We start from the raw sequence: 72,089 nt of genomic DNA on the forward strand, positions 1-72,089 counted from the left end.
TGGTAACACTGTTCCTTTAAAACAGGCATGGACTCGCGGGACAGGGATATAATAGTACCACTTTACAAAGCATTAGTGAGGCCTCATCTAGAATATGCAGTTCAGTTCTGGGCTCCAGTTCATAGAAAGGATGCCCTGGAGTTGGAAAAAATACAAAGAAGAGCAACAAAGCTAATAAAGGGCATGGAGAATCGAAGTTATGAGGAAAGATTAAAAGAATTAAACCTATTTAGCCTTGAAAAAAGACGACTAAGGGGGACATGATTAACTTATATAAATATATGAATGGCACATACAAACAATATGGTGAAATCCTGTTCCATGTAAAACCCCCTCAAAAAACAAGGTGGCACTCCCTCCGTCTGGAGAAAAAAAGGTTCAAGCTGCAGAGGCGACAAGCCTTCTTTACTGTGAGAACTGTGAATCTATGGAATAGCCTACCGCAGGAGCTGGTCACAGCAGGGACAGTAGATGGCTTTAAAAAAGGCTTAGATAATTTCCTAGAACAAAAAAAATATCTCCTATGTGTAGACATTTTTACCTTCCCTTTTCCCGTCCCTTGGTTGAACTTGGACATGTCTTTTTTCAGCCGTACTAACTATGTAACATTTTTCCAATAAAAAGTTGATTTTTTTCATTTTCACAAGGGATAAAGGAGAAAAAGCACCCCAACATTTGTAAAGCAATTTCTCCAGAGTACAGAAAGATCCACATGGTCAGAAACTGCTGTTTGGACACACGGCAGGGCTCAGAAAGGCAGGATCGATATTTGGCATGCAGAGTTTGCTGGATTAGGTTTTGGGCGCCATGTCGCATTTGCAAAATTCTAAGGTACCAGAGCACAGTGGAAGCCCCCAAGAAGGAACCCTATTTTGTAAACTACACCCCTCAAGGCATTTATCATTTGCCTGGACACATGACAGGTCTCAGAAGTGAAGCGCAATATGCACATTTAACCCCTTAATGACCGCCGATACGTCTTTTTACGGCGGTCATTAGTGGGCTTTATTCTAGAGCGCCGCTATTCTACGTCGCTGCTGTAGAATAAAGTAAACAGAGCAGGGAGCCGTGAAATCTCCCTGCTCTCGGCTGCCAGAGGCAGCTGAGGGCTGGGGGCGTCCCTGCTCTGCCGGGTGAGATCGATATTAGTATCGATCTCACCCGTTTAACCCTTCAGATGCGGTGCACAATAGCGAGCACCGCATCTGAATGGTTTTGGAGAGAGGGAGGGAGCTCCCTCTCATCTCACTGACACCCGGCGATAAAATCGCCGAGTGTCTGTGTCTTCTATGGCAGCCGGGGGTCTAATAAAGACCCCCAGGTCTGCCTGGAGCGAATGCCTGCTAGATCATGCCGCAGGCATGACCTAGCAGATGCCTGTCCGTTTTAAACGGACAGGCAGTAATACACTGCAATACAAAAGTATTGCAGTGTATTATAATAGCGATCGGAGCATAGGGAAGTCCCCTAGTGGGACTAGTAAAAGAGTAAAAAAGTTTAATAAAGTTAATAAAAAAAAAAAAAGTGAAACAAAAAAAATGAAAAACCCACTTTTTCCCCTTACAAAATGCTTTACTATTAAAAAAAACTACAATAAAGCAAAAAAGTTACACATATTTGGTATCGCCGCGTCCGTAACGACCCAGACTATAAAGCTGTTACATTATTTAACCCGCACTGTGAACGCCGTAAAAAATAAAATAAAAAACAATGGAAAAATTGCTGTTTTCTGTTAATCCTGACTTTAAAAAAATGTGATAAAAAGTGATCAAAAAGTCGCATCTACTCTCAAATGGTACCAATAAAAACTGCAAGTCGTCCCGCAAAAAATAAGACCTTATACAGCTATGCCGACGCAAAAATAAAAAAGTTACAGCTCTTTGAATGTGACAATGTAAAAATGTAAAAAATGGTTTGGACATTAGGGCCCAGAATGCCAGCAGGGGGAAGGGGTTAAAGGTCTATTTTGGTGATTTTCACAGCATTAACCCACAATTGCAGAGCCCTGAGGTCAAATAGTAAAACAAACCCCCAAGTAGTGACCCCTATTTTGGAAACTACATCCCTCAGGGCATTTTAAGGGGTGTAGTAAGCATTTTGTCCCCACAGGTATTTTTACATTAGTAATTAATGCGCAGCGGATGGTGCAAAGTGAAAATTTTTATTTTCTGCCGATATGCCATTTTAACGCACAACCACCAAAGACACACATCTTGTAAACTGCTAAGCTGGTTCTCCTGGGTATGGCGATGCCATATATGTGGATGTAAACTGCTGTTTGGCCACGCTGTAGGGTTCAGAAGAGGGAGTGCCATTTGGCTTCTGGAGCGCAGTTGTTTGGGTTTCTGCTGTAGTTCAATTTATAATGTGGGGGCATAGGTAGTCTGTGCGGCATACATCAGGGCATAATAAGGTGGTATAATAATGGAGTAAATAAATAATATTTCAGAAATACACAGCCAGTGTCGCACTGAAATTGTGCCCGATTTGATCCGCTTTCGGACACTCTGAAAAATAGTGTTCATGGTGTGGGAAAAATATCATAGTTTTATAGTTTGGGTCGGTACGGACGTGGCAATACCAAATGTGTACTGTCAACATTTTCTTTTTTTCCCCTATAATAAAAAGACTTATTATAGGAAAAAAGGCAGGGCTTGTTTTTTTAACTTGAAACTTTTATTTTTACACTTCTATTAACTTTTTTTTTGTCCTACTAGGCCTGCAGCTCTGATCTTTAGGCCTTATTCACACGAATGTGTCTGTTTTGCGCAGATAAAAAACGCTGCATTTTTTTGCAGTTCCGTGTGACATCAGTGTATGGTGCTTGTCAGCGATTTTACGCGCGTATGTCATCCGTATGTTATGCGTTTTTTACTGAAGGATGTGGTTTTCTTTTTCTCATCATTTCTTTAGCAACTGTTGCGTGAATCACACACAGCACACGGATGTGCGTACGTGTGCTGTCCGTGATTTTTACGCACCCATTGACTTCAATGGGTACGTGATGCGCAAAAAACGCACAAGTATAGGACATGCAGTGAGTTTCACGCAGCGGACACACGACTTGCATAGGTCCGTGTGAATTAGGCCTTACTCTAATACGTTGCACTACCCACGTAGTCAGATGCCCCAGAGGAAGCCGGAAGGGCGAAACCCAGGGTCGGGCGAGAGTGTTTGGCGTGCCGCCTAGAAATTTTAAAGATTTTTACTTACCTTGATGCTTTTATTTCTTGTTACTTCTGTGAGTATGGATTAAACTTGGCCTGGAGCAATCTTTTTGCAGAGGGTGTTGCACTATGTGTCTTCCTTTTTCCATCTATTAGAGACATAAGATCCTTTTCCTACCAGGAGTTCTTTGAATGTGGAGAGAGACGATAAGGAGCTTGGTGGAACTACAAGGATAAGAATTACCATCCACACCCTCATTGGATTGCGGACTGTCCACTGCATTTTTCTGGGAGAGAGTCCATACTGAATGATATTGGACTGTTACCAGTGCCGTCTGAGCGGTAAACTTCACTGTACTTTATATATGCCATTTAGGGTATTTGTTGGATCATACCCAATTTAGTTTTGCCTGCTCCGGTCTGAGAGAGATTTTGTGGGTATTTGAGCCAAGAGAAACCACCATTATATTTGTAATATACTTACGTTTTGTTTAATTTTCTAACACTCGACTCCAGCGCCGGTCACGTGATGAGTCTCCAGCAGCAAAATCTTTACTTCCCGCGCTGGCCCGTTCATAATCTTTGACTTCCGTTTTCCGGCCTGCACACAGACGTCACTGCACACAGAGAGGAGGTGGACCGGATACTCTCTCAGGCACCTGAGCATGCGTGGTTGCTCTCATAGCGTGTATGACAGGCCTTGCTCCTGGAGCATGGCATGCTGGGAGAAAAGCGATGCATGCTGGGAGTGGACTGGAAGTTATCATAGGAGGCATGTAAACAGAGCGCGGAATGTAAAGACAGAACGTTTACAGGACGGAAAGAAACAGAGAAACTTTTTTTTAGATCTCGGAAAACCCCTTTAAAAGGTGTTAAGTGTGAAGTGTGAATGAAACTGGTCAGCCAACATATCTTTAAAACTGCTGGAACACCACAATGTCATGAATGAATGTCAGTCTCAGTACAAGTGGAATTGTTTTGTTATGTTGAGATTCTCACAAAACCGCAGCTTTTAGCAACACCACAATGGTTTTGCTAAAATCATGGCAAAAAAATGCTACTTGTAAATAAGGCCTCAGGAATTTTAGGCTATGTTCACACGGGGTATTTTGGGGGAGGAATATCTGCCTCAAAATTCCGTTTGGAACTTTGAGGCAGATATTCCTCTCCCTGCACGCCGATTTTCGCGGCAATTATCGCGCCGTTTTTCGCCCGCGGCCATTGAGCGCCGCGGGCATAAAACAGCGAGATATACGCTTTCTCCTGCCTCCCATTGAAGTCAATGGGAGGTCGGAGGCGGAAGCGCCCAAAGATAGGGCATGTCGCTTCTTTTTCCCGCGAGGCAGTTTTACTGCTCGCGGGAAAAAGACGCCGACGCCTCCCATTGAAATCAATGGGAGGCGTTCTCGGGCCGTTTCTGCCGAGTTTTGCGACGCGGTTTCCGCGTCAAAAAACTCGGCAAAAGACCCCGTGTGAACATAGCCTTAGATTCCTATGAGCAAGAATGTAATCTCAGCTTGGAGGCACAGGTACTGTAGTTACCCATGCACTATAGCGGCAGGGCTGTCCACACAATGGGGAGAATTTATAAACTTTCGTTGGCAGTTTTCTGGCGTAGAAAAGTTGCTAGTTGTGACTTTTGGCCTTTTTACACCAGCCTGGCCACTTTAGACAGAACCACAGCAGTCCAAAAACACCATATGAAAATGCTTGAAAAACAAACCTGCAGCACAAGTCACACAGACAGCTTCAGTTTTTGTTTTAAAACCCCTTCCCGCCGCAGCCCTTTTTCAGATTTTCATTTTTTCGTCCCCAACTTCCAAAAGCCATAACGTCTTTATTCTTTCCGCCAATACAGTCCTATGAGGGCTTGATTTTTGCAGGACGAATTGTAGTTTTTCATAGCACCATTTATTTTGCCATATAATGTACTAGGAAACAGGGAAAAAATTATTTGTGGGGTAGAAAATGAAAAAAAAACAGTGATTCCTCCATGTTGTTTTGCGCGCCGTTTTTACGGAATTCACTGTGCAATTAAAAACAACATGTTAACTTTATTCTGTGGGTCAATACGATTACGGCGATACCAAATATATATAGTTTTTCTATATTTTACTACTTTTACAAGTAAAAACCTAAGTGTAAAAAAAAATTATTTTGTGTCACCAAATTCCGAGAGCCATAACTTTTTTATTTTTCCGTCGATTGGTATGAGGGCTTATTTTTTGCGGGATAAGCTGTAGTTTTTAATAATACCATTTTGGTGTTCTTGCAACAGTTTGATCACTTTTTATGGGAGATTAGGTGACCCCAAAAAAAAAGAGATTCTGGCATTTACAATTTTTTTTTTTACGTCCTTCACCGTGCGGGTTAAATAATGATATATTGTAATAGTTCAGACTTTTACGAACACGGCGATACCAATTATGTTTATTTTTTTACTCTACTCTATGGGGAAAAATGGGGAAAGGGTTTTTTTTTTATAACTTTTAATATTTATTTTTTTACACCAAAAAAAACCCCAAAAACGTTAACTCATTTTTACTTTTTTATTAGTCCCCCTAGGGGACTTCAACCAGTGATCGTTAGATCGCTTGGCCCGATATACTGCAATACTAATGTATTGCAGTATATCGTGAGTCTGACAGGCAACTATTAAGCCCCTAATAGGTGCACAAAGATGGCGGATCTGGGGGCCTTCATTAGGGCCCCCCCCCAGGCAGCCATAGCAACCATCGTTATTGACCGCAGCATTTAACGAGTTAAACGAGCGGGATCGCACTCGAGCGAGATGCCGCTCGTTACTCTGAAGTGTCGGCTGTAACAAACAGCCGACTCCCGCATCGTATGGAGCGGGTTCACTCCGTGAGCCCGCTCCATACTTCCCCCTACCCGACTTTGGCGTATCGATATGTCAAATGTCGGGAAGGGGTTAAAGGTCTAGCAGTCAGCAATGCCCTCTGCCCAGCTGTGTGTGTTGCCAGCAAGGCCTCACTAGAAGCGCATGCACCGCTCTGACTTTTTCTATGAGAGAAGGAAAACCTCAATATAAACATCTGCTTCCTATTGCATATTTACTTTTTATACAAGCTGAACATGAATAACGACACATTTTCCAGGAAATGGTGTAAAATAACCAAGTACTTTATTTCAGAAACATATTATTCCAGAATAAATTAGAATAAAACTAAAGATGTAAACTTAAAGTAGATTACCCAATTACAGTGTTAGATCTCACCGAGACACATTACAGAAAAACTATGCTCTATGCAGATACGCTAAGCTGTGATTGGCACTGCAGGAACCCAACCCTGTGTATCCAGGAGGCATTCACTTGTGTCTGGTACAAACACATCCATAAAATGCACTGCAATATATAAAGCAGGTATTCGTATGCTTTACTGATCCGTCCTCACCCCATTCCCAAGTTCTGGATATATATATATATATATATATATATATATATATGTGTGTGTGAGGATGGATCAGTCAAGCTTACAAATACCTGCTTTAGGCCTCGTTCACATCTGCATCGAGGCTCCATTAGGTGCCTGCGTCGCTGTTTCCGGTAAAACCACGGACACCCCGACTGAACCCATTAAAGTCAATTGGCTCCATCGGCCAATGGTGGTGTCTGGTGCAACAGAACCAGCACTTCCGTTTTTCCCCTTGTGCTGCTCTGACGGGGAAGGACAACGGAATGGCGAATGCTGGTGTGAACCCAGCCTTAGCAGATCTTTGATCCTAGCCCATAAGATTCTCTGCTAGACATGGAATCTCTTAACACTGTACTTGTTACCTAGTAAACACTTACTCAGCCAGACAAAACCAGAAACAAAAACACATTTTTTAATAAATAAGGAGTGCTGAGCAGATCTTAGGGAGAATACTGTTCTGACCTTACAAGGTATTATTCACATGACACGAGATTTACAGCTACCAAGTAGCAATAGACTGGACAGACACTATGAATGGCTAATATGATCTGTGAAAGTTTTGCGAGAATGAAGCCATCCACAGCGGATGACCAGCAGCACCCCCAATATACTACATTATAGGACAATGACAGGATCATATCACAAGCACTAAAATAAGAGCAGGGAGCGCTCCATGTTTATTCCTGTATGGCTCTTTGACAAAGGATAACATAGTAAATGGTGCAGTTTTGTGCATTATGGAAGTTAAAAAGAGTAAAACTATTCAAGGACAAAAGCCAAATGACTTGTGGTCACATGCCCAAACGCCTGGTGACTTTACCAAAGTAACAGAGCGCTTCCTCATTTGTGGAGACGCCACTCTACAGATGGAGCTCAGTGAGGGCCTTTTAGAATAAAATGTATGGAAAGTGAAATTCTTCACAAATAAATATAGGGGTACAGAATAAAAATGAATACAAAAGACATTCTGCAAGAGCAGCATACAACCAAGTTTGGTATTAGGCTTTCACGTGCTGTGTGTTCATAGCTTGAATACTGCGTGCCACGTTTCATACATGTGGTAAGAACATCCAGTTATTAAGATCACCTGTAACATATACTATTCATACATTCTGTATAGGGACAATCACTTCTGTTCAAAGCTGGTCCCCTGCAGTACGGCACATCTCAGGAGGGTCCTTCTGCTGGGACCCCCAACAATCAGCTGTTATAACTGGGGGCACCCCTTGGAGGTAATGATGATGCTGGGTTCTCCAGAACAAATTGCTATTGGGGATGGGTGGTTGCTGTCCAGAATAAGAGACTCCCCTCAATCATCTTCACATCCCCTAAATAAAAGTAAGACACGATGTCCGAGAGGATAAATTAAAATGTATTTAGACAGCACTGACCAATTCTTACTGCCCTCTCCAGGATATTTTGTACAGATTCAACATACAGTAGATCATGCAAAATATAGTACAGCCCTACTCCACTATAGATGGCTTTCCTTACTGATATATGCTATACATACAGTACAGGGGCTTTGAAAGGCATGGTTGCTTTAAAATTATACCACAGCATTCGTATAACACTTTAGTGAAGGATTCTGCTATATAGATGAAGGGTAATCACAGACATGGATTCTTTTAGAGCAAGTAAGTTAGTTCTCCTAAGACGTTATCCTGTGTGAGCTGTAATAATTTACATTGTATTATGATACAGACGGTTGTTGCCATTGTATTAAAGTAGTGTTGTCCGTGCAGTCACCAGGTTTACGACTAGCGGAGTGAAAACACGTTCTATGATAACTGGACCCATATTCACTATTCATGTACAAACAAAACCAGTGGCATCAAGGACAACACAGGCACAATCTGCGATTACTTCCGCTTGCTCTTGGTGTCTGTTGTCTGGAAAACACTGGAAGCCGACATAAGGTTCTCAATGTACTGTCCAAGAACTTGATTTTCTGACTTGAGCTTCAGGTTTTCCTCTTTTACAGCATCAACCCGAGCAGAGAGATCTATTTGGAAACAAAATATTGGAATTATAGAATATTGTAGCGCCACTGTAGATCCCTGAAGGAGCGGAATCCCCATGTGACCGGGGATTCCGCTCCTGGAGCGCTGCTTGATGTCTCTGTCCATGTATGGACAGTGACATCAGGGGAAACTTCTGAAGCAGAATCCCCGTGCACAGCGTTGCCGACGCTGTGACAGTCGATTCCACTCCAGGAGAAGCTCCTGTCGTCTGTGTCCATGACGTCATTGGCTTCTCCATCACAAACACAATACATTGGTCCACATTTATCATTCAGTGACTTTGGAGGAAGGCCTCATGCACACGACCGTAAAAACTCCCGTTATTACGGGTCGTAATTATGACCCGTAATAACGGGCTCATAGACTTCTATTGGCGACGGGTGCCTTCCCGTTTTCTCACGGGAAGGTGCCCGTGCCGTTAAAAAAGATAGAACATGTCCTATTTCAGGCCGTAATAACGGCACGGACAGTCCATAGAAGTCTATGGAGCTCCCGTAATGACGGGTGGCTACATGTGTGCACCCGTCATTACGGCAGCGTTGCTAAGCGACGTCAGTAAATAGTCACTGTCCAGGGAGCTGAAAGAGTTAACTGATCGGCAGTAACTCTTTCAGCACCCTGGACAGTGACTACCGATCAGAATAAAGAGCAACCTGTAAAAAGTAAAAATAAGACGTTCATACTTACTGAGAACTTCCTGCTTCCTCCAGTCCGGTCTCCCGGCCGTTGCCTTGGTGACGCGTCCCTCTCGACATCTGGCCCGACGTCCTGGATGACGTTTCAGGCCATGTGACCGCTGCAGCCAATCACAGGTCAATCACATGCTGCAGCGGTCACATGGACTGCCGCGTCATCCAGGGATGTCGGGCTGGATGTGAAGAGAGGGACGCGTCACCAAGACAACGGCCGGGTAAGTATGAATTTCTTTAACTTTTCGGTTTAATCATTTTTATTGTTTTTCAGAAGTAAATGAAAACAAAAATACAAGAATTTGTATCATCAATACAACTTGACAAGAACATTACAAAAGAAACATTACAGAACAAGAATACAGCAGTACAACAGCTTAATTCTTTTATCACAGACTTGCTTTACCATTAAATATATTTATTGCCAAAGATAAAATGTGTATTTTCTTTTTATTCATTGGAATTATACTTTAATACAAGAGGAATTTTCCGACCAGCATTTCCAGACTTCAGTGAACTTAGTATATGAAAAATTCCCATATGCTATGATCTTTTCAAATGTATAAGAGGTGTTTATTAAAGTTATCAATTCTTCTAGACTAGGTGAATCTGCGTTTTTCCAATGTCTGGTTATTACCAGTTTAGCCATGGCTAGGATTTTGCAAATCAGCCCTCTATATTCTGCGGGCACAATATCCATTCGGAGAAATAATAGAGCTAGGTGAGGGGATTGCGGAATCCTACTATCAGTCAATGATTCCAACAGGTTAAATACTCCTTGCCAATAGTTTGTTATTCTAGGGCAATCCCATAGTATGTGTAGAAGTGTACCTTTATTATCACATCCTCTCCAGCATTTATCTGGTACATTCGGGAACATTATGTGTAACTTGTCAGGAGTGTAATACCACTGCAAGTTAGTCTTAATAGCGGCTTCCACCTGTGAGCTACACTGTAAGGAACTATGGATTAATTTATACGCTTTTTTCCATTCTAATTCGCTAAAGGTTATATCTAGAGATCTTTCCCATATTCTCATGTTACGAGTTTTGCAAAATTCTGTATTCACTCTCATTGTGTTCAGTACCCCTTTAAGCAATTTAGCAGATTTGTTCATCACAACAAACAGTGTAGGGTTGCACATTGGATGTATCTTCCGAATTGTAGCTAGAAAATGTCTAATCTGAAGATATTTAAAGAAGTCAGATTGAGGGAGACTAAAAGTCTTTTTCAAATATTCAAAGGACTCAAGGCCCAGTCTGCCAAACAGCTGCGAAACACTAGATAATCCTCCTGCCTTCCAATTTATCAAATTTAGGTCTGGGATAGCTAGCTCTAGAATATCAATCGGGATATGTACCTTTGGGAGAGGACAGCAATCACCCGCGTTTTTATGAATATAAGACCAACAATCCAAAGCCGCTTTAGTTAGAGGAGAAATATTAGAGGGTATATTCATATTCCAAAACTCCAGAAATAAAAGCGCTTTTAGATTGGAGGGGTAAACGTATGTCATCTCTATCTGCACCCAATGAGTCCTGAGGTCTTCCTTCCAACTTGGGCTCAGAAGAGCTATCAGTGTGGATGCGTAGTAGTTATAAATGTCCGGAATCCCCAGACCTCCTATGCCTCTATCTCTGATTAGAGTATGTGATGATATGCGAGGTTTGTTATACGCCCATATATAATCTAACATGGCTTTCTGAATATCTTTGAAAAAACTCTTTGGGATTCTAATTGGAACCGTCCTGAACAGGTATAAAAGTTTGGGTAATAGTAGCATTTTAAAAGCTGCGATTCTACCTATCCATGAGACTTCTACTTTGTGTAATCTGGTCATTTCTACTTGTAAACTTTGTAGAAGGGGTTCGTAATTGGCTTGGTATAGGGATTTGTGGGATGGTGTCAAAGAGATACCTAGGTATTTAATACAACGCTCCTGCCAGTCAAACGGGTGCTTCGTTTGGAGGAAATGTATTGTTGAGGTTGGGATGTTCAGTGGAAGAATCTGGGACTTCTGTGTGTTAAGTTTATATAGGGAGACCTGACCAAATTTACGAATGCATTCCATGACTGTCTCCAAAGAATCTTCCGGGGAGGATAACGAAAGGATAACGTCATCCGCGTAGAGAGAAATCGTGTGGGTTCTATTTCCTACCCGTATTCCGTGAATATCAGGATGTGTTCTAAGTAGTTGTGCTAGAGGTTCCATTGATAAAATAAAGACCAGGGGGGAAAGAGGACAACCCTGTCTGGTGCCGTTTGATATGTGAAAGCTGTCCGAAAGGATTCCATTAGTGAATACCTTTGCCGAGGGGTTTGAATATAGTGCTCTAATAGCTGCAAGGATTCCTTCTTTAAACCCCATTTTCTCTAATGTGGCAAAGGCATATTTCCAATGGATGCGGTCGAATGCCTTCTCCGCATCAAGTGCTAGCATGACTGCAGGTGTGTGGTTTTGTTCAATAACATGTAACAATCCCAAGACTCTACGAGTGTTATCTGATCCCTGTCTTCCCTTTATGAACCCAACCTGGTCCTCACCTATGAGTAATGACAATATGGGGGAAAGCCTCAGAGCCAGAATCTTGGCATATATTTTAATATCTACATTCAGTAGAGAAATAGGGCGGAAGTTTTGGGGAGTATCCATGGATTTTCCAGGCTTTGGGATGGTGACGATTAATGCCGTTTGATTTTCTTCAGGAAAAGATCCTGAATCCATAGCTGATTGGAAGAATCTGCTCATATAAGGAAGTAATATTTCCTTCATTGTTTTGAAGTACATATTAGTGAGGCCATCTGGGCCCGGGGACTTTCCCATTGGCATTGATTGTATTGCTGTTAATATTTCCTCATCTTCTATTGGGGAGTTTAGGGATTGCATCTGACTCTCAGAAAGCTGTGGTAGGTGTATATTACGAAGAAAAGACTGGATATCTTCTTCGGACGGGTGAGGTGAAAAAGGATCATTTTTCAAATTGTATAGGGACGAATAGTATTCTTTGAATTGGTTTGCTATATCCTTGGGGTGTATACGTTTCGCTTTTGTCTGAGGGTCTATTAGGAATGGAATCCTGGACTTCTGGTATTGTGATTTAAGCCTAGATGCTAACAGTTTACCTGCTTTATTGTTCTGTGAGTAGTACCTAGCTTTTGTTTTTTGTAGGTTCTTTTCATATTCAGAGAGTAAGTTATATCTAAGTTGCTGTCTTAGGGTAGTAAGGCTTTTCGCTTGTTGTGGAGTCGGTTTGGTTTTGTTCAGTAACTCCAATTTATGGATTTCGGAAGTGATAGAGGAAATGGCTTCCATCCTTTGTTTTTTAACTTTATGGCCTAGTCGTATTAGAGTGCCTCTAATGAATGTTTTGTGGGCATTCCATAGTGTGAAGCTATTGATTTGAGGGGTATCATTGTTATGAAAGTACTCTCTGAGTTCTTTTGTTACTACTTGCTTATGATCTGCATGGGATAATAGAAACGGGTTACATCTCCAAATATATGTTGGAGAACTCGTGTTTTTATCTGCCAATGTCAAAGTGATTGCTGCATGATCTGACCATTTTATGTCCTCAATACTTGTGCTCTTTGTATTAAAGAGCAATTCTTTCTCTATTACAAATAGATCAATGCGGGAGTAACTATTGTGAACTGAGGAATAATAAGAGTAGTCTCTTTCTGTGCTGTGTTGTGCCCTCCATACATCATACAATTCATGTTGCCAAAGTAGGTCTCCTAACTGTGATTTTGACTGTCTTATTGGGTTCGAAGTGTCTAAGGAAGAGTCTATTATAGAGTTAAAGTCTCCGCACATAATTATTTTCCCCTGCCTGAATTTGTTTATGAGCCTAAATATTTTATGGAAGAAGCGACTTTGATGTCTATTAGGGGCATATACATTTACCAGGGTGTACTTAACATTATTAATTATGCAAACCAGTATAACAAATCTTCCTTGTGTATCAATGTGGTTGTGGATCATTTGGAACGACACCGTGTTCTTCACTGCAATCAATACCCCTCTGGATTTGCTATCAAAGTGTGACTGAAATATATGTGGAAAAGCTTGATGGTGTATTCTAGATGCATCCTTAGCTAAAAGGTGTGTCTCCTGTATACAGAATACATCACAAGCTAGCGATTGAGATTCTCTCCACATATGGGCCCTTTTATGGGGGCTATTCAGGCCATTAACATTCATAGAAGCTAACTTTAAAGCCATTTTGTAATATATAAAATATCAGATGACAGTTTTTCCACTTCAAACTCCTCTATTTCTCTACTTATCTCCTCAGTATAGTAAATACTATTATACAAGCCTGGTTGCTGTTTTGTAGTCTTGTCGTACTTGCTGCTGCAACAAAAATAATATAAAAACAGAACATACACAGTAGACAAAAGAAACTGTAGAACGCCGGAACAGTTCTCGCTGTTCCGCTCTTTGGGGGGGAAGAAAAATTCAGTCAGCTTGAAGTCAAATCCCAATGGCCGCAATCAGCACCTATGTAGTTAGGCCTCCATATAAGTCAGTCAACGAACTTCTTTCTATCATATCCAACGTGGATAAATATAAAAGGCGTAAAATGAAGAAGTGACCCTTCAACGTTTCTTTTGCTTGCGATGCGTAGCTTGCCGCCAGTCATCTTTCATTCTTGCAGGAGGGCGATTAGGAGGTTGGTCTTGAAAAGTAACCTGAATGTTCCATGTTTTCAATATGGCCACCCCTTCATGTAGATTACGTATTATGTGGAGGGATCCATTACGATGAATCAACAGTCGAACCGGAAATCCCCATCGGTATAAAATCTGCTTGTCTCGCAGAGCGCTTGTTATTGGAGCCAGTTGTCTTCTGAGCTGCAGTGTGGTCGCTGATAGATCTGCAAAGACGGCTATCTTATTGTATAAGGATGGTATCATATCTTTATTTTTGAGAGACGCCATCCACTGCTCCTTTATGTGATAGAAGTGGATGCGTGCTATCACATCACGCGGAGAGTCATCCGTCAAATTGCCAGGCTTCGGAAGTCTGTGCACCCGGTCTATGATCACATCTCTTGGCGAGCACTTTGGTAACATGGCTTTAATAAAATCTTGAACATACACGCATAGATCCTTAGAGCCAACATCTTCTGGGACCCCTCTTAATTTTATGTTGTTTCTACGGGATCTGTCCTCTAGGTCTGCCATTTTCGCTTTCATCTGCAATACTTCATCTTCTAGCTCATAGTGTGCATCAATTAGTTCGTTGTGTGAGGTAACAAACTCGCTTAACTTAGTCTCCGTATGATGAATTCTCTGTTCCACATCTTGCACTGCTACAGATACGGGGTGAAGCATTTTAGCAAACCCGACCTGTAGAGAGGTATTCAGGGCTTGTAGCATTGCTTTCATAGCTATTTCAGTGACAGGGGTGTCTGAGGAGGGCAGGTCACCCAGTTCTATTCCCAATTCCACAACAGGGGGTTCATGTTGGTCTATGACCCCTACCTGGTCGCTGGTTTCATCTCTGGAGGACCTGCGTTGTTTCTGCCGTTCTGGGCTCCTTGAGCCTAACGATGTCTGCGAGGAGGATGCAGTGCCTGGGGCTGTATTTGTCTGCAGATTACCACGTGTCTCTGCTGTAAATCTTCTGCTGCTTGCCGCGGTCTCCTCCTGTGATCTTATAGATGATGGGCTCAATCCCGGTACCGAGGCACTTCTCCTGTGTTCACGTCCCTCCAGAGAAGGTTTTGTGGGAGACAGAGCTGCAGGCTCTGAGGTAAGAGATCCTCTCTGAGAGCGTGTCTCTCCGCCATCTTGTTTTTCCTCCGCAAGGCGGGAGGGGTAGAAGTCGGTGAGCCGAGCTGGTCTCGTCACCGGTCTTTTCCTCCTCGGCATCCTGGGTGGTATAGTGACCCGTGCTGCAGAAGTCGGTAAGTGGCGGGTCTATTTCTGAGGCTTACGACGCTTATAAAGTGGAGATGGTGCCGGAGCTCGGTGTTCACGCAGCCATTAGGATCAACAGCCAAGCCACGCCCCAATTTCTTTAACTTTTATTACAGAAAGGGCTGTCCCTTCTCTCTATCCTGCACTGATAGAGAGAAGGGGCTGCCGATTAGTGCAGTGCTATTTTGCCGCCAAAAACGTGCCCGTAAATACGGGTGGAATACGGGTGACACCGGACCCATATTTACGGGCACGGGTCCGTAAATACTGGTGCAAAACGGGTCGAATACGTGTGACACCGGACCCGTATTTACGCCAGTATTTACGGGTGGGAAAAAATACGGTCGTGTGCATGAGGCCGAAAACAGGTTAAAAAGTTGCATCAAAAATTGTGAGTTCTTATCAACAAAAAAAAAGGGTGAGAAAAGTGGGAGCGTTCAAGCTGTGAACGTACTTCTAGACTCATTAGAGGCAAAGCTTAAAAAAGGCACAAATTAGTGGCGTGTATACAGCTGCTCATAGCAGGCGTAAAAAGAAATCCAGACAGACAATTCCAAATTCACCAGAATTATAACTATACGAGGCGTAAGTCTAACCAACTACACCCTCCAGTTTAATGGGGGCAGCATACGCATTATTAATAAGATAATAAATTATTAACAACGTATGGTCTTATTATATTCTACACAGGCTACACAAAATTAAACGGATTCAGTATTTTTAGGTTTTGTTTCTTTTTTTGCATATCCAAATTTTACCTTCTAATGTATGCTGAAGTTCCAAAACCTGGTTGATAAGCCGCGTCTTCTCTTCCAGTTCTACTTGATTTTCTATTTCAAGAGCTTAAAAAACAACAAAAAACTGCAATGACTCACAATTGTATTAAAATTGTGCTACTATATAAAAGGGGTTTTACCCTTTTCATCTTCCATAGCTGCCTGCACATATTCTAAATGTTCTAGTACTAAACAGCTGCAAATCAATGGACAACTACATTACAAAAATAATAGTACCCCCCCCCCCCATTGTGAGCAATAGAATCAATTTTACCCACAATGCATTTTGACTATTTCTATGCCATGAGTGAATATGATCATGCAATCTGACAGTTCCACCTTCCTGCTACTCCACACGAACCCCATCACATCCTTCCCCGTTCTGTTAATCATGGTCAAATTGATACATTTGTTTCTACTGGTTAAAATATAAACTAAAAGAGATTCTGCTATATGATTTATTAAATAATAAATTCTCTTCATCTGAAGCAAAGATAAAAGATAGAGGGGAAAAAAATAAATAAAAAAAAAAAGACAACTAAAAGACTCATTTTATGATCCACTTTAAAGTTTTTATTTTATAGATTTATAATGGTTTGTGCTAATTCCATCTACATTTTCTAGGTTTAAGGTTAATAAAAAAAAATGATAACCATACATACCATCCATGTCGGAATTCATCATGGTTGAAGGCGAGTCTTGTGGAGTCAACTGTAACTGCAATGCACTGAAATCTAGGAAATAAAAAAAATACATCAGCACGTATAAATGCAAAAACATCACAGCATCTAATCATAGGGAGACGCTCCGGTAACACTACTTAAAGAGGCTCTGTCACCACATTATAAGTGGCCTATCTTGTACATGATGTGATCGGCGCTGTAATGTAGATCACAGCAGTGTTTTTTTATTTAGAAAAACAATCATTTTTGACAGAGTTATGACCTATATTAGCTTTATGCTAATGACTTTCTCAATGGACAACTGGGCGTTTTACTATATGACCAAGTGGGCGTTGTACAGAGGAGTGTATGACGCGGACCAATCAGCATCATACACTTCTCCCCATTCATTTAGTCAGCGCATAGCGATATAGCTATATCGCTATGTGCATAAACACACTATAACGCTACTCATGTGTCATGACAATGAATATACATTACCTCCAGCCAGGACGTGACGTGTATTCAGAATGCTGACCACTTCTGTAGCGTCTGTGAATTACAGCACAGCAGGCATAGTCTCGCGAGATTACGCTGTAAACTGTCATTCACAGCGAGATCTCGCTTTGCTGTGCTGTAAATCACACAGACGCTACAGAAGTGGTCAGGAGAATGAATACACGTCACGGCTGGAGGTAATATATATTCATTGTCATGACACATGAGTAGCGTTATAGTGTGTTCATGTTCAAGAATAAATATTGGGATGCACTCCGATTTGTTGGTGTAGTGCTAGTAGGGTAGGGACGAAAATCCCACAATATAAAGGAAAGATAACCCCAACACACACAAAAAGCACAAAAGGAGATCAAGATGCAAAGTATATTTAAAGTTTTATTGCAACTGCAACAAAAATTGGTAGTATTTTTAATAGTACGCGACTTGATAGGACGTTTCGGCCGAACCTCGGCCTTTGTCACTGTCGCTTATGTTGGGTGCCAATAGGTATGGGAGAACCGCCGGATCTGCCCTGTGTCTCAGGGCATAGGGCAGACATCCCATACCCGGCGACACCCAACATAAGCGACAGTGACAAAGGCCGAGGTTCGGCCGAAACGTCCTATCAAGTCGCGTACTATTAAAAATACTACCAATTTTTGTTGCAGTTGATCTCCTTTGTGCTTTTTGTGTGTGCTGGGGTTATCTTTCCTTATAGTGTGTGTATGTAACTGCACATAGTGATATAGCTATATTGCTATCTGCAGTGTAAATGAATGGAGAGAGGTGTATGACGCCGATTGGTCACTGATTGGTCAGCGTCATACACTTCTCTCCACAACGCCCACTTGGTCATATAGTAAAACATGCCCAGTTGTTCATTAAGAAACTCATTAGCATAAAGATAATATAGGTCATAACTCCGTCAAAATTGTTTTTTTTTATTTAGAAAAACAAACTGCTGTAATCTACATTACAGCGCCGATCACATCATGTACAATATAGGGCACTTATAATGTGGTGACAGAGCCTCTTTAATTTACTACAATAGTGAAGTAGAAGTATATTCAGGTGTCCACAGAACATTTTACCAGTACTATATTGCAAATGCCCAATATCTTGCAAGATTAAAAAATGAGAAGAACGTGGGGTGTATATCAGGCAAAATAGAAAGCCTAAGAAGGCCACGTTTGTGGTGATACGCGAGGGGACTCTCGTCATACTCCTGGCAGATTGGTGATACCTATTGCTTACAGCGCAACTAAACATTTAAACTGACATGTCATAGTGACAGGTTAGAAGTTTTGATCGGTGGTGGTCAGAGCACCTAGACCCCCACCAATCGCTAGATCGAAGCAGCAGAAGCGCTCAGCCACTTAGTTTCTGTTCGGCTTTTTCTGGAAAGCCGACGTATCGGAGTACGGGCTCAGACTTTCTATTGAGTGCGTACACCACTACATTGATTTCCGGAAAAAGCCGAACAAACACGAAGTGGCTGAGCGCTCACACGAGATTCTACTGGTTCTTGGTTGATTTCTATTTATACATCCCTCAATGCATATGCCTCTTATCCGTGATTGTTATCTACTGTGTTTTGGGTTACATTAGTGGTCTAGTCTGGGTGGGCGTTACTTATTCTGGTTTATGCATGTTGATATAATAATATTACATATATTTTGTACCATAGATCGTATATGGAAAAACAAGGAGGACCCCTAGTGGTTGGCAGGGATATATTAACAATAAGGAATAGAGTGCCTAGGCACAGAGTCCCAATTTCCCAACCACCATAGGAATAGTATCAGTTAAAATGTAACTTTTATTAATGTTTCAAATGGAGACAAACAGACAAGCAAGAGTTAAAATTGTATTCAAAAGACGGCCAGTGTGAGTCACAGAGAGTAGAACAAATGTATGCAGCACATCGCTGTGCACTGTGTGAGAGACTGATTCGGCAGCTGCAGACTGCCGTGGCAAGAAAACAGTCCCACACTAGTAGAAGAGATCACTGGACCGTCAGTGAATATTAAAATGGCGAAAGCCCCCCCGACATGTTTCGCTGCACAAGCAGCGTCCTCAGGGGATAATTCGGGGCTAATGGAATACAGTTTGATCAAAATGTTTACAAAGAACCTCATGTTCATGTTTCTAAATTATGCCTAGCGGCTCAGATCAACGTATATACTGTGGATTGTGCGGTCCATGTCTAGTTTCTCACAATGCTGATATTGTATAGTCTATCCTCCTCATTTCCTTTGTTTTACTTGGTACCAGCACTCCACGCATTTGAAAAAATACCCAGCTGATTTTAATTCCAGAATGACCTCATAAGTGTTCCTGCTCTTGCTTGTGCTCTCAGTTGGCCACTGGGGGCGCATGGCAAGGTGAGCTCATTCCATCTGTTCACATGTTGTGGTGCTGTATGGTGGTGTCTGTTGCTGTAGTGCTGCACTTGTGGGGGGACGTGGCCCAGAGCCAAGGAGGCTTGGCACGGTCTGAAGGCATGGGTGCTTTTGGGCCGCTGGGTTGCTCCCTCTGCAGGAGCGGTGCTGCGGTGGTGGTAGCTGCCATGCGGTGCTGCAACCGCTAGAGTAGGGACCCACTTTAAAGAGGTCGCCGTGAAGTGGCAAGTGGGCTTATACAGTTTGATCAAAATGTTTACAAAGAACCTCATGTTCATGTTTCTAAATTATGCCTAGCGGCTCAGATCAACGTATATACTGTGGATTGTGCGGTCCATGTCTAATTTCTCACAATGCTGCTACTACACTGTGTGTTAGCTCAAAAAATGGCGACACACAGTGTAGGAGGTTAGACCGTTCAAACCCCTCGTTTATCCCGGCACTAGCCAGGATAAAGGAGGGGGGGGATGCTGAGAGCTCACTAGAGCGAGGGCTTTTTACCCAATTTTGCAGCATAAAGCAATCTGGTTGCTTTACCACATGCAATGCTGCAATTTTGGGAATAGCTCCATCTAGTGACCAGCAATGGGAAATATTATAAATTAGAATTAATTTATAATATTTCCTGACTCGTGAAAAAAATAAAAAATTTTTTAACAATGTTTAATCACCTACACACTAAATGTTTAATTAAAAAAAAAAAACACATTGCCTTTAAAGATTAGAAAAATCATAATTTTTGCAAATTCTCTAAATTTTCGTGTTTTTCACAAATAAGCAATGAATTTATTGACCAAATTTTTCCACTAACATAAAGTACAATATGTCACGAGAAAACAATCTCAGAACCACTTGGCTAGGCAATAGCATTCCAGAGTTATTACCACATAAATTGACACGTCAGATTTAAAAAAAATGGGGCTGGTCCTGAAGGCCAAAATGAGCTTGGTCCTAAAAAGGGTAAAAATTGTACTTCAGTAAACCATAGAAACATCTGACTAAAAGATCTAACGCCACTGAAGCCACAAATATGACACAAATTTTGGTTTTCAGTCTCAAAACTTTTGGCCAGGACTGTACAGTCGACTACGCTATTGATTCTGTCGGAAAACTGGAAACCAGCCGGAATGGTGACGAACGGAAAGCATTAGCGATGTTTCCGTCACCATTGAGATCAATGGTGACTGAAACGGAAGCTGTGCTGTCAGTTTCACCCGACGGAACCCCGGAACGGAAATGAACGGTGATGTGAACAGGCCCTAATAACTTTATTCTTCATTTGAGCAACGAGGGCGTCACCGTTTCCGCAAACTGCTTTACCTTCGATCCCGTCTGTCCCTCCCTTACTTTTTTGATTGACCGGGGCCAGGCAGTGTAGAACACGTGATCACATCTGGCCCTGTATACTTCTAAGCACAACCGTGCTTCGGCATCTGAATCGGCGCATGCGCAGTACGGCAGTGAAGTTTCACCTGTCAAACCAGCTCTACTACGCATGCGCCGATTACGTCACACTACACCCGGGTGGTGCACTGCACATGCGCCGAGGCGCTTTCATAAGAATACAGAGCCAGGTGTGATCATGTCTTCTACACTGCCTGGCCCTGTCAATCAAAGAAGGGACAGACTGGGGATAGAAGGTGGAGCAGTTTAGAGCAACTGTGACGCCCTCATTACTCCAAACACCTCATTTGCATATAGAAAAGAGTTATCGCTGTAACTGAGCCACTTATCTGAAAAGTGGAAACAGTGTTACATTTAGGGGAGGCTACACTATATCACTGCGCTGCTACTCTTATAGGCCAATTTCTGGTGACTGACTCTTTAAACCCTTCGAGTGAAAAATAAATTAAATTATACTCCTCCTTGCACTTGAGGGTGGCCTCTATATACAGTTAGGTCCAGAATTATTTGGACAGTGACACAATCTTCATGATTTAGGCTCAGCATGCCACCACATTGGATTTGAAATGAAACAACGGAGATGCGATTGAAGTGTAGACTTTCAGGTTTAATTCAAGGGGTTGAACAAAAATATCCTGCGAATCATTTAGGAATTGCAGCCATTTTTCTATACAGCCTCCTCATTTCAGGGGCTCAAAAGTGATTGGACAAATTAACATTACCATAAATAAAATGTTTTTGTTTTTTTTAATACTTTGTAGAGAATCCTTTGCAGGCAACGACGGCATGAAGTCTGGAACCCACGGACATCACCAAACGCTGGGTTTCCTCCTTGGTGATGCTTTGCACGGCCTCTACTGCGCTGTCTACAGTTGTTGCTTGTTTGTGGATCTATCTGCTTTAAAGGAAGGGTGTCGCGAAAAAAACTATTTTTATATTAATTAGCTTTTAGTGTTTTATTAAAAGAAATGTTATTTATTTGTGTGTTTGTGTTTTACTTTTTTTTTTTCTAACTTTTTCTTCACTATGGGGGCTGCCATGTTTTTTTTCATCTCTGTATGTGTCGATTAACGACACATACAGAGATGGAATACGGCACATTCATCCCCATAGAGAATGCGAACGGGAGCCGTTCCATTCACTATGGTGTACGCCGTCTGTGTGGGAACGGCGCATGCGCCGCTCCCACAGTCCATATGGAAGGTCTTCGGCCGAGCAACATCCGGCGCCATTTTCTTGTGGACCGGAAGCCGCGGCCGGACAGTAAGATTACTACTTCCGGTCGTGGCTTCCGGACATGTGATTAGAAGCAAGGACTAGGAGCGGAGGCGGCAGGAGCAGGTAAGTTATGTCTGTGTATGTACGTGTTTTAGTGTGTGATTACTACTGTATGTAAACCTACTACACTGTGTGTTCACTCAAAAAATGGCGGCACACAGTTTAGGAGGTTTGAACATTCAATCCCCTCCTTTCTCCTGGCACTAGCCAGGATAAGGGAGGGGGGATTGTTTGAGGACGCTAGAGCGAGTGTGTCTTCTCAAATTTTGCAGAATAAAGCAATGTGGTTGCTTTACCACATGCCAATGCTGCCATTTTGGGAATTGCTCCCTCTAGTGACCAGCACAGGGAAATGTTATAAATTAGAATCTAATTTATAATATTTCCTGACTTGTGAAAAAATTAGAACAATGTCTAATCATGTATATAATAACAGTTTAACTAAAAAAAAAAAAATTTCTAGCGACACATTCCCTTTAAAGAGTCTCTGTCACCACATTATAAGTGGCCTGTCTTGTACATGATGTGATCGGCGCTGTAATGTAGATTACAGCAGTGTTTTTTATTTAGAAAAACTATCATTTTTGACGGAGTTATGACCTAGATCAGATTTACGCTAATTCTCAAAGGACAACTGGGCGTGTTTTATGATATGACCAAGTGGGCGTTGTACAGAGGAGTGTAGGACGCTGACCAATCAGTGCCCAATCCGCGTCATACACTTCTCCCCATTCATTTACACTGCAGATAGCAATATAGCTATATCGCTATTTGCAGTCACATAAACACACTATAACGCTACTCATGTGTCATGACAATGAATATACATTACCTCCAGCCAGGACGAGATGTGTATTCAGAAACCTTAACACTTCTGTAGCATCTCTGTGATTTACAGCATAGCAGGCGTAGTCTCGCGAGATTACGCTGTAAACTGTCATTTACAGAGAGATCTCACTGTGCATCACAGAGAAGTGGTCAGGAGAATGAATACACATCACGTCCTGACAGAAGGTAATGTATATTCATTGTCAGGACACTGCAGTAACGTTATAGTGTGTTTATGTGGCTGCACATAGCGATATAGCTATATCTCTATCTGCAGGTTAAATGAATGGAGAGAAAAGTGTATGACGCTGATTGGTCAGCGTCATACACTTCTCTCCACAACGCCCACTTGGTCATATAGTAAAACACGCCCAGTTGTCCATTGAGAAATGCATTAGCATAAAGCTAATATAGGTCATAACTCCGTCAAATGATAGTTTTTCTAAATAAAATAAAAAACACTGCCGTAATCTACATTACAGCGCCGATCACATCATCTACAATATAGGGCACTTATAATGTGGTGTCAGAGCCTCTTTAAGCAAGTGAAATGCAGCTCGATCGGGTTGAGATCTGGTGATTGACTTGGCCATTGCAGAATATTCCACTTTACCTTAAAAAAAACTCCTGTTTTGCTTCCGCAGTATGTTTTGGGTTATTGACCATCTGTACTGTGAAGCGACGTCCAATCAACCTTGCTGCATTTGGTTGAATCTGAGCAGAAAGTATATCCCTGAACATTTCAGAATTCATCCGGCTGCTTCTGTCTTCAGTCACATCATCAATAAACACTAGTGACCCAGTGCCTTTGGCAGCCATGCATGCCCATGCCATCACACTGCCTCCACCATGTTTTACAGAGGATGTGGTGTGCTTTGGATCATGAGCCGTTCCAAACCTTCTCCATACTTTCTTCCTCCCATCATTCGAGTACAGGTTGATCTTAGTTTCATGCTGTTCCAGAACTGGGCTGGCTTCTTTACATGTTGTTTGGCAAAGTCTAATCTGGCATTTCTATTTGTGAGGCCGATTAATGGTTTGCACCTTGTGGTGAACCCTCTTTATTTGCGCTCATGAAGTCTTCTCTTTATAGTAGACTTAGATACCATCCACCTACTTCCAGGAGAGTGTTCTTCACTTGGGTAGATGTTGTGAAGGGGTTTTTCTTCACCATGAAAGGATTCTGCAATCATCCACCACTGTTGTCTTCCGTGGATGTCCAGGCCTTTTGGAGTTCACGAGATCACCAGTACTTTTTTTTTTCCAAGAATGTACCAAACAGTTGATTTGGCCGCTCCTAACATTTGTGCTCGCTCTCTCTCTGATCGATTTCTTCATTGTTTTCAGCCTAACGATGGTCTGTTTCACTTGCATTGAGAGCTCCTTTGACCTCATGTTGTGGGTTCACAGCAACAGTATCCGAATGCAAATGCCACACCTGGAATCAACTCCAGACCTTTTACCTGCTTAATTGATGATGGATTAGCGAGGGAATAGCCCATGCAGCCCATTAAATAGCTTTTGAGATAATTGCCCAATTACCTTTAGTCCCTTGAAAAAGAGGCAGCTACATATTAAAGAGCTATAATTCCTAAACCCTTCCTCAAATTAGGATGTGAATACCCTCAAATTAAAGCTGAGTCTGCACTGTAAGCCCATATTGATTATATAACTGCATATTCAATGTTTTGGTACACAGCTAAAATGACAAAACTTGTCACTGTCCAAATGATTCTGGACCTAACTGTACATTTATTTGACAATGCCTCTGTGTTTTCCTTCATATACTTGCTTCTGGCTACATTGCATTTCCAAAATGGCAGAATTAAAGGGGTTAAAATGATGGTTTGCACTCCGTTTAGTTCCAATAAGTTTAAGATTAGTCGCTTGTCATTTGACGGCTTGTTTGTTAGGATACATGCTCATGTCTTACAGCTATCAGAGGAGAGTGGTAGTTTTAGGCACGCCACAATGGTCCACAGAGTAATTGGCACGTGAAGTGGAGAATTGTGGGAACCTTTTTACCACAACACGTCAAACAGCGCTTACAGCACGACCAACCATTGTTGGGGCACCAACAAGAGGACTTTTTCCCACTAGCAGAGTTGGATCTGATTTTCAACCACAAGTAAGGCATTTATGAATAAATAAAACCATAAGACAGGCTGAAAGCGAGTCAGACATAGAAGACCATCAATACTTCTCATTGTAAGCCAGTCAATAACGTAATTCTAATATAGGAATACTCCAGTCATGCTGGTCCATCAAGGAGAACATTATTTATCTGAATTATTTATTACCGTGTATTTATACAGTACCAACAAATTCTGCCACACTGTACACAAGTGTTCATGCACACGGCCGGATTCCATTATGACTACTAAATATATGGCTCTTGCATGTGTAAAAGGGCCTTTCTGGGGAGAAAATTGATGGTCTATCCTAAGGATCAATATCTGATCAATGGCGGTCCGACGCTCAGCACCCCTGCGATCAGCTGAAGGATCAGTAAAGGGAGAGAAGGAGAAGCAAAGCTCCAGCGAGAACTGCTTCTTCTTTCCCTTTACTGGTCAATGTTGTCAGACTCCGACACTTGTATTAGGTGGGTTCATAATATTACAACCTCCTCCCATTCAAGTGAAAGAGATGGCTGTAATATTGTGCACCGCTGCTACAAGCGTGTCAAATGACAGTATCGAACGATGAAGGGGAAGCAGTGCTGGCAAAATAAAAAGTAAACTCACCTTACCAATCCCCCGGCGACAATTCCCTGGTCCCCTGTTAAACTCTGTTCACCCGGCTCCAGTGATGACGTCAGAGATGCCACGCCATTGCTGGAGGCCGGTAAACAGACTGGTGCAGGAACAGGGAAGCGTCAAATGCGTAACAAACCCGTACTCATTCCGCGACAGAAAATAACATCACGTGGATTTAAAAATCTGCACCTCAGGTCAATCTCCGTAGCATGAGGATGAGGTTTTTTTTAAAAAAATCTGATTCGCTTGCCTGCAACTGTATTCAACTGCAGATTTTTCGTACGCAAATCCGGATGGAAAATCTGCAGCGTTTCCGTCCCATGTGGACTTAAAGAGACTTTGTCACCACATTATAAGTGCCCTATCTCCTACATAAGGAGATGGGCGCTGTAATGTAGGTCACAGTAATGCTTTTTATTTAAAAAAAACAATGTACTTTTACCACTTTATTAGCGATTTTAGATTTATGCTAATGAGTTGCTTAATGCCCAAGTGGGCGTGTTTTTACTTTAGACCAAGTGGGCGTTGTACAGAGGAGTGTATGACGCTGACCAATCAGTGACCAATCAGCGTCATGCACTCCTCTCCATTCATTTACTCAGCACATAGGGATCCTGTTAGATCCTTATGTGCTGTCTTATACTAACACATTAACGATACTGAAGTGTTTAGACAGTGAATAGACATTCTATGGGATGTCTATTCACAATCTCTGCACTTCGTTACTGTTTCTGTGGTAGTTACAGCAGAGGAAGCGTAATCTCGTTGTAATCTGTCATTTACAGCGAGATCTCGCGTGATTACGCTTCCTCTGCTGTAACTACCACAGAGTAACAAAGTGCAGAGATTGTGAATAGACATCCCATGGAATGTCTATTCACTGTCTAAACACTTCAGTATCGTTAATGGGTTAGTATAAGACAGCACATAAGGATCTAACAGGATCCCTATGTGCTGAGTAAATGAATGGAGAGGAGTGCATGATGCTGATTGGTCAGCGTCATACACTCCTCTGTACAACGCCCACTTGGTCTAAAGAAAAAACACGCCCACTTGGGCATTAAGCAACTCATTAGCATAAATCTAAAATCGCTAATAAAGTGGTAAAAGTAGATATTTTTTTAAAATAAAAAGCATTACTGTCACCTACATTACAGCGCCAATCTCCTTATATAGGAGATAGGGCACTTATAATGTGGTGACAGAGCCTCTTTAATGACTCTGGTGAGACACAATCAGGATGGGGCCAGGTTATTATTCACACACGCCTTTCTTTAATGTAATGAAATGGAGTATCGCTTTAATACATACAATATGCGAACCACGGTTAGCGGTGGCACCAGCAGCAGGCGTCCTAGGTAGCGGCATTCCGAAACATGGCACACCTTACAAGCAGTAACCTTTATGTGGGGCAAAACATGCTATACGTGCCCCCCCTTACACTCAATGATTGGAGATTATACAATAACTGTAGCTGCTGAAATGCTTACAGCTTTAAAAGGGGTATTCTGACATTGACATCCCTAGGATATGCCTTGTCTAACTGGTGGGGGTTTAATCGCTCGCAATACCCCTTTAAATATTTAGAGGTCTACTTTAATAACTCCTCAGAAACACTGGACATTACACATTAATAACCATAAACCAGGGGCTAATCCTTCACCTGAGGTACTACATAGATATACAACATGTAGAGAAAAGAGGACAATGAAATATAAACGGGTGCAGCTTACAATGGCCGAGCATTACTCGGATAACAGCTACTGTACAACCTCACCTACCCGGTACCGGCGCTGTACGGTGCCTCGTCAGAGTCCACTAATACACATCCACTGCTCTACCCTCCCCTGGACCCTCCTCTGCGACACCAGGCAGGACTGGTCGTGCGTGCCACCCAACGTAGCTACGTTTCCATACCCCAGAGCCGACCGTCATTATTATCGAATAACAAAGCTTTATCTCTGTGTCGCTACTACCGGAGCCATATTTCTGAAGTCCGCTCCGTCAACTTGAATGACGTTGGCTACACAAACATGGCTGTGTATAATTACGGCACTGGAGACAGGTTCTTCCTATCTTCTGCGCTAACACACATCCGGGTAAGCAAGGCTACGACAGTGAAAGAGTAATGAAGATTGTGATTGGCTGTTGTAACCCAACCTCACAGAACGCTCTGCTATCTGCCGTCACTGGGCGGGGCTTTATTATAAACAAGCGCCGCCCCCTTGTAAGCTATTGTCTTGTGCTGTAGTGGCTGTAGGAGTGTTGAAGAGTCACCCAGCTGTTATTATTCCTTTTTCTCCCAGTCTCATAAACAGCCTAATTATATAATGATTCTGGCGGGTGATGTATCACTATGAAACTAGGCAGGTTTATCATTCAGGTGTTTGGGAAAGCTGATTGACAACACATATAAGGTCTGTATTGGTGGACATATTGGTAGTCACCCAGATTTCTTACAATCAGATGGATGTATAAAAAAAATATTATAAATTAAAGATGCTGAATACCAGTTTTAACAAAAACAAAGAAAATGACTGGTGATTTTTTTTATGATGATATTAGAAAAACTTTTAGGGTATGTTCACACGAGGGTGTCCGTAACGGCTGAAATTACGGGGATGTTTTCAGGAGAAAACATCCCCGTAATTTCAGCCGTAACGGCATGTGCAGGCGCTTGAACGCCGCGTCAATTACGGACGTAATTGGCGCTGCTATTCATTGGAGTCAATGAATAACAGCTCTATTTACGGCCAAAGAAGTGACAGGTCACTTCTTTGACGCGGGCGTCTATTTACGCGCCGTCATTTGACAGCGGCGCGTAAATATACGCCTCGTGTGAACAGACAAACGTCTGCCCATTGCTTTCAATGGGCAGATGTTTGTCAGCGCTATTGAGGCGCTATTTTCGGACGTAATTCGGGGCAAAAACGCCTGAATTACGTCCGTAATTAGTGCGTGTGAACATACCCTTAGGATAGTACTTCACAGCGACTTTAGGTTGATTGTGATTCACTGTGAAAAATCCCAACTGCAACAACCTGTTTCACTTCGGCAAACATTGTCGGGGGCATCCATAGCAAACATCTACCTGGTCAGATTTTTTGTGTGGGCAGTAAGGCCTCATGCACATGGCCGTGCCCGTAACCACGGCCCGCAATTGCGGGCATGGGTGGCCGCGTGACGCAGCCCGCATTGTCGGCCCGTTCTCCCATACAAAGTATGGGAGCACAGCCCGTAAAACGCAAAAGATAGAACATGTTCTATCTTTTGAAGGTACAGTTCTACGGCATTGACACCTATACGAAATGATACGGAAAGGTGACCGCGGCCAATTGAACTGAATGGGTCCGCAATTACGGAGATTTTTTACGGTCGTGTGCATGGGGCCTAAGGTTGCATAGGATTTTGTTTACTAGGGAGAAACAATTAGGTTGCATTGCAGTAATACCGTCATTTTACCCACGACCAAGAGTTGCTGTGTATCCATAACCTAGAGGCTTATGGGGTCTTTAGATTCTTGTTCGTATGTAACGCAAAAAGTGGCGGAGTACCAGCTCATTGGCAGAATGCTAAGGCCCCATGCACACGAACGTGATTTTGCGGGTGAATTGCGGTCCCATTCATTTCTATGGGCCCATGCACACGAACGTGGTTTCCACGGTCTATGCATTGCCCAGGAACAGCGGCGTAACTACCACCGTAGCGGTTGCTACGGGGCCCAGGCCTTGAGGGTGCCCGTGCCGCCAGCCAACACGCCCCCCCGCATATGCCTGGTGGCGCAGCTAGCAGCTGTTATGGCTGATACAGCAGTAGCGCCGTTACTATGGGGCCCGCGCTGCCGAGCCTCCAACAAGTATGGGCCGGGCGACACAGGCCCTCTCATGCCTGTAGGCGGCGATAGTACCGGAGGGGCCCCGGTGCTAGCGACAGACAAATACATGCATTAGTGCTGAATAGCCGGGCATGTTCCGTGCCTGACCGTTCAGCGTTTTACAATGACGCTGATTGGCTAGCTTCCATGCTTGAAAGGCGCTGATTGACGGGGCATTCTGCCCCGCCAATCAGCGTCATTGGACGACGCTCGTTCAACCCCTGCAGACCCGCTCAGAAGAGAGCAGATCTGCATCGCCAGCGAACAGGAACGGTATCATGTGAGTATGTTTCGTTTTTTTTTCTCATAAAACTGTTAATGGCATTATCTATAGTGGGGGCTCTATCTACAGGGGGGTCGTCTATATGTGGGCCACTATATACAGGGGGGGTCTATATGTGGGGATATGGGGCACTAGCTACAGGGGTGGTCTGTATGTGGGGCACAATCTATAGGGGGGTCTATATGTGGGGATGTGGGCCACTATATACAGGGGGGTCTATATGTGGGCCACTATCTACAGGGGGGTCTATATGTGGGGCACTATCTACAGGGTGGTCTATATGTGGGGCACTATATACAGGGGGAGCTATATGTGAGACACTATACAGGGGTGGGCTATATGTAGAGCACTATAGGGGAGCTATTTTTTAGGGCACTTTCTATAGGGGTGGGCTATATGTGGGACACTATATACAGGGGTGGGTTACCTGTGGGGTACTAGCAACAGAGTGGCTATATGTAGGGCACTGTCTACAGAGGTGGGCTATACGTGGAGCACTACCTATAGGGGAAGCAATATGTAGGGCAGCACGGTGGCTATGGGGGCACCATCTACAGGGGGCATGGTGTGTGTGTGTGTGTGTGTAACAGTGTACTATTATAATCAGGGACACAGTGTATGGCGCGATTATAGTTAGAGGTGCAAGAGGTGTTGAGAATTGTAACTTTGTTTATAGGTGGGCAGAAATGTTTTAACACCTTCCCGACCGCCCACTGTCTTTTGACGTCAGGCGGTGCGGGTGCTTAATCTACAGAGACGTCTTTTGGCGTCGCTGCAGATCAGGCTGATGAGCGCTCGTGTGAACACTCATCCTCTAAGCAGGAGCTGTTACTAACAGCTCCTGATCTTAGAGCAGCCTCCTGAACACAGCTGGAGTCGGCAAACATTCGGACCCCAGCTGTGTAACCCTTTGATTACCGCGGTCCGTGACCGCGGCATGATCAAAGGGAATTCCCCTCTTTGATCGCATCACCTGGATTGATCAAACACTGGGGAATCCCTCTGCAGTCAGCCCTGGGGACCTACAAAGGACCCCAGGGCTGTCTGTTCCGTGTGCCTGCTGTTCGGGCACACTATGTGCTGTCCGATCAGCAGCCTGTGTCATAATGACACAGTGTAATGTATTAGCATAACAGGAGTATGCTAATACATTGCAAGTAAATAATAAAGTTACAAATAAAGTTATCCCTTGATGGGATTAAAAAAAAAAAAAGTAACAAAACAAATAAATAAATAAAAAAAGTCCCAAAAAGAGTCTTTATTTTGCATTAAATACATTTTATTGCCCCTACACTAAATAAAAACAAAAAACCTACGCATATTAGGTATCTACACGACCATAATAACCTGAAGAATTAATCTAATGGGTTATTTAGCTTGAAACGTGAACGGGATAAAAAATAAACAAAAAAAACTATTCCGAGAATCGCTTTTTCCTATATTCACGGCGTAAAAAAAAAATTTTTTACCCCCAAACTGTGGGAAAAATAAAATACTATTTCTCTCGCATAAAACAAGGCCTCATACAGCCACGTCAATGAAAAAATAAAAAAGTTATGGCTGCTGAAACGCAGAGAGGCAAAAACAGAAAAATTGAGCTGGTCATTAAGGTCTTTTCAGGCCCGGTCATTAAGGGGTTAAAAGTGGGAAGCTGAAGACATCTGAGTGGAAAACTGCAGAAATGGGTCATGGTCGGTAGAAATCCATCATGGAGGTCTGGACCGGAGGGAGAAGAAAAGAACTAGAATCTGAGATGTCACCGGTGAGTCACTTATTTGTAAATGTTTATTCTGCCTCTAATCAGCACTGTAGTCACTGTATGATCTGCAGCAAGAAGATGGGTGGTATGATTATGATATGATTTTTTTTTTTGTGAAACAGCATCTCCCAGCATATCCTCACCATTGTTCGGGCCATGCTGGGAGCTGTAGTTTTACGCCATACAAACCTATACGGCAGAGGTTGCACTAAATTGAGCTGTATTTGTTCTGGTGCTGTATATATGTACTGATCTTGGTTCTGATGCTGTATGTAAGTACTGAGCTTTGTTCTGGTGCTGTATATACGTATGAGATTGGTTTTGGTGCTGTGTATATATGTAATGAGTTTTGTTCTGGTGCTGTATATATGTACTGAGCTTGGTTCTGGGGATGTATTTATGTACTGAGGTTTGTTCTGGTGCTGTATTTATGTACTGGTGTTGGTTCTCGTGCTGTATTTATGTACTGAGCTTTGTTCTAGTGCTGTATATATGTACTGAGCTTTGTTCTGGTGCTGTATATATGTCAGAGCTTGGTTCTAGTGCTGTATTTATGTACTGAGTTTGGTTCTAGTGTTGTATATATGTACTGAGCTTTGTTCTGGTGCTGTATATATGTCAGAGCTTTGTTCTAGTGCTGTATTTATGTACTGAGCTTGGTTGTGGTACTGTATATATGTCAGATCTTGGTCCTGGATCTGTAGTTATATAGGATATATTTATAATAACAAAATTTCAGGGCAGATGGAATTGTTCTCAATTCATTGTATATTTAAAGGGAAGGGGTCATGAATTTTTTTTTATATATAATATTGCTTGCAGCGTACGCCGTCTGTGTGGGAAAGGCGCATGCGCCGCTCCCACACAGACCAAAACGAAGCTCGTTAGCAGAGCGAAATTCGGCAACATTTTCATGTGGACCGGAAGCTGCTGCAGGACAGTCAGATGATGACTTCCGGCCGTGGGTTCCGGCCATATGCTTAAGGAAGCGAAGGCGCAAGGAATAGGAGCGGAGGCGGCAGCGACGGCAGGAGCAGGTAAGTTATGTTTGTGTATGTGATGTGTGTATTATGTTTGTGTATGTTAGTGTTATACTGTCTGCTTAGCACTGTATCTAATCCTCCTACACCGTGCATTCGCTCAGAAAATGGAGGCACACAGTGTAGGAGGTTTGAAGATTCAACCCCCTCCTTCTCCTGGCACTAGCCAGAATAAGGGAGGGGGGATTGTGTGAGGACACTAGAGCGAGTGTGTCTACCCCAAATTTGCAGCATAAAGCAATGAGGTTGCTTTACCACATTGACCATGCTGCAATTTTGGGAACTGCTCCCTCTAGTGCCCAGCACATGGAAATCTTATAAATTAGAAACAAATTTATATTATTTCCTGACTTGTGAAAAAATGTAAAAAATTAAAACAATGAGTAATCACTCAAATAATGATTGTTTAACTAAAAAAATAAAATAAATTTCTAGCGACACATTCCCTTTAATTGGAATCTGTCAGGTAGTTTTAACCCCTTGAACCGCCACCATGCGGTGATACATGACCTGACAATATTTCCAAACATTCTCTTGTATGTTTTTTCACATGCAGCAACATTCTTAAAATCCACTTTTAAAACGACACACACTATATGCTAATTACTCATTAGAGGGTCAGGGGCGGTGCCACTATCCTGAAGAGTCATATAGTACTGACTCCAAACCCACCTTTCCATGTTTGATTGACATCTCCCTGGCTGATACAACTTTCTCGGATGCGCCATTGCCTTGTACACAAGGGAGGGGCTGTGTGGCACTATACACAAAGGGGGAGCTGTGTGGCACTATACACAAGGAACTGTATGGCATTATTTACAAGGAGGAGGGCTGTGGCTCTATCTACAGGGGGCTGAGTGTGGCGCAATCTACAGGGGTCTGTGTGTGGCACTTTCTACTAAGGGGGGGGGAGCTGTGCTGCACTTTCTACTAAGGGGGGGCTGTGTGGCACTATATACAAGGGAGGCGGGCTGTGTGGCACTATATACAGTGGGAGCTGTATAGCGCTATATACAGGGGGGGGGGGGCTTTATGGCAATATCTACAGGGGGCTGTATGGCACCTACAAGGAGGAGGTGGGGGCGCTATCTACAAATGGGGTGTGACACTTTCTATAGGCGGGGCTATATAGCACTGTCTACAGGGGGGCTGTATGGCACATTCTACAGGGGGCACTATTTATAAGGAGGGGCTGCTTGTCTCTGCGAAACTCACGTCGGGTCAGCAGCGGACCCCCGGTCTTGATCTCCCAGTCACTGTCGTACCTTACAGGTGTATGTATACAGCTTGATTGATGTTATACTTTAATGTACTGATACTTGTCTATATTTGAAGATATTCTATATCAATCTGTGCAATATGTCATACATTTCACCTGTTCAAAATTACTTTGTGTGTACTTTTACATTTGTGTGATCCCGTTACTGTTTTACTATCTGGTTGATCCACTTCTTCAGCGTTCTGCTTGGATTTCTTACCCTGCGAGGGTTATTTTATTCTGTGTATTTTAGTCTTTTTTTTCATGTGTTTAAGTAACATTAATAAAGTATTTTTTGTATCTTTTCAATTACCTGGTCGTGACTTTTTTCCTTTTTGGGTTTAAACTTATTATATAGGTTTAAATCTCCGTGTCATGCGCCACTCCCGTTACAAACTATAGCTAGTGCCTGGAGGAAGGCACACGTATTACTGAGAGATATTGCAGGTTCTTCTCACTCCCCGAGGACCCCATTATAGAACAATCCATGGTTGTCTCACCTTGTGCCACTGCCAGGAGTGATGATGTGGGTTGGGGTGGGGGTTCGGTTTCTGGGTCACTTATACTCTGCGGATAGTGGTTTTGTATCATTTTCTGAGCTTGAGGAGAGGTTTGGGGTCTCGAGAAAGGCATTATTTCACTATCTACAATTACGGCATGCCAGTGTTGTCCCAGTTTGGCTGTCTTTCGACTACTTTGGGGTTTTCTAAAGTGGAGGACTTGCTTGGCACCCCAGACCTTCCCAAAACTCTTACTCAAACATATGCCTTGCTGTTGTCTTCTGTAAACAGGCCATTTGATAGGGCATTTGCGGGGTGGAGGAGAGATATTCCTGATTTGGCGGAGGAGGGGTGGAGGGAGGTGGAGCTCTCATTCCTTGACTCAGTTATCAGTGCAAGAGATTTCCTAATACAGTTGTGGTTCATACACCGGATTTATTACACTCCGGTCAGACTCCAAAGAATTGGGGCCTCCGGGTCGGATAGCTGTTTTAGGTGTCAATCTGATGTCGGCACATACCTCCACTGTATATGGTTATGTCCTAAGATTTGGCCATTTTGGTCTGAGGTAGTGGAGTTCCTTCATGATAAATTTGAATTTCCTTGCGTTCTCGCCCCTCAGCTGTGCCTCTTGGGCATTATAAATGAGATTGTACAAGGCTATTATGATTAAATCTTTTTCCGCTTCATTTTGTTTTGTGCTAGGATGGTTATGATTATGGCGTGGAAAAGCCACGACGTGTCCGAGTCTGGAACACTGGTTGCAATTAGTAAATAAATATGTACCTATGTATTAAAAATTGTACCTTAACAGGAGATGCCCTGACAAATTTGAGAAGATCTGGTCTAGGTGGTTGGAGACCTCGGACACTGCCATCTAATTTATTTGCATCCTACTGACTGGAATGGGAGCAATGCGGGGTGAATGGAGGGCTTAGTTTAAAGGAAGAGTGTCACGACCAACTTTTTTTAAATATGTTATGGGTTTTAGTGTGATAGATAAAGAAATTTTATTAATGTATGTTGTTGTGTTGTACTTTTTTCGTTTTTAATTCATTTACTTCTCTATGGGGGCTGCCATTTTTGTTTCCATTACTGTGTGTGTCGATTAACGACACATACAGACATGGAATACGGCAGCTACAGTCCATAGGAGTCAATGAACGGGACCCGTCCCATTGACTTTGCACTATGGCTCTGTCCTGCGCAGAGCAGAGCAGCTGTTTGCAGGGAGAGAGCAGGCGCCATCTTGAAGACCAGCTGCACTGCAGGTAAGATGTGCGTCTCTGCATGTCCCACTCTCTCTCTCACAGACCCCCGCTCTCGTGACCCCCGACGGCCCCCCCGAACGGCCCCCCCCCCGACGCCTCATCCTAAATATGGGTATTGTAAAAAAGCCCTCCATTAGGTCTTACTGGTCAACAAGACCCGCCCAAGCCACCCCAGTGTATTCTGCAGTACTGCCAATAATGAGACAATAATTAGGTTCCTCCAATTCAATGATAACGCACATACCCCCCCCCTCCCGAGTACCGATGCAAACCGTGATTGGTTGTTCAAAATAAGACCACTGATAAATTCCCTCAATAATGTATTTCTGCAACTCTACACTACTGAGCAGAATGTAAGTGTGGACGAATCCCTCCTCAAATTCCATGGAAGACTTAGCTTTCGCCATATCTACCTTCCAAAAGGGCAAGATATGGGCAAGATATGACGTTAAGCTTTATAAATTTGTGCGAAAGCGGGTCAGGATATACCACCGCCTTCAGGATTTATGAAGGGTGGGACCACTTAATAAATGTATCTTTCCACCAGCAGCAAAATTGTGTGGGAGATAATGCCTCTGCTTCACAAGGGGTACCACCTGTACTGCGACAATTTGTTATTCTAGTGTGCCCCTGTTTAGGCATTTGCATTCTGTAAGGACCGGGGCATGTGGTAACATGCGCAAAAAACGAATTGGTTTTCTTCAGCATTTAGTGGGGAGGCGCATGGTAAAGGGGGACTCCTGTGCTTATGCATTTGAGGAATTGCTGGCGGTCAAGTACAGGGATCGCAAAGATGTGTATGTACTAAGCACAATACATACCATAGGAACAGTGGCAGTGAGGGTAGGAGGGGCAACATCGGACAAGCACAAACCAGTGAGCGTGTCCGAATATAACAAGTACATGGGGGCAGTGCCGCATCTGCCATGAGGCGAGGTGAGCCGACAGCCTCAGGCGGCGCCACCTAGCCGAAAATGGGGGCGGCATTTTGAACCAGGGACGGACTGGACCGGGGGAGGGGGCATGCCTTGGTTTACTTACCTGACGTGCCGCATGATGGGCACGTTTGTAAGAACCCTCCTCCTCTCTGACGCTGTACGCAGTATGCGCCACCACAGAGGAGCAAGTCTGCAGAAGGAGCGGTCGAGCGCTCTCCCCTCAAGAAGAGAGGTGAGGAGATGCACGCGGTGAGCGGTGGCCTGTATTAAAAACTGAGCGCCACTTACAGCGCTCACGCTCCTGCCTTCACTAATTTAAAAGGTGCCGGTCGGCCATAGCTGGGGGACCGGGACCTGGGAGTATACTGCAAGGGATGTCTGGACATTTTACTGCCAGCCAAGGGCTCTATGGGGGGGAATAATCCACCCCATAGAGCCCTCACGTTACTATAATGGAAGGATAGGGGGATGCAGGGTGGGGGGGCGTCTGACTTACTACAGAGGGCTCTATAGGGGGGAGTATTCTGCTCCCCCCTTTAGAGCAGTCAGTTGGATGCTCAGACCCCCCTAACCATTCAGTATAGTAACTAGTGAGGGCTCTATGGGTGGGGGATTATTCCCCCCCTATAGAGCCCTCTGCTGTCAGTCAAACACCCAGACCCCACTTGCGGTATACTCCCGGCCCCGCAGCGTTGGCCGACACCTTTTAAATTAGTAGGTGCAGGATTGAGCTGTTACCGATCACATCTAAGTTCATAACTTAGATGTGATCGATAATAGGTGACCTAATGAATTCAGGTCTCAGCACTAGATACAGCTGCTCTGTATACAGGATAAAAAGCAGCTGTATCTCAAAAAGTAAAAATAATTTTCAATAAAAACGAATTAACACTTGCACCAATGACATTGATAGATATCTTCATATATAAAAAAAATATGTTTTTTAAAGGTGTACATAGCCTTTAAACTGTAACTAAACTTTTATCATGTCATAGTGACAAGTCAGAAGTTTTCATCAGTGGGGGACTGAGCACTGAGACCCCTACCGATCGCTAAAACGAAGCAGCAGAAGTGCTCGGGTGAGCGCTGTGCCGCTTCATTTATGATCGACTTTCAGCCGAGTGAGCAGTGTACGGACTCATAGACTTTCTATTGAGCCCGTACACTGCTCCAAGGAAAGCCAAGCAGAATTGAAGCAGCACACCGCTCACCCGAGCACTTCTGCTGCTTCGTTTTAGCGACTAGTGAGGGGGTCTCAGTGCTCGGACCCCACTGATCAAAACTACTGACATGTCAAAAGTTTTTAAAAAATGTTGTTACACTTTAAAGAGAATCTTTCACCTGCCCATAGCTGTGCAGCTGTGTGCAGCATGTAATGGTCAGGGCTGCACCAACTCTGGGGCACTTTACATTTTTTTCCTAGCCTTTGTTATTTAGATATCGGTGCCGTAATATTTGGCGTCCCAAATGTAAATAACCCCCTAAACTGTAAATGGGGCGGTAATTGGCAAGGGGGCATGTAACATCGCTGTGACACTGTCAAATCAGCTACTTACAGTGTCAACAACAGGAGCTAGAGAGTGTGTGCGTGCGCACGCTCTCACTCTTCAGCTCTCGGCAGTCAAGTACAAGACTGTATGATCATTCGCGAGAGATCAGTCTTGTCGTCCTTGTCTGCCGAGAGCTAAAGAGTGAGAGTGTGCGTGCGTACAGCTCCGATGCCATGGAACAGAAGAAGAATTCACACTCTTCTTCTCCTCTACTGTTCTGTAGTGGCGGCGGAACTGCGCGCACACGCTTTCCTCTCTTCAGCTCTTGCTGTGATACTGTCCGTAGGTGATTGGACAGTGTCACAGCCATGTTACACGCCCCCTTGCCAATTACCGCCCCATTGACAGTTTAGGGGGTTATGTAAATATCGGGCGCCAAATATTACGACACCGATCTCTAAAAAACGGAGGAGGCTAGGAAAAAATTACACATTACATTCTGCACACGTATGGGCAGGTGAAAGGTTCTCTTTAAAGGAAAGGTGTTATAATTATTTCATTTTTTTAAATTTCATATGTTTTACTTTATGGGCCTATTTTTTCTAATTATTTTAATATGTTCCCTAAAGTATCTATTTATTCATATGTTTGTATTTCTGTGTGGGCAGCCATCTTTATTTTTATTTTTCATACTGCTGATTTTTGTTTTGCAGGTTCCGCTGGAACATTTGGACTATGTCGTAGATTCGTTGGACTACTTTGCTGATTTAAGCTTTTTTTCAATAAAATGGTTAAAGTGGATTGTGTGGAAGAGTTATTTAAATAAAAAATTTTTTTTTATGTCTCTGTTTTTTAATACTTCATTACCGCCTTAGTAATTGCAGTTGTCTGATTGAGAGCGTCCATTACTAAGAAGGGGCTTAGTGTTAGCCAGTAAAAAGGCTAGAACTAACCCCCTATTATTACCCCTTTACCCACCGCCACCACGAGTACTGGGAAGAGCTGGGTACGATCCAGTACCCGACCATCTGAAGTGAAGCGTACTGGGGTGGCCGCAGGCTTGTAATATCAGGCTCGGAATGGCCCAAAACAGTGGCCCTTCCCACCCGGGTGAAGCTAGGCTGCTGCTGCTTTATTGTATCTGGCTGGTTATGAAAAATGGAGGGGATCTCACGTAATTTTTTTTCAATTTTTTATTTTTAAAAAATGACGTGGGGTTCCCCCTATTTTTCATAACTAGCCAGATACAATAAAGCAGCTGCAGCCTAACATCACCAGGGTGGGAAGGGCCACGTTTTTTGGCCCTTCCCAGCCTGATAATACCAGCCTGCGGTCGCCCCACTGCCTAACCGTCGTTTCATATGGTCAGGTACTGGATCGTTCTCGGCTCTTCCCGGTATCCCTGGCAGCAGTGGGAACCGGGGTATTAATAGGGGTTAGTGATAGCCTTTGGTACTGGCTAATGCTAAGCCCCAGCCTTAGTAATTAAATGCTATCAATCAGACAAAAGCCCTAAGGCCATAATAAAGTATTAAAAAAAACAGACATAAGAATTTTTTTTTTATTGAAATCAAAACTCCCCCATGTAACCCTCTTTCACCATTTTTTTTTATTTTTAAAAGTAGATCATTGAAGTAGTCCAATGAATCTTTGACGTAGTCCAAACGGTCCAGCAGAACCTACCCAAAATTTTTTAGCAGTATAGAAATAAAAATAAATTAAATTTGCCACAATAGAAACTAGAGGTCAAGGAAAAATAATTCCCCTTCATGTAACTCTGCTACCTATCAACTGAAAAGTCATCCGCAGATGGAAAAATGTTTCCCCATGGCGGAGTACAAGAAAGTCTAATTCCCAGGTGAGGCTTTCTTGTACTCCGCCATCAAGAAACATTTTTCCTCCTGGCGGATGATTTTTCCGTTGACAGGTAGCAGAGTTCTTCCGCCGCGGTATTAGGGGGGCAAACTCGCAAATTGCCCAGTGCCCCCAGAATGGGCCGCTACTCTTGGGCCAGTGCTGTGTGCTTGCCCCCCAGACTAAAATTTGCCAGCCAACCCCTAGCCATTGGCTCCCTGCTCCGCAGTTTGCTCTTGTAGGCCACAGCCTGGTTTAGACCTGAGGCCTACAAGAGATCGGGAGCACGCTGATGACATCAACTGCCCGGCACGATGACATCACTGAATCATGCCGTCCATGCCGGACCACTGAACTCAGTTAAAAATCATAAGTCAATTAGGTAATAAAAAGGGGGCATAGAAGATGCGTTAAACCATTTTCAGTGTTAGTTCTGCGTTGCTGATCTATGATACTAAAGTAATACAGTAAGAAGAATTCTTTAAATCTTTTCTATACATTAAAAAAGTGTGGATTTATTTGTTACAGGTGGCAATGCACAATTCATTTGTGCTCTATCAAAAAAAAAACAGAGGCAGAGACACATACCAGGAGAAAATTATTGAAGGCCTCATATTTGACATTCAGGACACCAGAGAATGCCCCCAGTCTGAGGATGTCAAACGACTGACTGAAAGACATTTTATCCCTCGCATTCCCCCAACACCAACTAGAAGCAACCCCCAGAAAAAGTGCCGCGTCTGCAGAAAAGACGGGCACCGCAAAGATTCCCGATATTTCTGTCCCTCATGTCCCTCGCAACCAGGCCTGTGCATCTACCCATGTTTTAAAAAAAATACCACACTGTTCTGCATTATTATATTTTAGTTAATTAATTGAAAATATATTTGCCCTACATTACATTTTTATTTTTCCACTGATTTTACTCCAAGGGTGAGGGAGGGAATGGGTGGGGGGTGGATGTCATGTTTGCATGTTTTCTAAAGTTCCTCTGCTGGATAGCTCCATTTGCATAAAACTGCAATTTCTTATTTTAGAAAACACAAAAAAATTAATTCCCATTATACCCCTAGATGAATATTTTGGGATCTCTCATTAGGCCCCCCAGAAAACAGTATGCGGCTATAAAATCAAGTGCACAATTCCTGGACCGAAAATGCCAAAAAGCCTCCTTTTATGCCAAGCCCTGGCACATGCCCGCACAGTGAATAAAGCACACATATTTGGTATCCCCATGCACGGGAGAAGTGGAAGAATGTGAAAGGAGATTCATTTTGTCCGTGGGCTATACGGTGTGTGAAAAATGCTAGCATGAACTTACGCATTTGCTAAATTCTTGAATTTTTTCCAATTTTGCCCACTTTAGAGAAAAAAATAAAAATGATGTATACTCCCAAATGCCATTAAAACAAAGCTCTATCTGTCCTTTAGAAAGATTGTAAAATTCAAAGATGAACTTTATTCACCTGCAGAGTTATAGTCATCTAAAGAAGCGCATAGCAAAATTGTGACATTTTCTCTGGTCATTTAGCTGTAAAACAGCCTAGCCCTTAACCGGTTAAACAGATTTTTTCCTCCATCAAAATCTTCCATCTAGTTTGATAGATTGACTTGTTATTATTTTCTCATATCCAATATTCATATTGAAAAATAAACATTGACTCGGTTAATTACTTCATTTATCAGGGGGATTTTATCAGACTTCCAGTGTATTAATATTTCGCTTCGAGCTGCAGACAGGATTTTACTACCACACCACCTGGCCGTCCAGGGATAATATCCAATCCAATGTTAAGTAGGGCCAAATCTGGCATTGGTTCGATCATGCGGAAGATCCCGCACATGCGGAAGATCCCCTTTATATACACAACTTTTCCAACAGAGGGCCGCTTGCTCCTCTGTGTATTTTACTAATCTTGTCGGATAATAGTACCATCTCAGCTGTATTTTCTTTCATATTTCAATATGGCTTATACAGTAAGTGTTTTGGTAGGTATACCTTAGAGCTTTTTGCCAGTCCTCATTAGAGTAATCCTGTTTTAGATCCTGTTCCCACTTGATCATATATGTACATTTAGCATTATAGCCCCTATTTACCAGCTCTATATATACGAGACATTGCAGATTTCCTTCATTCCTCCATTCATTATTTTTTGGGCACATACTCCTTGTACTTTTTAATAAGTTAATATTTATGGCATATGCTTCTTACCTGAAAATAGAACATAACGTCCGAAGCCTCCAAATGAAACTTCTCCCTCAGTTATTCAAACGACCAAGAGTTGCTGTGTTTCCATAACCTAGAGGCTTAGGGCTTATTCAGACGAACGTAAATACGTCCGTGCAAAGCGCGTGATTTTCACACGCCTCGCACGGACCTATGTTAGTCAATGGGGCCGTTCAGACTGTCAGTGATTTTCACGCCATGTATGTCCGCTGTGTGAAACGCACGACATGTCCTATATTTGCCCGTTTTTCGCGCATCACGCACCCATTGAAGTCAATGGGTGCGTGAAAACCACGCACGGCACACGGACGCACTTCCGTGTGACGAGCGTGATGCGCGCTACAGTAGTCAAAACTATGAATGAAAACAGAAAAGCACCCTGTGCTGCTGACACACGGAGCTGTTATGGACCTTTTGCGTGCGCAAAACGCCACGTTTTTTGCGCGAGCAAAACGCACACGCTCGTGTGAATCCGGCCTTATAGGGGCTTTAGATCATTGTTTGTATGTGACGCAAAAAGTGGCGGAGACCCAGCTCATTGAGGTAATACTGAAATTCGGACTTATCGACCGCTTCCCATGGAGCTAACAATCCCAGTAAGATGTTTTTTTCGGGAATTCTTAGGTCAATTGATAAACCTTTAGTGAATATATGAAACACCCGGGGGATTTTATCAACCTTTCTACACCTTAGGGTATGTCCACACGTAGCGTAAATACGGCAGATTTTCCGCAACGTATTTCATTGCAGAAAATCTGCAGTGAAATATAGTAGCAGCAGAGTGGATAAGATTTGACCAAATCTCATCCACACGCTGCGTAAAAAATAAGTCGAAAAACCGTTCATAAATTGACCTGCGGTGCGATTTTTAATCTGCAGCATATCAATTTATGCTGCGGAATCACTGGTTTTCTGTTGTGGGTTTTCCCCATTGAATTGAGTGGAGAGGTAAAATCCACAACAAACAGTGTATGTTGCGATTTTTATTGCGGAAAAGCTGCGATTCTTACTTACCCAGATCTCTCTGTTCCTGCCTCTAGCCTGACCTCCAGGGATGACGTTTCATTCCATGTGACTGCTGCAGCCAATAACAGGACGCAGAGGGACGTGTCGCCATGACTACAGGTAAGTATAGGCCTTTACCTGTTGTTTTCCGCAGTGGACATTCCGTCCAAAAATCTGCACCACAATTTTGTGAATTTTTTTGCCCGGAATTTCCTACGTGCTCCAGGGCGGTTACGCTGTGTTCTTTTATATATGAACATAGCTATAGGGTTTGTACACACACAAACTGAAAAACGTCTGAAAATACGGAGCTGTTTTCAAGGGAAAACAGCCTCTGATTTTCAGGCGTTTTTGAAGCTGAAAATTAATCTTCTTTCAAAGGGAATGTGTCGCTAGAAATTTATTTTTTTTAGTTAAACAGTTAGGCTGGGTTCACACAACCTATTTTCAGGCGTAAACGAGGCGTATTATGCCTCGATTTACGCCTGAAAATACGGCTCCAATACGTCAGCAAACATCTGCCCATTCATTTGAATGGGTTTGCCAACGTACTGTGCCGACGACCAGTAATTTACGCGTCGTCGTTTGACAGCTATCAAGCGACGACGCATAAAATGACTGCCTCGTCAAAGAAGTGCAGGACACTTCTTTGAAACGTAATTTGAGCCGTTTTTCATTGAAGTCAATGAAGAACAGCTCAAGATTACGGGCGTCAAAGACTCCTCGCATAATGCGAGGAGGAGCTTTTACGTCTGAAACGACGCAGCTGTTTTCTCCTGAAAACAGTTTGTCTTTTCAGACGTAAAAGCCACTTATCGTGTGCACATACCCTGTGTGTATAAATGATTAAACATTGTTTTAATTTTTTTTATTTTTTCACGAGTCAGGAAATATTATAAATTAGATTCTAATTTATAACATTTCCCTGTGCTGGTCACTAGTGGGAGCAATTCCCAAAATTGCAGCATTGGCATGTGGTAAAGCAACCACATTGCTTTATGCTGCAAAATTTGAGAAGACACACTCGCTCTAGCGTCCTCAAACAATCCCCCCTCCTTTATCCTGGCTAGTGTCAGGAGAAAGGAGGGGATTGAATGTTCAAACCTCCTACACTGTGTGTCACCATTTTTTGAGCGAATACACAGTGTAGTAGGTTTACATACAGTGCTAATCACACAGTAAAACACAAACAAACACAGACATAACTTACCTGCTCCTGCCGCCGCCGCTCCCTCCGGTCCTTGCTCCGTCTGCTCCGTCTGCTCTCTCCGCTCCTACTGCTTGCTTCAGAACACATGTCCGGAAGCCGCGACCGGAAGTAGTAATCTTACTGTCCGGCCGCAGCTTACGGTCCACAAGAAAACGCCTCCGGATGTCGATCGGCTGAAGACCTTCCATTTGGACTGTGGGGGAGCGGCGCACTGAGTGATAAAATGTCTTTCAGTCAGTCACGTGACATCCTCAGACTGGGGGCATTCTCTGGTGTCCTGAACATCAAATATGAGGCCTTCAATAATTTTCTCTTGGAAATCCAGGTATGTGTCTCTGCCTCTGTTTTTTTTGTAGAGCACAAATGAATTGTGGATGGCCACCTGTAACAAATAAATGGCCACTTTTTTGTACCAGGTTTTTGTTTTTCGCTTTACTAAATAGGGCTGTAAAACCTGGTCGCTTAAATCCACCCCCCCCATGTACTTGTTATATTCGGACACGCTCACTGGTTTGTGCTTGTCCGATGTTGCCCCTCTTTCCCTCACTGCCACTGTTCCTGCGGTATGAATCGTGCTTAGTAGATACACGTCTTTGCGATCCCTGAACTTGACCGCCAGCAATTCCTCAGATGCATAAGCACAGGAGTCCCCATTTACCATGCGCTTCCCAACTAATTGCTGTGGAAAACCAATTCGGTTTTTGCGCATGGTACCACATGCCCCAGTCCTTGCAGCATGCAAATGCCTAAACAGGGGCACACTGGAATAAAAATTATCACAGTACAGGTGGTACCCCTTGTGAAGCAGAGGCTGCATTATCTCCCACACGATCTTACTGCTGGTGGAAAGATCAGGGGGGCATCCAAGAACATTTATTGAGCGGAGTTATTTTTGGAAGGTAGATATTGGCAAAAGCTAAGTCTTCCATGGAAGTTGAGGAGGGATTCGTCCACGCTTACATTCTGCTCAGGGGTGTAGAGTTGCAGAAATAAATAATTCAGGGAATTTATCAGTGGTCTAATTTTGAACAACCAATCCCGGTTTGCATCAGTACTTGGGGGGGCTTGTGCGTTGTCGTTGAAGTGGAGGAACCTCATTATTGTTTCATAACGAGACCTGGGCATTACTGCAGAATATACTGGGGTGTCTTGGGCGGGTCTTGTTGACCAGTAACAAAAAGATACAAATTTGCAATGAAGCAAAAAGGATGCCTTTATTTCCCCCCCCCCTTTTTTTCATATATTCACTTCATGTCCTCACTCTAGCCACCTCATCCCTTTATTCCCCAGTACTGCACATTATTATCATTTCCCTAGTATATACCATATATCATGGTTCTTTCTCCCTCTCCCTTCCCTCTCACTTTTTCCATTTTTCACCTTAGCCACTTAATTTCTGTCATGTTTTTTTATATATATATATGACAGTCATTATTTACTCACACCTTTAACGTTTTTTAATATCCTTTCAGCGCTCACAGTTATAACACTCTCATCTCTCACATTCACACTTTGAACTATCCTTATCTACTATATGGTCCCTTCAATACATCTCCTAGACACATAGGGAATGTACCTTCTCGTTCACTTCTTGCTAAATGCTCCGCTGACAACCAGTAATTACTTTTCGATTTTCTAAGTGTGGTGACATGCGCAGTCGCGTTTCCCCACACTTAGTCTAATTTTCCTTCATCGCATCTTAACATAAACCCCGCAGGCGCGCTTGCCCCTGCGTGATTGGTGCATTCTTTTCTAACTACTGTATGGCTGACCTGGATGTCAGTCATACACATCACGGCCAGACTGTGTTGACCTCTCCAATTGGTCCCTTATTGGCCACGCCCACTGTCATGGCGGCCCGAGGGCTTAAGAGGGACGGACCTTCCACGCGCCGTCAGATGCCCCATTTGAACCCCTGAAGACGCTGCGTATGCAGCGAAACATGTCGGGGGGGGGGGGGCCTCTACATTACTTTTAACCTCAGAGTCTTCACTGACTGAGATATATACGCCACTCAATTGTGTCGCCCGGTGTTCTGCAGATGCCGCAGGAGACACAAAGGCAGACAGTTTACACTATACACTGATTGTATCTGATCGATACAAATCCACCTGTCAGTGATCTCTGGCTAAATTTTAGATTCAGATTTTTGTCTTTGTTCTAATTATATTTAATCCTAACCAATAAAAGTTATATTTTATTTACATATACATTACATATTACTATAGCTTGACTGGAAATAAAGGCATCCTTTTTGCTTCATTGCAAATTTGTATCTTTTTGTGACAATTTAATGCCTGCCAGCCTGCTGGGTCTCTTTTCACTTATACTTGTTGACCAGTAAGGCCTAATGGAGGGCTTTTTGACAATACCCATAGTTAGGGTGAGCCCCAAAAAATGTTTTAATTCCTGCAAATTGGTGGGCGTCCAATCTCTGGCATGGGTTTATGAAGGTTTCTACCTTATATATTGAGTGGCATATAAATTCGTTTCGTGGACAATCAGATTTAGGATGTCGTCCGTTATAAATAAATGGAAGTAATCCATTTGGACAAAATTTGTATTGTCTACGGTTATGCCAGGAGTGGCAGTAAATCCGTGGATTCTAGGCCCAAAAGATGGGGCAGGTGCCCATACAAGAGCCTGGACTGGAGGGACCAGGCTGTCCCATGCTACAGCGCTACTTGGCCCTGCGCTTTCATGTTCTGCAGTTTCAACTGCATCAGGGACAACGTCCCATGAAGATGAACCTGACGTGACAAAAAAATAAACCGCTATTGCTATATATATTATATATATGTGGATATATATATATAATTATATACTCCCTACCTGCCTATTCTAATAGAATAAAAGAAAGAAAGGTAGATAGAAAAAAAAGATAGATGGATAGATAGATTGTATAGATAGATAGAAATCTATCTATACAGAGAATGTTTTAGGGTATGTGCACATACACTAATTACGTCCGTAATTGACGGACGTATTTCGGCCGCAAGTAGTGGACCGAACACAGTGCAGGGAGCCGGGCTCCTAGCATCATACTTATGTACGATGTTAGGAGTCCCTGCCTCTCCGTGGAACTACTGTCCCGTACTGAAAACATGATTACAGTACGGGACAGTTTTCCGGCAGAGAGGCAGGGACTCCTAGCATCGTATATAACTATGATGCTAGGAGCCCGGCTCCCTGCACTGTGTTCGGTCCGGTACTTGCGGCCGAAATACGTCCGTCAATTACGGACGTAATTAGTGTGTGTGCACATACCCTTATAGTGTAACTGTATTTTTTTGTAACTGTATTCTTCTGGCAGCAATTCTCTCGAGTCTCTTCTTCTCCTCACACTGAAACAATGTTTGAGGAGAAGAAAAGAGGCAGGAGATTTGCTGCCAGAAAAGTCAAAATAAAACAAATGTGGTCGCTGTGATAGGTTTTCACAGCGACCACATGTTCAGGGACCATCAGATTGGTCCCTGATACTCTGCCCAGTGCCCAGAGCTGTTGCCCAGAGCTGATCGCGTGCACACTGTTTTATACGTACAAATGCATGTGATCACTGTGATTGGTTGTCACAGCGATCACATGTTCAGGGGCCAAAAGATTGGCCCCTGACATTCTGCCCATTGCTCATGGCTGTTAGCAACAGCCAGGGCATAGAGCTGTGTACGGCGGACTTCAGAGACCCTGACCGCTGGCCGTAAAAATACAGCCAGCGGTCGGGAACCTGTTAAAGGGAATGTGTCGCTAGAAATTTTTAATTTTTTTAGTTAAACAGTTAGTGTATACATGATTAGACATTGTTATAATTTTTTAAAATTTTTTTACATTTTTTTACACTAAAAGCAAATTGATCTAAAAAATTTTTTTTTCACGACACCCTTCCTTTAAAGGAGTCTTCTGGGACCTAAAAACCAAAGAACAGGAAAGTGGATAAAATATAATTTAAAAAAAAAGTCAATCATCCGACGCTCCTACTGCAGTCAATCACTGGCCGCAACAGTAACGTGCTGTTCACGCTGCAGGGAAGAGAGTAGAGCAGAGAACAGAGAGCGGCGGGAATTGACTGGGTGAGCATTGGTTTTTTTTTATATTGACTTTCCTGCTCTATGCAAATTTTCTTTATGTCCCGGAAAACCCCTTTTAGTTAATCACACAGAGTTTATTTACTAGTTTTTTGACGTGGAAACCGCGCCGCAAAACTTGCCAAAAACCGGCCGAAAATGCCCCCCATTGATTTCTCCCGCAGTTTTCTCTCTTCGGGCGTTTACGCCTCTGACCTTCCATTGACATCAATGGGAGGCAGAGAAAGCGTATTTCGCGGCGTTTTATGGCTGCGGCACTCAATGGCCGCGGTCGAAAAACGCTGCGAAAATCGGCGTGCAGGCAGAGGAAAATCTGCCTCAAACTTCCAAATTAGAATTTTGACGCAGATTTTCCGCCTGCAAAAATCTCTGTGTGAACCCAGCCTAAGGCCTCATGCACACGACCGTAAAAACTCCCGTTATTACGGGTCGTAATTACGACCCGTAATAACGGGCTCATAGACTTCTATTGGCGACGGGTGCCTTCCCGTTTTCTCACGGGAAGGTGCCCGTGCCGTTGAAAAAGATAGAACATGTCCTATTTCAGGCCGTAATAACGGCACGGACAGTCCATAGAAGTCTATGGAGCTCTCGTAATGACGGGTGGCTACATGTGTGCACCCGTCATTACGGCAGCGTTGCTAAGCGACGTCACTAAATAGTCACTGTCCAGGGAGCTGAAAGAGTTAACTGATCGGCAGTAACTCTTTCAGCACCCTGGACAGTGACTACCGATCAGTATAAACCTGTAAAAAATAAAAATAAAAGACGTTCATACTTACCGGCAACTTCCTGCTTCCTCCAGTCCGGTCTCCCGCCCGTTGCCTTGGTGACGCGTCCCTCTCGACATCCGGCCCGACGTCCTGGATGACGTTTCAGGCCATGTGATCGCTGCAGCCAATCACAGGTCAATCACAGGCTGCAGCGGTCACATGGACTGCCGCGTCATCCAGGGATGTCGGGCTGGATGTGAAGAGAGGGACGCGTCACCAAGACAACGGCCGGGTAAGTATGAATATCTTTAACTTTTATTACAGAAAAGGCTGTCCCTTCTCTCTATCCTGCACTGATAGAGAGAAGGGGCTGCCGATTAGTGCAGTGCTATTTTGCCACCAAAAACGTGCCCGTAAATACGGGTGGAATACGGGTGACACCGGACCCATATTTACGGGCACGGGTTCGTAAATACTGGTGCAAAACGGGTCGAATACGTGTGACACCGGACCCGTATTTACGCCAGTATTTACGGGTGGGAAAAAATACGGTCGTGTGCACAGAAATCTTTGTTCCCTGGGAGAGAAAACAGCAACTTTTTAACAATTGTAGAATACGTTGTAAAAAGAATGAAAAAATTGTTCCACACGTTACCGGTTGGCGAATCCATGCAGGTTTAACCGCAATTGTCATGGTTTTGTGATCTGGTTTTTGCAGCATGACTTCTACAGGTGAGAAAAGTTCTTACAATTTGTTTCACCTATAGAAGCCTTTGCAACTAAAAGCTACACCGCATGGAAGTGGCAATTACATAAGATACAATACGCAAAACTATTCACCCCCTTGGTGTTTTTGCAGTTTTTTTTGCATTACAACCATTTAATGTACACAACATGCCTACCAGTCCTACCACGCTGAAGGTGCAAAATATTTTTTACTGTGACACAAACAATACTAAAAACCAAAAAGACAGAACGTTAACCCCTTAATGACCAGGCCATTTTGCACGTTAATGGCCAGGGATTATTTTTTTGTTTTTTCACTGTTGCATTCGAAGTGCTTATTCACACGAACGTGTCTGTTTTGCGTGCGTAAAAAACGCAGCGTTTTTCTTGCATTGCAGTTCCGTATGACATCTGTGTACGGTGCGCGACTGCATTTTTTACGCGCGTATGTCAAAAAAACGCACAAGTATAGGACATGCAGTAAATTTCACGCAGCAGCCACACGCTGCGTGAAAAACACTGAACGTCTGAATGGCCCCATTGAATTGCATAGGTCTGTGTGACGTTCATGGTTTTAACGTGCGTAACACGGACGTGAAATACGCTCGTGTGAATAAGGCCTTAGAGTCGTAACTTTTTTTTATCTTGTCGACATAGCTGTATAAGGGCTTGTTTTTTGTGGGACGAGTTGTATTTTTCAATTGCATCATTTTTTGGTGCTTATAATATATTGATTAACTTTTATTAACTTTATTTTAGGAAAGAATTCAAAATAAGCAGCTATTCCAGCATTGTTTTTCACGTTAGAAATTGACGCCGTTCATTATGCCGCATAAATAACATGTCACCTTTATTCTATGTGTCGGCACGATTACGGGGATACCAAATATGTAAAGGTTTTATGTTTTCCTACGTTTGCAAAATAAAAACCCTTTTAAAAAAAAAAAATATTACTTGTTTTTGCATCATCGCATTCCAAGAGCCGTAACTTTTTTATTTTCTGTCGATGTAGCCATATGTGGGCTTGTTTTTTGCCGGACAAGGTGTAGTTTTCTTTAGTAGTATTTTAGGGTACATGGAACTTATTGATTAACTTTTATTTTATTTTTTATGGTGAAAATGGGAGAAAAATGTTTTTTGGACGCCGTTCACCCAGCGGTTTAATTAATTTATTAACTTTATTGTTTGAGTTGTTTTGATCACGGTGATACCATATACACTACCGTTCAAAAGTTTAGGGTCACTTAGAAATTTCCTTATTTTTGAAAGAAAACCACAGTTTTTTTTCAATGAAGATAACATTAAATTAATCAGAAATACACTCTATCCATTGTTAATGTGGTAAATGACTATTCTAGCTGTAAACGTCTGGTTTTTAATGCAATATCTACATAGGTGTATAGAGGCCCATTTCCAGCAACCATCACTCCAGTGTTCTAATGGTACATTGTGTTTGCTGTGTTAGAAGGCTAACGGATGATTAGAAAACACTTGAAAACTCTTGTGCAATTATGTTAGCACCGCTGTAAACAGTTTTGCTGTTTAGAGGAGCCATAAAACTGACCTTCCTTTGAGCTAGTTGAGAATTTGGAGCATTACATTTGTGAGTTCGATTAAACTCTCCAAATGGCTAGAAAAATAGAGCTTTCATGAGAAACTCGACAGTCTATTCTTGTTCTTAGAAATGAAGGATATTCCATGCGAGAAATTGCCAAGAAACTGCAGATTTCCTACAACGGTGTGTACTACTCCCTTCAGAGGACAGCACAAACAGGCTCTAACCAGAGTAGAAAGAGAAGTGGGAGGCCCCGCTGCACAACTGAGCAACAAGACAAGTACATTAGAGTCTCTAGTTTGAGAAATAGACGCCTCACAGGTCCTCAACTGGCAGCTTCAGTAAATAGTACCCGCAAAACGCCAGTGTCAATGTCTACAGTGAAGAGGCGACTCCGGGATTCTGGCCTTCAGGGCAGAGTGGCAAAGAAAAAGCCATATCTGAGACTGGCTAATAAAAGGAAAAGATTAATATGGGCAAAAGCACACAGACATTGGACAGAGGAAGATTGGAAAAAAGTGTTATGGACAGACGAATCGAAGTTTGAGGTGTTTGGATCACACAGAAGAACATTTGTGAGACGCAGAACAACTGAAAAGATGCTGGAAGAGTGCCTGACACCATCTGTCAAGCATGGTGGAGGTAATGTGATGGTCTGGGGTTGCTTTGGTGCTGGTAAAGTGGGAGATTTGTACAAGGTAAAAGGGATTTTGAATAAGGAAGGCTATCACTCCATTTTGCAACACCATGCCATACCCTGTGGACAGCGCTTGATTGGAGCCAATTTCATCCTACAACAGGACAATGACCCAAAGCACACCTCCAAATTATGCAAGAACTATTTAGGGAAGAAGCAGGCAGCTGGTATTCTATCTGTAATGGAGTGGCCAGCGCAGTCACCAGATCTCAACCCCATAGAGCTGTTGTGGGAGCAGCTTGACCGTATGGTATGCAAGAAGTGCCCATCAAGCCAATCCAAATTGTGGGAGGGGTTTCTGGAAGCATGGGGTGAAATTTCTCCAGATTACCTCAGCAAATTAACAGCTAGAATGCCAAAGGTCTGCAATGCTGTAATTGCTGCAAATGGAGCATTCTTTGACTAAAGCAAAGTTTGAAGGAGAAAATTATTATTTCAAATAAAAATCATTATTTCTAACCTTGTCAATGTCTTGACTATATTTTCTAGTCATTTTGCAACTCATTTGATAAATATAAGTGTGAGTCTTCATGGAAAACACAAAATTGTCTGGGTGACCCTAAACTTTTGAACGGTAGTGTATGTGTATGTGTTGTTTTTATTTTATTTTTTACACTTTTACTAAATAAAACCACTTTTTTGGGGGAAAAAAAAGTGGTTTTATTTTATTTTTACTGTAATCTTTTATTTTTTTTTTCATAGACTTTATTCAACTGTATTACTTTTTTTTTTTTTCCCCCCACTAGGGGACTTCACCATGCGATCTGCTGATCGCTTATATAATGCTTTGGTATACTTAGTATACCAAAACATTATTGCCTGTCAGTGTAAAACTGACAGTCAATCTACTAGGCCATGCCTCTGGCATGGCCTAAATGGCAGTTGCTGAAGGCAGACCTGGGGGCCTTTGTTAGGCCTCCGGCTGCCATGGAAACCCGACGGCGCCCCACAATTTCTTTGTGGGGGCGCCGATGGGGTGACAGAGGGAGCATAACAGCCGTTCTCCTGCTACTGATCGCGTGGGTATATTGGCAGTACCCACCCGATCAGAGTGACGGATATATCCGTCGCTATGTGGGAACTAACACCTGCTTGTGACGGATATATCCTTCGCTCGTCGTTAAGCTGTTAATATGCATAAGAATTCACCCCCTGAAAGTCAATACTTTGGGGAGCACCTTTTGCTGCAGTTTCAGATACAAGTCTCTTGGCCTATGTCTCTATTTCTCTATAACTCAGCACATCTAGACACTTGGATTTTGTCAATTCTTTGAGGCAAAACTGCACCAACTCCTTCAAGTTAGATGGGTTGCGTTGGTGTTCAGCAGTCTTCAAGTCGTGCCACAGATTCTCAACTGGATTGAGGTCTCAGCTTTGACTAGACTATTCCAAGACATTTAAATGCTTCCCTTTAAACCACTCCAGTAGCTTTATTAATATGTTTAGGGTCATTGTCCTGCTGGAAGGTGAACCTCTCTTCCAGTCTCAAATCTCTGGCAGAATGAAACATGTTTTTCTCAGGAATTGCCCTGTATTCATCTTTCCTTCAATCCTGACCAGTTTTTCAGTCTCTGCCAATGAACATCATCCCAGAGTATAATGCTGCCACCACCATGCTTCACTGTGTGAATGGTGTTCTTGGGGTGATGGGAAGTGTTGGTATTGCGCCACAAAGCATTTCCAACGATGACCAAAAAGTAAAATTTTAGTTCCATCTGACCAGAGAACATTTTTCCATGTCCGTGGGTAGGTTGCAACTGTAACATCCGAAGTCGCAGACCGCAGACTCCTATCTTCCTGCAGACGTCGTTCTCCCCAGGGATGCCAGCACATGTGGCCTTCCTGTCCTGCAGTGACTACTAGGGTGCGTGCTTGAGCTCATTCCTGGCCTCAATGCACACACATGTTTTAGATTTAAGCTGATTGCTCCCAGATCACCCTTGACTATAAGAAGGGCCCTGCCCCTTCCTGCATTGCCTGAGCATTGTTTGTACCTACCCGTGTCTGTCTCTGCAAATGGTCCCTTGAGGGTTTTCCAGTTCCAGTGTTCCCGTTCCTGCTCCCTGTACCCTGTATCCCGTGCTATCATGTTCCAGTGCCGTGTGGAGTTGGAGTCGTGTTGTGCTGTATACTATGCCTGTCTTGTTACACCACGCTGGTGTCTGCCTGCTGCCAAGGTCCCATCCGAGCCTATCCTGCTACTGTCTGAAGTTACCACAGGTACACCTATACGAACTATAGACTTTGACTTGTATTCTTCTGGCCAGCTGCCATACCGTCAAGGCGGTACGGCCCAGTGGGTCCACAATACCCACAGATCGTGATAGTACGCTCAGGCCATGGACCTCGCTGGTCACTCCAAGACAATGACAACGTCACAGTACAGGTGTAAACACTAGACCTCCAGTCTCGACAGGACCAACTCCAGGCGTTGAACATTATTGCACATCGGCTGAATGTGCAAGCAGCCGTTCCTGTGACTTCCAGGGGTTCCTCCGGACATTTTGCACAGTGTTTGAGGAGCATGGACGAGTCTCGTTGGCAGCTGCCTCCTTGCTGAACCTTCGCCAGGGAGACACTTCCATGGGCGAGTACGCAATCCACTTCCGCACCATGGCGGGAGAGTTGTTGTGGAACAATGAGGCCTTGGTGGCTACATTCTGGTAGGGACTGTCCCTTGAGATTAAGGACAAGCTTGCTGCCCGAGAAATGCCATCTACCCTGGATGACCTCAACCTTCTGCCCGCCCTGATTGACATAAGGATCGGAGAACGGTTCCAAGAGGCCCGCCGGGAGGGAGGACCCCCTAACCCGGCTCCTACTTTGCAGCAACCCCTGCTGTCCTCATCAGCATTTCCTGCAAAGAAGTGTTTGTGGATGGACCATTTCAAGCTGTCTACCCAGGAGAAACAATGCAGACGCACATCGGGACTCTGTCTGTATTGCGGCCTCGGAGGCCATTTTGTGCGTCTGTGCCCCCAAAAGCCCCAGAGCCTAGGGTTGGTTGGAGGGACAACCCTGGGTGAAGAAGGTCTTTCTTCTAAATTGTCCATCCCGTGACCATAGTGTCCAGCGAAAAAGCGCACCGGCTCTCTGCTTATCTGGACTCTGGATCCGCAGCTAACTTCATTCGGAGAGACCTGGTGGATCTCCAGTTGCCCACAACCCCTCTGGAGAGGCCTTTGATTGTTGCATCGGTGAATGGACTACCTCTGCCAGACCCGGTTGTAGCTGTGACCAAGCCACTGAAGCTCCGAGTGGGAGCCCTTCATTCAGAGCTCATCTCATTCTTTGACCTTTCTAAGGCTGTCAACCCTGCGCTGCTGGGCCTGCCCTGGCTCCGACTACATGCCCCAGTCCTGGACTGGAATTCTGGAGAGGTTCTCTAGTGGGGTCCCGAGTGTCTCAACCGCTGCCTGGTACATATTTATCCGACCAAGCCTCCTCTGCCTCAGTCCTTGGCAGGATTGCTGTCGCGAAGGGTTCGTGGACCCACTGGGCCGTACCGTTTTGGCGGTATGGCAGCTGGCCTACAGGACGCAGGTCAAAGTCTATAGTTCGTATAGGGTACCTGTGGCAGCTCGGACAGTAGCGAGGCAGGCTAGGCAGGAACTTGGCAGCAGGTGGACGTTAGGTGTGGAGAGGCAGGTCAGGCGTGGAATATAGCACACCACGGCTACAGCAAGCACGACACTAGATTCAGGATACAGGAACAGGAACAGGAAACAGGAACAGGAAACCACTGGCAGCAGGAAACACTAGGGGGGCATTTGCAAGACAGACTAGGGATACAACAACAAAGCTCAGGCATAGAACTAGGGGGCTGGACCCCTCTTATAGTCCAAAGTACTCACAGGTCAAAGGTCAGGAACGAGGTCCGGTGCGCGCGCTGCCCCTTTAAGAGCGCACCCTACAGGATTCGGCATTGGTGAGTAGACGCGAGCGCTGGCTTCTCCTGAGGAGGAGGCTGGGGCCAGCGCTTGCCGACTCGTGGCTACGGCTGTCAGGGGAGGAACGGTGCTGACAGCCCACAGCCATGGACATGACAGTATCCCCCCTCTTACGCCCCCTCTTCTTGGGACCAGAGCGAGAGAGAAATTTTTTCAGAAGAGCAGGAGCAGACGGAAGACCGGTCAGAGGAACGAAGTGGGCCATTTTTTAAAATCGATTAAGGTTCTCTTCTGGCTCCCAAGACCTCTCTTCAGGACCAAATCCCTTCCAATCCACCAAATAAAAGGTCTTTCCTCTCACTCTTTTGGTGTCCAGGATCTCTTGAACCTCAAAGGTGTCTGAAGGGCCGCTGGTGAAAGCCACAGGGCTAGGAGACTTGGTGTAGCGGTTCAGGACCACTGGCTTCAGGAGGGATACATGGAAGGAGTTGGGGATCTTGAGGGTAAGAGGCAGGCAAAGTTTATAGGCGACAGGGTTGATTTGTTTTAGGATCTCGAATGGTCCGAGGAACCTGGGAGCAAACTTGCATGACGGTACTCTTATTCGAATGTTCCTGGAAGACAACCAGACCTTTGTGCCAGGAAGAAACTGAGGTGGTTCTCGTCTCCTTGTGTCCGCCCTCCGTTTCATACGATCCACTGCCAGCAGGATGGAGGATCGAGTTTGCTGCCAAATTTGTAGAAAGCCCTTGAAGGCCGCGTCAGCAGCTGGTACCTTGGATGAATCAGGAACCGGGAGAGGTATTCGTGGGTGTTGGCCAAGGACTATGAAGAACGGAGTGTTCCTTGTGGACTCGCTGGTATGATTGTTGTAGGAGAATTCAGCCCACGGGAGCAACTGTACCCAGTCATCATGTTGCCTAGAGACGAAGTGACGCAGGTAGTTCTCCAAGATTTGATTGATCCTGTCGACCTGTCCATTGGACTGAGGATGGTAGGCCGAGGAAAAGTCCAACTTCACACCTAGAAGTCTGCAGAGGGCTCTCCAGAACCTCGAGGTGAACTTAACCCCCCGATCAGACACAATATGCTGCGGCAAGCCGTGCAGGCGGAAGACGTGCTGGATAAACAGTTTGGCCAGTTGAGGAGCAGACGGAAGACCGGTCAGAGGAACGAAGTGGGCCATTTTTTAAAATCGATCCACGACCACCCAGACAGTGCTGCATCCGGCAGAGAGAGGCAGGTCCGTAATAAAGTCCATCGCTATATGCTGCCAGGGAGCATCGGGCACAGGCAATGGCTGGAGCAGACCAGCGGGTCTGGAGTGAGCGACCTTGTTAGTTGCACACACAGAGCAGGAGGAAACAAAGTCCATAACATCTTTGGGCAGCGTGGGCCACCAGAAATGACGGGCAATCAAATCCCGGGTCTTACGGATCCCCGCGTGACCTGCCAGTCTTGAGGCATGTCCCCAGCGGAGGACTCTCCTTCGGTCAGCCATGCACACAAAAGTTCTCCCTGGAGGGATGTCTCCAACTTGCAGTGGATTGACTGAAACAATACAGGACGGGTCGATAATGTTCTGGGGCATCTCCATAGTGTCCTCCGTCTCGAAAGACCTGGATAAGGCGTCGGCTCTCACATTCTTGTCAGCTGGGCGATAATGGAGCTCAAACTGGAACCTGGCAAAGAACAGTGACCACCTGGCCTGACGAGGATTCAGCCAATGGGCTGTCTGGAGGTAGGTGAGGTTCTTGTGGTCCGTAAAAATCAGGATGGGGTGAGCTGCGCCCTCTAGTAGATGTCTCCACTCCTCCAGGGCAAATTTGATGGCCAGTAACTCTAGAGAAGAGCTTAGAGAAATATCCACATACCCTAGACTTGCCCTTGGAACCTCTCTGGAACAGGAGTGCACCAGCACCGACAGATGACACGTCCACCTCCAACGAGAACTGTAGGGAAACGTCTGAATGATGGAGGATAGAGGCTGACGTGAAGGCACTCTTCAGGGTATTGAATACAGACTCTGCCTCAGGAGTCCACCTTCTTGGTGAGGTTAGAGATAGCAGATGTTAGTGAAGAGAAGTTTTGGATAAACTGTCTGTAAAAATTGGCGAATCCCAGAAAGCGCTGTATGGCCCTCAAGCCTTGAGGACGTTGCCATTCCAGGACGGACTTTACCTTTTCAGGATCCATCTTGAGGCCTCTATTCGCAATGATGTAGCCCAGGAAGGGTAGAGCATCTGCCTCAAATACGCACTTCTCCAATTTGGCGTACAGTTGATTCTCCCTTAATCGCAGCAAGACTTGACGGACATGTTTCCGCTTCGTCATAGGATCTGGAGAAAAAATTAAGATGTCATCAAGATAGACTACCACACAAACATAAAGGAGATCATGGAAAATGTCATTCACAAACTCCTGGAAAAACGCGGGAGAATTACACAGGCCGAAGGGCATTACTAGATATTCATAGTGTCCGTCCCTGGTGTTAAATGCAGTCTTCCATTCATCACTCTGGCGAATCCGGATTAGATTGTAAGCCCCCCGCAGGTCTAACTTGGAAAAGATTTTGGCACCATGTATACGGTCAAATAATTCTGAGATCAATGGCAATGGATACTTCTTTTTCACCGTGATCTGGTTGAGACCCCGGTAGACTATACAGGGACGAAGAGAACCATCCTTCTTTTTGACGAAGAAGAACCTGGCTCCTGCCGGGGAGGAAGACTTGCGTATGAAGCCCCGCTCCAAGTTCTCTCTAACATAGGCGGACATAGACAGAGTCTCTGGCAGAGAGAGAGGATATGCCCTGCCACGGGGAAGGGAAGCACCAGCTCGATAGAACAGTCATACGCCCGATGTGGGGGCAGTGTCTCCGCCTCTTTCTTGCTGAAGACGTCCGCAAATGAAGCAAAATGACGCGGCAATCCTGCCAGTGACTGAGGCAGAGGAGGCTGAGTCAAACGAATCTGTCCCAGGCAACGATTGTCACATTCGGGGCCCCACCTGAGAACCTCTCCAGAGTTCCAGTCCAGGACTGGGGCATGCAATCGGAGCCAAGGCAGGCCCAGCAACACAGGATCAATGGCTCTTTGTAGGACATAGAACTACAGCAGTTCGGCATGGAGGTCCCCTACTTGGAACCTCAGTGGTTTTGTCACAGCAACAACTGGGTTAGGCAGGGGTAGACCATCTATGGAAGCAATTGTCAACGGGCTCTCCATAGGGGTGGTAGGCAACTGAAGAAGATCCACCAGGTCTCTACGGATGAAATTAGCCGCGGATCCCTAGTCCAGATACGCAGAGACCTGATGCATTCTCTCGCCGGACACTATGGTCGCTGGTATGGACAATTGGATGAAAAGTCCTTTTTTACCCAGGGTTGTCACTCCTAGCAACCCTATGCTTTGGGGGCTTTAGGGGAAACAGGCGCACAAAATAGCCACCGAGGCCGCAATAGAGACAAAGTCCCGAAGTGCGTCTGCGTTGTCTCTCCTTGGTGGATAGCTTACCCCAGTCCATCATCACAGATTCCTTAGGAGGATCGACATCTGAGGACAGCAGGGGTTGCTGCAAGGTAGATCCCAGACTAGGAGGGTCTCCTTCCCGACGAACCTCTTGGAGGCGTTCTCGGATCCGTATGTCAGTCCGGGTGGACAGAAGGATGAGGTCATCCAGGGTAGATGGCAGGTCTCAAGCGGCAAGTTTGTCCTTAATCCTAGGGGACAGTCTATTCCAGAATGCCGCCACCAGAGCCTCATTGTTCCACAACAGTTCTCCCGCCAGGGTGCGGAAGTGGATGGCGTACTCACTCACGGAGGTGTCTCCTTGGCGTAGTTTAATCAAGGCAGCCGCTGCAGATGAGGCCCGTCCAGGCTCCTCAAATACCATGCGAAAGGTCCGGAGAAAAGCTTGGAAGTGACGGGTCTCAGGTCCTTGTCTCTCCCAGATAGGGTTCGCCCATGCAAGAGCCTTTCCGGTGAGGAGAGAAATGATGAATGCAACCCTGGCGCCGTCAGATGAAAATGTCCTGGAACACAGGCTGAAATGGATCTGGCACTGGTTCAAAAATCCACGACAGGAACCTGCGTCTCCATCATAGCGGTCCGGAAGTGGCAAAGAAAAACGCGGGTCGACACTGCCAGGAGGTGTAGTCTGAGGATCAACACTGCCAGGAGGTATAGTAGGAGGAACGGCAGCTCTTGCTTCCTGCTGACGAACGAGAGCGTTCAAAGCTTGGAGGAGTTGGTCCTGTCGAGACTGGAGATCCAGCAAATCCGCCCGCATCTCCTGTGATGTCGTCATGGTCTTGAATCGACCAGCGGGGTCCATGGCCTGAGCTTACTGCCGCAAAGGGTTCGTGGACCCACTGGGCCGTACCGTCTTGGCGGTATGGCAGCTGGCCAACAGGACGCAGGTCAAAGTTTATAGTTCGTATAGGGTACCTGTGGCAGCTCGGACAGTAGCGAGGCAGGCTAGGCAGGAACTTGGCAGCAGGTGGACGTCAGGTGTGGAGAGGCAGGTCAGGCGTGGAATATAGCACAGCACGGCTACAGCAAGCATGACACTAGATTCAGGATACAGGAACAGGAAACAGGAATAGGAACAGGAAACCACTGGGAGCAGGAAACTTAGGGGGCAATTTGCGAGACAGACTAGGGATACAACAACAAAGCTCAGGCATAGAACTAGGGGGCTGGACCCCTATTATAGTACAGAGTACTCACAGGTCAAAGGTCAGGAACGAGGTCCGGTGCGCGCTCTGCCCCTTTAAGAGCGGGCACGAGCGCGCGCGCGCACGCTACGGGATCCGTCATTCTCCTGAGGAGGAAGCTGGGCCCAGCGCTTGCTGACTCGTGGCTGCGGCTGTCAGGGGGGGAACGGAGCTGACAGCCAGCAGCCACGGACATGACAATTGCCTTGTCATTATTCTACGTTCGAGGATGTCTTCAGAAAGAAGGAGGCGGAGATGCTGCCCCACACCGGGCGTATGACTGTCCTATCGAGTTGATTCCTGGTGCATCCTTTCTCCATGGTAGGGTATATACTCTCTCCTTGCGAGAGACTCAGTCCATGTCCGCCTATATTAAGTAGAATCTGGAGAAGGGCTTCATACGGAAGTCCTCCTCCACGGCAGGAGCCGGGTTCTTCTTCTTCAAAAAGAAGGATGGATCTCTTCGACCCTGCATCGACTACCGAGGTCTCAACCAGATCACGGTAAAAAATAGATATCTGTTGCCATTGATTTCAGAACTGTTTGATCGCATACGAGGAGCCAATTTTTTTCCTAAACTAGACCTCCGTTGGGCTTACAACCTAATCCGCATTCACCGGGGTGATGAATGAAAGACGGCATTTAACACCCGTGACAGACATTATGAATACCTAGTAATGCCTGTGTAATGCTCCCGTGGTCTTCCAAGAGTTCATCAATGACATCTTCCGAGACCTGCTCTTTGTCTGTGTTGTGGTCTATCTCGATGACATTCTGATTTTTTTCTCCAGATCCAGTGACTCATCAGAGACATGTCCGTCAAGTTTTGCTGCGATTAAGGGAGAATCATCTGTATGCCAAGCTGAAGAAGTGCGTGTTCGAGAGAACGTCTCTACCCTTCCTGGGCAACATTATCTCGGATCAGGGTCTCAAGATGGATCCTGAGAAGGTAAAGGCCGTCCTGGAATGGCCATGCCCGAAAGGCTTAAGGGCCATACAGCATTTTTTGGGATTCGCCAACTTTTATCGACAGTTCATCCCAAACTTCTCCTCACTAACCGCTCCCATCTCTACCTTCACCAAGAAAGGCATGAACACCAAGGTGTGGACTCCAGAGGCAGAGGCCGCATTCAATAGTTTGAAGAGTGCCTTCACGTCAGCCTCAACCCTCCATCATCCTGATGTATCTCTACAGTTTTCATTGTAGGTGGACGCCTCCTCTGTTGGTGCTGCCGCACTTCTGCTTCAGAGAGGTCCAAAAGGCAAGACAATGGTATGTGGCTATTACTCCAAGCTTTTCTCTTCTGCAGAGAGCAATTACTCGATTGTGGATCGGGAGTTACTGGCCATAAAACTGGCTCTGGAGGAGTGGAGACACCTACTAGAGGGCGCAGCTCATCCCATCCTGATTTTCACTGACCACAAGAACCTCACCTATCTCCAGACGGCTCAACGGCTGAACTCCCGTCAAGCCAGGTGGTCGCTGTTCTTTGCCCAGTTCCAGTTTGAGCTCCATTACCACCCTGCCGACAAGAATGTGAGGGCCGATGCCTTGTCCAGGTCGTTCGAGGCAGAGGACACCATGGAGTCTCCACAAAATATCATTGACCCATCCTGCATCATCTCTGTCAACCCTCTGCAAGTTAGAGACATCCCTCCGGGGAGGACTTTTGTCCGTCTGGCAGACAGAAGAAGAATCCTCCGCTGGGGATACAGCTCTAAACTGGCAGGTGACGCGGGGGTCCGTAAGACCAGAGACCTGATTGCCCGCCAGTTCTGGTGGCCCACGCTGCCCAAAGACATCATGGACTTTGTCTCCTCCTGCATGGTGTGCGCAGCAAACAAAGTTGCTCACTCCAAACCGACTTCCCTACTACAGCCGCTGCCTGTGCCCAATTCTCCCTGGCAGCATATTGCAATGGACTTTGTCATGATTCTGCCTCCCTCTGCTGGATGCTATACAGTTTGGGTGGTGGTGGACCGATTCTCAAAGATGGCTCATTTTGTTCCGCTGACCGGCCTACCTTCTGCTTCTCAACTGGTCAACCTCTTCATCCAACACATCTTCCGCCTGCATGGCTTACCTCTGCATATCGTGTTTGATCGGGGGGTTCAGTTCACCTCAAAGTTCTGGAGGGCTCTCTGTAAACTCCTCGATATAAACTTGGACTTTTCCTCAGCCTACCATTCCCAGTCCAATGGCAAAGTTAAGAGGATCAATCAGATCACGGAGAACTACTTACGACACTTCATCTCCAGGCAACATGATGACTGGGGGCAGCTTCTTCCTTGGGCCGAGTTCTCCTATAACAACCACACAAGTGAGTTCACCGCCTCCACACTGTTCTTTATAGTCTACGGCCAACATCCACGTTATAACGTCTATGGCCGCGGACCGTCGTCCTGACATACTCTCTGATGGCCGCGGCCATGGATGAGGGAGTCCTCAGCGGCAACTCCCTCCTGAGAGACGTCGGCACTCACTTTCTGGTCCGGATACTGTTTCCAGCAATGCATGCGCGCCCCTGCGTGCTCGCCGCCAATGCGTGCACAGCCTTAAAGGGCCAGTGCGCGCACAGTTGCAGAAAATCTGCAATTAGCCGAGATTGCTGCTGGACTATAAAAGGGGCTCTGCCCTCTTGATCATTGCCTGAGCGTTGTTGTATTACATAAAGTTTGTCATTGCAAATGGTCTCCTAGTGTTTTTCCAGTTCCCAGTGTTACCCGTTCCTGCTGCCTGTACAATGTATACCATGGTACCGGGCCTCTGTTCCGTCAAGAGTTGGAGTCGTGTTGTGTCTTCCGCTGCATCTATTGTGTCACACCCCTGCCGGGTGTCTGTCTACTGTCGGAGCCTCATCTTAGCCTGAATCCACCGCTACTGTCTACAGGTACCCTTTCTGGACTATAGACATTGTATTGTACCTGTTTGGCCAGCTGCTATCCAACTCTGCGGTATGGCCCAGTGGGTTCACAGCCCGTGCCACGACAGTACGCTCAGGCCATGGACCCCGCTGGTCAATTCAAGGGCCTGCCACCCTCCCAAGCCATGCAGGCGGACCTGCAGGACCTGCGAGCACGACAGGATCAACTTCTTGTGGCAGTAGACTCCATGGCACAGCAGCTAGGGGAGCTAGCTGCTTCCTTCTCTGCCCCTGTTCCAGCCTCTCCGACTGATCCTCCTGCTACACCTCCTGGCAACTCCGGTTCTGATCCCCGCTTCTCGCTGCCACTGCCACCTCCTTTCCATGGAGACGCAAGCACGTGCATGGGATTTCTTAACCAGTGTCATATCCACTTCACCCTACACGCCAGAGCATTTCCTTCAGACGGAGCCAGGATAGCCTTCATTATTTCGTTACTTGCCGGCAAGGCCCTGGCATGGGCGAACCCAATCTGGGAACGACAGGGACCCGAGACCCGAGACTTCCAGGGGTTCATGCGGTTATTCCACACTGTGTTCGAGGAGCCTGGACGAGTCTCGTCGGCAGCTGCTGCTATGCTGAACCTTCGCCAGGAGGATGCCTCCGTGGGCGAGTACACCCTCCAGTTCCGGACCCTGGCAGGAGAGCTGTCCTGGAACAACGAGGCGCTAGTAGCTTCCTTCTGGCATGGCCTATCATTCGAGATCAAAGACAAACTTGCTGCTCGGGATCTACCACCTACCTTGGACTACCTGATTCTACTTGCCACCCGAGTGGACATGAGGCTCAGAGAAAGATCCCAAGAGTTTCGACAAGAGAGAAGGCTTCCTAGACTGGCGCCCAACTTCCAGCAACCCCTCTTGCCTTCATCTACTACTCCACCCGAGGTCCCGATTCAAGTGGATCGGCTTAAACTGTCTGTTCAGGAGAAACAGCACAGGCGCACTTCTGGACTCTGTCTATATTGCGGCCACGCTGACCATGTCGTGCGTCTGTGTCCCCAGAAGCTAAAAAACTCCAACGCCTAGGATTGGTTGGAGAGACAACCCTGGGCGACACAGCATTTGATAGAGAACTCTCCTCCAAGCTGTTCATCCCTGTGAGCATTTTCGCTGGCGAGAGGCCCCATCCGGTCTCTGCCTACCTGGACTCTGGCTTTGCAGCCAATTTTATACGCCAAGACCTTCTGGATCTTCTTCACTTGCCCACTATCCTCCTGTAGAAGCCGTTGATCGTTGCCTCGATAGATGGACTGCCGCTGCCTGACCCAATATTATCTGTGACCAAGCCGCTAAGGCTTCAAGTGGGAGCCCTTCACTCTGAGCTCATCACCCTGTTTGTCCTGCCCAAGGCCATCAACCCCGTGCTGCTGGGTTTGCCTTAGCTCTGTCTACACGCTCCAGTCCTGGATTGGAACTCCGGAGAGGTTCTCCAGTGGGGCCCCAAGTGTCTCAACTTCTGTCTTGGGCGTATCCATCCACCTGAGTCTCCTCCGCATCAGTCATTGGCAGGGTTGCCTCCTTGCTACTCTCAGTTCTCAGATATCTTCGACAAGAAAGAGGCAGAGACGTTGCCACCACATCGAGCGTATGATTGTCCTATTGACTTGGTTCCTGATTCGTCCCCTCCTCGTGGTAGTGTATACCCTCTTTCCTTAGCTGAAACCCATTCAATGTCTGCTTATATTAAGGAGAATCTAAAGAGGGGCTTCATATGTAAATCCTCATCCCCGGCCGGAGCTGGGTTTTTAAGACGGATCCCTCCGACCCTGCATTGACTACCGGGGTCTCAACCAGATCACGGTAAAGAACAGATACCCATTGCCTTTAATCTCTGAACTGTTTGATTGCATACGGGGAGCATTTTTTTTTTATAAACTAGAACTGCGGGGTGCCTACAATCTAATCTGGATTCGTCAGGGTGACGTGTGGAAGACTGCATTTAATACACGTGATGGGCACTACGAATACCTGGTTATGGCCTTCGGCCTGTGTAATGCCCCCGCGGTTTTTCAAGAAGTCGTCAGTGACATTTTTCACGATCTCCTCTATGTTTGTGTTGTGGTGTATCTCGATGACATTTTGATATTTTCAATTAACCCCTTAAGGACGCAGCCTTGTTTTGACCTTAAGGCTCAGATCCCATTTTTGAAATCTGACATATTTCACTTTATGTGGTAATAACTTCGGAATGCTTAAACTTATCCAAGCGATTCTGAGATCTTTTTCTCCTGACACATTGGGCTTTATGTTAGTGGTAAAATTTGTTCGATATATTCAGTGTTTATTTGTGAAAAACTGCAAAATTTTAAAACACTCCATCATACAGAGCCCTGGCTTTTCGGGACACATGTCACATTGATATATTGTGTCCTTCCTTATCCCCCTCTTATAGCAGACTTTGCACCTCTTTTGACTTTTTCCCTTCTTGCCAGTTTGGGGAACTTCTCCTGGAAAGTGTTGCCCTGGTAAGATGTGTGTGGCCTCGCTTCCAGAAGTACTGGGTGCTCCCTTCTTGGTCCCTAAAGATTAGGTTCTTGATAACCACCACTTGAAATTCCAGGAAAGTTCCCCTCTGGCCTGTACATTGACGTAGCACGTACGCATTGTACAATGCCATCTGTATGATGTGCACGGCTAGCTTCTTATACCACACTGCATGGCGCTGTAGGGCTTCAGGACTTGATCTGACATGTCCACCCCTCCCATGTACCTATTGTAGTCCAGGATGCAGTCTGGTTTGGGGGTCTCTGCACTGGTGCCTCGTACAGGTACATGGGTACTGGTGTGGCCATGTATTGTTATTGAGTTTTTTTCTCCCGCAGAGCGCAACACTCTATTGGGGATCGGGAGTTACTGGCCATCAAGCTGGCCCTGCAGGAGTGGAGGCACCTACTAGAAGGCGCAGCTCATCCAATCCTGGTCTTCACGGACCACAAGAACCTCACCTATCTTCAGACGGCTCGATGGCTGAATCCTCGTCAAGCCAGGTGGTCGCTGTTCTTCGCTCGGATCCAGTTTGATCTCCACTACCGACCTGCCGACAAGAATGTGAGGGCCGATGCCTTGTCTAGGTTGTTTGAGATAGAGGACCCTGTGGAGTCCCCACAGAATATTATTTACTCTTCCTGCATCTTCTCTGTCAACCCTCTGAAAGTTAGATATTCCTCCGGGAAGGACTTTTGTACGTCTAACAGACAGAGGAAGAATCCTTCGCTGGGGACACAGTTCCAAGCTGGCAGGTCACGCGGGTGCCCGTAAGACCCGAGACCTAATTGCCCGTCATTTCTGGTGGCCCACGCTGCCCAAAGACATCATGGACTTTGTCTCCTCCTGTACGGTGTGCGCAGAAAATAAAGTTGCCCTCTCCAGACCATCTGGTCTGCTCCAACCACTGCTTGTGCCTGATGCCCCCTGGTGACATATTTCAATGGACTTTGTCACTGATCTGCCTCTCTCTGCTGGATGCAGTGTGGTCTGGGTGGTGGTGGATCGATTTTCCAAGATGGCTCATTTTGTTCCACTGACTGGTCTGCCTTCTGCCTACTACACATATGCTGTGCATGCGAGGAAACCGAACATGCAAAGCAGAAAATAGAAGAGATATGTTACACAAAAAGGTAGAACATGAAATAAAGGTTTAACATACCCATGGTCAAGAGACGGAGTAACCACAGCTGAGCTCCATCCTCCACCCCATGTTCTACCTTTTTGTGTAACATATCTCGGTTTCCTCGCATGCACAGCATATGTGTGGTACCTAGGTCTTTATATCATGACTATAACATTAGCCATTTCTTGCAAATGGCTTTTAGACGTTGACCTATGTTCTCATGACATTTATTCTGTGTCACTGTGCACGTGCACATGCTTGACTTACGTAAATAACTTGACTACTTTATTATACTTCCTTATACATCTCCCATAACATTTCTATTGGGGGATCCACACATATTTCATGTACTATTTGTACATATTTGGGTAAATCCCCAGCTGAGCATCCGTGTTTTTACTGTCGGTCTATGGATACTTTTACTGTTGTATGACTTATTATGTTAATAAAGTATTTTTTGTATTTTCAATACTTCTTTGATTCACAGCATTTATTTCTTCTTTTTTGGTCTTATAGGTCATAATAGGATGATGTAATAATGGGGAGAATGAATAATGAAATTAATTATCCATGGATAGTGACGTCCGCTTTGAACCAATCCTTTATGCACAGGCCGGATTATTGGGTGCAGGAGTCGCACTTCTAAAGGGTGTCCGTGGTATTGTACAAAACATCGGCACTCCAGTATTGACTAATCTTTGACTTCTTCACTAGCCCCATATGTAGCACAGACCCCAAAATGTCATAGTTTCCGCTGCATTTACAGGGTCTACCAATGGGGGCTGCAAATGATGACGTGGGGTTTTAGGTGAAGAACTGCTGCACCTATAAATTAGTCTGGCCCGTCGTTTTGCATTATTGCGTTCCAAAAGTCATAACTTTTTATTTTTCCGTTGACGAGCTATGTGAGTGCTTGATTTTCATGGGACGAGCTGTAGTTTTTATTAGTATCATTTTGGGGTACATGCGATAATTTGATCAGTTTTTATTCCATTTTTTGTGAGGTGATGAGACCAGAAAACAGAAATTCTTTCACTTTTTTTTTTATAATTTTTTAACGGCGTTCTCTGTGCAGTATAAACAACATGTTTACTTTATTCTGCGGTTCGATACGATAACGGCGGTACCAAATTTATATAGTTTTTATATGTTTTACTACTTTTACAAAATAAAAACACTTTTTTCTAAATAAAATGTTTTAGTGTCACTATGTCTTGAGAGCCATAACTTTTTTATTTTTTTGTCGACAGAGCTTTGTGAGGGCTTTTTCTTTGCGTGACACACTGTCGTTTTTATTGGTACCATGTTTGATCACTTTTTATTCCATTTTTTTGGAAACAACGTGACCAAAAAAGGAAATTCTGCCATTGTTTTTTATTGTATTTTTTTTACGGTGTTCACCGTGCGGGATAAATAATATGATATTTTTTTAGGTCAGGCCGATACGAACGCGGCGATACCTATTATGTCTAGTTTTTGTCTTTTTTTTCATTTTTTTTCTAATTATAAAGGGCTTGATCAGGGAAACAAGGCGATTATTGTTTTTATTACGTAAAACTTTTATTTATTTATCTAAAACTTTTTTTTAATTTTTTTTCACTTTTTATTTTACACATACTAGGGGACTGGAAGATCTGATCTTATGATCCCCTGTACAATACACTGCACTACTTCTGTATGTACTTGTGTAGTGCAGTGTATTGTAACTGTCACTTTACAACTGACAGTTGAGCCTATTACATCCTGCCTTGGGCAGGACCTAATAGGCTCCCGTACCTGGCAACCAGGAAGCCGTTGCTAGGCTTCCTGGTTGCCATTGCAACCATCAGAGCCCCGCAATTTTTCACGGGGGGGGGGGCAATGGGGTGCAGAGGGAGCCCCCTCCTTCTGTATCAATCACTTAAATGCTGCTGTTGCTATTGACAGCGGCATTTAAGGGGTTAAACTACAGCGATCGGAGAGGACAGTGATCGCTGTAGTTGCAGTGGGATGTCGGCTGTATATTACAGCTGACACCCGATGAAGATGGAGCGAGCACAGCTCCTGTGCCCGGTTCATCCTCAGGCGTTAATATACGCCCATTTTCGGGAAGGGGTTAATAAAAATAGTGTTTTTTTTTTTTTACACAGCTTTCTCTGATCTCCTCACGGATCTCACAGAAATGAGGAGATCAGAGAAAGTGACAGGAGCTTTCTCCTGCAGTGATTGGTCAGTCTTCAGAGACTGACCAATCACAGCAATCGCCGGCATGGGGGACTGCTAATTGGTCCCCAGGCCGGTAACAGAGACCGCCGCTGTTATATCACTATGTGATTTCACATAGTGACAGTTTATTCCTACTCCGCAATAGTACGGCGAAGGTCCGCTGCAATGAGCGGCCTGCGACGTACTATTGCGGAGAAGGTACGCAAGGGGTTAATGGGAACCTGTCAGGTAGTTTTAATCCCTTGTATCGCCACCATGTGGTAATACATGACCTGACAATATTGTCAAACAGTCTTCTGTATGTTTTTTTCAGATGCAGCAAAATCTATAAAATCAATTCTTACAACGGCACACACTATATGCTAATTACTCATTAAAGGGTTATGGGGCGGTGCCGCTATTCTGAAGAGTCACATAGTCCTGCCTCCAAACCCACCTTTCCATGCTTGATTGACATTCCCCTGGCTGCTATACATCACTACCAGTCTCTTCCAACTTTCTCGGATGCACTACTGCTTTGTATTACTTGGGCACGCACCGTGCAGTGAGGAGTATTCTGTGTGGCTCCACCAGTCCACGCATGCCAGTACAAGGCAACGGAGCATCTGCAAGAGTTGAAGGAGGCTGCTAATGATGTAGAACAGCCAGGGGGATATTCTGGGGGGCGCCAGTTAAATTTTCGCCTCAGGCAGCAGAAAAGCTAGAATCGGCCCTGGGGAAGGGACAGCATTTGCAGGGGCGGGATAGGGCTAGCAGACGTGCGTCACAATAGGCACGTCATGCAAGCACCGCCAGAGAAGAACAGGAGAACGAGTCGGTGGTCATGCGGTGAGATTAGTGTGGTACTCGCCTCCTGCCCCAGCCAACTATAAACTGATCGGCCAATGCTAGGGTGGGATTAATTATACAGATAATAATTCCCCCCCATAGAGAACTCCGCATTCACATGCTTACCACCGATGCTGTATAATAAATACTGAGGACTCTTTGGGGGATGGGGGGATTATTCCCTTCTTCATAGAGTCCTCTGCAGTCACTTATATGGTTAGACTGCCCTTTCAGTATAATCCACCCTTCTCATAGAGCCCTCAGTAGTTACTAATATATTGCAAGGGGAGGTCAGATTGTCTGACTGACTGCTGGGGGCTCTATAGGGGGGTCTGAGCAACTAACTGCTGAGGTCTCTATGGGAGGTATAACCTGTGGATATGTCATAAATGTCCCTCATTGGAAAACCCCTTTAAAGTGTAAGGCCTCATGCACACCAACGTGTTTTTGCGGCCGCATTTCACACACAAATCTGCGGTTGAATTGCGGTCCCATTAATTTCTATGGGCCCATGCACACGACCGTGGTTTCCACGGTCCGTGCATTGCCCGGTAGCCCGGACTGCAAAAAGATAGGACATGTATTTTTACACACTGAATTTTGCGGGCTGGGCTCATTGAAAGACACCGGAAGACACTCTGCGGCCGTCCGAGCCGCAACTCACGTGCCGTGCACACCACTACGGTCGTGTGCATGAGCCCTAACTAAACTTCTAAAAAACTTCTGACATGTCATAGTGAAATGTCAGAAGTTTTGATCAGTGGGGGTCCGAGCACTGAGATGCCCACCGATCGCTAAAACAAAGTGGCAGAAGTGCTCAGGTGACCGCTGTGCCGCTTCGTTTCTGATCTGCTTCTCTCGAAAAAAAGCCGAGCAAGCGGTGTACAGACGTACACCACTCAGAGGAAGGACGATCAGAAAGGAAGTGGTGCAGCATTCAACCGAGCGCTTCCGCGCTTCATTTTAGTGATCGGTGGGGGTCTCAGTGCTTGAACCCCCACCGATTAAAAGTTCTGATACATCACTATGACATGTCAGAAGTTTTTTAAAAGTTTAGTTACACTTTAAAGAGGTGTTACAATTTTTTTTATTATTATTATTTTCTTTAATAAAAATGTGTATTAGTGTGTTTGGTGCAAATTTCTAGATACTTTTTTTTAATTAAAAATGGTTTTTACGTTTTGAGATACATCTGCTTTGTATCCTGTATACAGAGCAGCTGCATCTAGTGCCAAAACCTGTATCCATCAGGTCAGTGGTGCTGACGGGTCCAGTGTCAGCGGGTTGGGGGGGGGGGGGGGGCTCAAGTTGTGTCAACAGCCCAGGGCCCATGGTACACTTAATCCGCCACTGGTCTGACCTCACAAATGCTCTTCTGAATAAATGGGCAAAACATTCCTACAGACACACTCCAAAATCTTGTAGAAATCCTTCCCAGAAGAGTTGAAGCTCTTTCATCTGCAAAGGGAGGGACCAACTCCATATTAACCCCTAGGCGCACCAGGACGCAACTGTATGTCCCTGCTGCCAGTGTCTTAGCACACAAGGATGTACAGTTACTGAGTTTTTCCCGGTGCACACTGTC

The 72,089-nt window shown here is 44.8% G+C and overlaps 1 protein-coding gene across 2 annotated transcripts; it reads right to left on the reverse strand.

Moving 5' to 3' along the window:
* Window positions 1-6,290: 6,290 nt before the first annotated feature.
* Window positions 6,291-27,927, reverse strand: SCOC (short coiled-coil protein). 2 transcript variants are annotated; one of them, XM_075860424.1, is made up of 4 exons: window positions 27,823-27,927; window positions 16,681-16,752; window positions 16,001-16,084; window positions 6,291-8,609 (listed from the first exon to the last, which is right to left on the reverse strand). In XM_075860424.1, the coding sequence occupies exons 2-4, from the start codon at window positions 16,700-16,702 to the stop codon at window positions 8,467-8,469; spliced, it is 249 nt and encodes an 82-aa protein (XP_075716539.1). In that variant the 5' UTR covers window positions 16,703-16,752; window positions 27,823-27,927; the 3' UTR covers window positions 6,291-8,466. The 2 variants fall into 2 exon arrangements, with proteins under 2 accessions (XP_075716539.1, XP_075716538.1); XM_075860423.1 differs by lacking the exon at window positions 27,823-27,927 and adding an exon at window positions 27,628-27,803.
* Window positions 27,928-72,089: the final 44,162 nt, after the last annotated feature.

This window comes from Rhinoderma darwinii, chromosome 1 (genome assembly GCF_050947455.1).
Source record: "Rhinoderma darwinii isolate aRhiDar2 chromosome 1, aRhiDar2.hap1, whole genome shotgun sequence".
Lineage (NCBI taxonomy): Eukaryota > Metazoa > Chordata > Amphibia > Anura > Rhinodermatidae > Rhinoderma > Rhinoderma darwinii.

Coding starts and splice junctions, on each gene's coding strand:
- SCOC (XM_075860424.1), bottom strand. CDS start 16,702: ATGATGAATTCCGACATGGATG. Junction 16,085..16,680: donor GATGAATTCCGACATGGATG/GTATGTATGGTT, acceptor TTGTTTTTTAAG/CTCTTGAAATAGAAAATCAA. Junction 8,610..16,000: donor ACTTCAGCATACATTAGAAG/GTAAAATTTGGA, acceptor GTTTCCAAATAG/ATCTCTCTGCTCGGGTTGAT.